Raw genomic sequence first — 60,948 nt, 5'->3', positions numbered from 1 at the left:
GTGTGACTAGTCCAAGGTTACCCAATGAGCGTCCATGGTGGAATGGGGATTTGAATCTATCTCCTAGATCCTAGTCTAATACTCTAACCATACCCAGTCCTAAGGCCACAATAAGATCCAAACACTGGAGACATGATCTAGCTAAAAGTATTGAATCCGGAGTTTTTGGATCATTGTTCAGTGCAAATTGCCTGTGTGTATCAAACTCAGTCAATGTGGGGAAAGGAGGGAACTGAAATAACCTTTTAAAGTAGACTGCAAAGGAAAAGATATAGGACACACTTAGGATCAGGCCATTAATGACTCCCTTGCTATGACAGTATCCAATGCATGGCAAGGTGTTGACAGGATCAATTAACATTCACAGCATTATGTACCTGAAATGCCCTCTAAGGTAGGATTTCTGTGCATTTACGTTTTGCTTCTTTCCTGGATTCCAAAACTGGGCTGGGCTTTCTCTGATTACATATGATAATCTATTCTAAAGATAAAGGCCAGTCTTTCTGAGGCTATAAAATAATAGAACTGCAGCCAACAGGCATCAGAGTGACTGGAGAAGCCTCTGTTGAATAATCAAGATGAAGTGCCTAGCAGTTCTCTTCACCATCCTTGCTCTCACCGAGGGTATCACTAAGTAAGTCATCAATTTGATATTTACTGACATCTGTTTCACTCAGAGTGAATTGAAGGAATTCTAGCATCAAATGTCATGGAATGTTTATTGAAAAATTCACACAACAGAGCCAGGTACAGGTAGGGTCATTTTCCTACAAACATGGGGGGACACCCAGAAAAATCACAACCCGTTTTTTTGGGGAGGGTTTATAAGAACTTCAAAAGTGGAGAAGTGTGGCATGAGTAAGTGCAGATTTCACCGAAGTATTTTAGGCAGTGGCATGAGAGGGGAGGTGGCTGCCAGTGGCAAAGAGGGGAGGGCAGACAGGAAGCCTGGCAGGCAAGGAGAGAGAGGCCTGGCAAATGAGGTCAGATTGAGAGGAGAGAAAGTAGATGGTCATGGGAGCCACCATAAGCCAGAAAAGAAGCCAGGTGAGCAAACAAGTTGGTGGCCGACAGAAGGTGAAAGCCGAGGATTCCTCTTTCCTTCTTACTCTACTTACCACTAAGAGAGAAGAAGAGGCAGGTAAGCTGCAGTGGCAGTGGCAGGGCAGACACTTTCCCTCTTTATCCTTCCTACCCCACTTGCCCCAACTCACACTGAGGGGAGAAGGTGAGCAAGGGAAGAGGAGGAGGCTCTCCTTCACCATCACCACCACCACCCCTGTGAGTCTGCCGTGGGCTCCCAATTGTAGGACTATTATTAAAGAGGATCCCCTCCCAAACCCACATATATTCAAAGATCTCAAACAATGAACCACAAAATGTTTCTCTGGCAGCACTACACCAGCTTTGTGTAGTGGTTAGGAGCTGGGTTTGATTCTGCACTCCACCACATGCAGCCAGCTGGGTGACCTTGGGCTCGCCACAGCACTGATAAAGCTGTTCTGACCGAGCAGTGATATCAGGGCTCTCTCAGCCTCACCCACCTCGCAGGATGTCTGTTGTGGGGAGTGGAAAGGGAAAATGATTGTAAGTTGCTTTAAGACTCTTTCTGGTAGAGAAAAGTGGCTTATAAGAACAACCTCTTCTTAATTCTTCTTCTTCTTCTTCTTGTTTGTAAAGAAAAGGAAATAGGTTGCCTGCAGAAATGCAAGAGAACTCCTTGCCTTCAGTGACTCAGTAGCAGGTCAAGGCCAGATAGGTTCATCCTAGCACAAGACTACACTACTGTGATGATGAAGGCAGGTGGAATTGTTAAGAGGCAGTGAGAGACCCTTAAATGTGTTAAATTGTTTTCTGTGAGACAGAAAGGCTGGTGTCAAAAATGAGACCATCTTGGCAGGGAGGGAATCCAATCATTTTGTTTCCCATGTAACCAGGATTCCTCTGGAGAGAGGGAGGAAGTTGAGAGATGTTCTCAGAGAGAAACATTTGCTGGGAGATTTTCTTCGGATGCACCATTATGACATTGGTACCAAGTATTCACCTTTTTCATTGACTGCCCAAGTGGCTGATGAACCCCTTCTGAACTCCTTGGATGTGAGTAGACACTTTGGTGTTATCAACTTATAGTGATAGAAAAAATACTTTGCAAAGATGTCATCATAGGTCACTTCAGATCATCCTGATATGTCTGCAGCTGACAATGTTAGCAACATAATGGTCCCAGCCCAGCACAATATAGTCACTACTCATTCTCACTAAATGCAAAAAGATGGGACGTAGTCAAGACCTTTATTTTATTTTTAGGAGTTTAAATTATGACTAACGTTTGCTGCATTGTGTTCAGTTACTGGATACATGATCTAAGCTAAACGTATTGAATCTAGCTGATTTCATATACTTAACTATCACATTAAAATAAATTGGGATTAATTATATTCAATTTTGGCTGATTTTGCCCATATTTTCCAGCATGCCTCCCCCCCCCCCCCCAGGAAAAAGCAAACGCAGCCTAAGTACTTGAATTACTTATTACCCATACTTATCTATGTTGGTGCCATTGTTTCTAAAACTGGGCTAGGAAAAACAACAGATGCTAGGAGTCAAGTCATCTATTACAATGCAAGAATATAAGACCAGCCCTACTGGATCAGACCAGTGGTCCAGCATCCTGTTTCACAGAATGGCTAACCAGTCTGAGGTTTGCTGCCTCTGAATATAGAGACTACTTTTAGTCATCATGGCCAGTAGCCATTGATGGACCTCTCCATAAATCTGTCAACCCCCACCCCACTTAAAGCCATCCTTGTCCATGGCCCTCACTGCTTCCATTAACAGTGAATTCCACAATTTAATTACTTGTTGAGGTAAGAAGTGTTCCATGTTGTCTGCCCTGAATGTATTGCCTATAAACTTTGCTGGCTGCTCTGGAGATCTACCCAATGCATAATTGTACAAACCTTTCTCAGATTTCCCCCTTTTCACATTTTTTCTGAACTGAAAAGTTGCAGTCTCTTTAGTTTAGCTTTTCCTCGAAGTAAAGGTCATCTGGTCAGCTTGATTGCTGTCTTCTGTACTTCCTCTGGCTTCTCCATATCATTTTTGAGATAGGATGAGTGACCAGACCTGCACACAGTACACCAAATGAGACTTCACCATAGATCAGCTATACAAAGGCAGGACAATAGTGACAATTCCTTTCCTAATAATCCCCTGTATGAAGTTTGCCTTTTCATTGCTGCCATGGGAGCCCTTCTTCCAGGATCTGTGACAAGCTGGGAGATTAGTTTACTCTGTTTCCATATATTGTAGGTTTTGACACAGTAAAGTTGCCTCAAAATGATTATTTCTTGTTGTGAATATGCCCTTCCATACTGAAAGCATTCACCATGACCAAGTATTACCTAGATTTCTGAAAGTAGCAGCACAATCTTTCTAAGTCCATTGACTTCAGTGGAATTCAGCTGATTTAGAAGGTTATGACTCTGGATAGGATTACACTGGAGCAGTGGTAAATGATGCCCTGAGTGTTACATTTTTAACGCATGTGACATACATACATTGCCATTTATTGCATTGGGAAATTACCTCTCCACATAATCTCATAAAAGGTGGTGGTGGTGGTTCTTTCTGTCTCCCCCCTCGAGTTCTATCATGTAGCCTTCATATTTACTGTAAGTATGAGATACATTTTTATCAAACTAAAATGTTTAAAAAGCCATAATAAGAAAGAAAACTTGACGACATATATTTATTTTATGAATCACAGACTGAATACTATGGAACAATCTACATCGGAACTCCTCCACAGAAATTCACTGTTGTTTTTGATACTGGATCATCCAATCTTTGGGTACCCTCTATTTACTGCAGCAGTTCAGCATGTCGTAAGTAACCAGTGGTGTCAAAATCCAAACACAGAAGCCGTGCAAGCCGTTTTCGAAGACTAACTCAAATAATTCAAATAGCGTCCAGGTTTTTGAGTTCTCCAGAATTTTAATCCAGCCTGGAGAAGAGTTATATTATTTATTTATTCAGGTGGATAGGGCATTGGTTAGAGAACCGCACTCAAAGAGTTGTTGTCAGTGGTGTTTCATCAGATTGGAGAGAGGTGAGTAGCGGGGTACCTCAGGGCTCGGTGCTCGGCCCGGTACTTTTTAACGTATTTATTAATGATCTAGATGATGGGGTGGAGGGACTACTCATCAGGTTTGCAGATGACACCAAATTGGGAGGACTGGCAAATACTCCGGAAGATAGACAGAGTTCAACGAGATATGAACACAATGGAAAAATGGGCAAATGAAAACATGATGCAATTTAATAAAGATAAGTGTAAAGTTCTGCATCTAGGTCAGAAAAATGAAAATCATGCCTACTGGATGGGGGATACGCTTCTAGGTAACACTGTGTGTGAACGAGACCTTGGGGTACTTGTGGATTGTAAACTAAACATGAGCAGGCAGTATGATGCAGCGGTAAAAAAGGTGAATGCCATTTTGGACTGTATCAACAGGGGCATCACATCAAAATCACAAGATGTCATAGTCCCATTGTATACGGCACTGGTCAGATCACACCTGGAGTACTGTGTGCAGTTCTGGAGGCCTCACTTCAAGAAGGACATAGATAAAATTGAAAGGGTACAGAGGAGAGTGACGGAGATGTTTTGGGGCCAAGGGGCCAAACCCTATGAAGATAGGTTAAGGGACTTGGGAATGTTCAGCCTGGAGAAAAGGAGGTTGAGAGGGGACATGATAATCCTCTTTAAGTATTTGAAAGGTTGTCACTTGGAGGAGGGCAGGATGCTGTTTCTGTTGGCTGCAGAGGAGAGGACACGCAGTAATGGGTTTAAACTTCAAGTACAATGATATAGGCTAGATATCAGGGAAAAAATGTTCACAGTCAGAGTAGTTCAGCAGTGGAATAGGCTGCCTAAGGCGGTGGTGAGCTCCCCCTCACTGGCAGTCTTCAAGCAAAGGTTGGATACACACTTTTCTTGATGTTTTAGGATGGTTAGGGCTGTTCCTGCGTTGAGCAGGGGGTTGGACTAGATGGCCTGTATGGCCCCTTCCAACTCTATGATTCTATGATTCTATGATTCTATTTTGGTTGGTTTTAATTAAAAGACTAGAAATAAAGCCCGCTGTCCTTAGAATACAGCGGGAGCTAGTACCTGTAGGCCGGGGGTGCGGTCGGAGGCCGCAGGATCAGGGCGTGCTGCAGGGCGACGGCCGGGGGAAAAAAGGGCAGCAAGGCGTGGCCATGGCGGCGGCTCGGTTCTGCGGCATTGGTGGGCGCGAGCATGGCCTGTAGCCAGTGACGAGGGCAGGTCCCGGGGGCGACTGCGGCAAGGTGTGGGGGAGGCGGCGGGCCGGCTAGGCGTTGTTCGCGGGCACCGCCCCACCCTGTAGCCATCGGCATGGCCAGGGCCCAGGGGTGATGTGAGCCAAGCGAGCGCCAGCTCCACGTAGTTGGCAGGTGCGACCCCGGCCTGTTGCGATGGTGGCGGCCGGGGGCGATGGTGGCGGCAGCGAGGGCGCAGAGGGATTCGGAGTGGCGCGTGGGCAGGCAGCCCTGGTGGCATGGAGGTGGCGGTGGGGAGGCGACGAAAGAGGCGGGGAAGCAGCCGATGGGGCAAATGGTAAGCGAATGGGGTCCGGGAAGGGACGTGCAGGCCAGGGTGGGAAGGGCTCATTGCCGGGGCGCGGATAGCCATTTGGGGAGGCGCAGGCAGGGTAGGGGCAAGCGCAGAGGTCGGGGAAGGGATGTTGGTGGGCGGAGGAAAAGGAGGTTTCCCTCAGCTCAGCGGCGTGTGGGGAGGCTCCTCCACGGCGGCCATGCCAGCACCCGTGGCCGGCTCACTGTGCTGCGGGCTCTGAGGCGACGATGGCGGCCTCGGAAGAGTGGAGAGTCGGCGGCACGGGCCAAGTGGCTTCGCGCGCCTCCCCATTGGCCACCTGGCCCTGGAGTATCACTCGGAGGAGCGAATTAGGAGCCGCTTTGCGGCTTCTGATTCGCTCCTCCGAGTTTTTATCCTGGACAGCGCCCGCCCACTGTCCTCCCACTTACCCCTTACTCTTTTATTTAATACCGTGGAGCGGTTTAAAGATATTACATAGTTCTTGTTTTGTTTTAGTTCATTAATGCCAGTGTCAGTCAAAGCAATTCAAGCCTAACCTCATACTACCTAGTGGTTTTATATAGTGGTTCTGTTTCTACCTACCATCGATTTAAAACTGTATTTAAAAAATCAAATGCTGTTTTTCTGACTTTTAGAAAACCATCAAAGGTTCAATCCATCCCAGTCATCCACCTTCCAGAGGACACAGCAGACTATATCCATTCAATATGGCACCGGGAGCATGGAGGGAATCTTAGGATATGACACAGTGATGGTAAACAATGTTACAGTAATCTGTGGGAAATCATCATTGGCCACTGTTGCTGTAGGTCACCATAGCCCGGGTTTGTTTCTAAATGTGGGAACTATCACTGCAGATAAGGGAGTGTGTATCTTTAGGAAAGCAGCTTTCAAATTGCAACAGTAATGCTGCAAGCCTAAAGACCTGGATGAACAAAATCCAGGTTTAAGGGTGCATTGTATACCTGAAGTATTTGATATAAGAAAGCAAGCAAGTAAATAAATATATATTTAAATGACATGGACAAAGCAGAATTAATCCAAAAATAAAATTAACCTTTTTGGGAAATGAAATACATTTTAATAAAACAAAATATATTTCAAGCAATAGCCATGAGATGAAAGTTCAACGGGGAGGGAGGGGGAAGAAACATTTAAATATGGTGTCCTCTTCTCTGAGTTAGCTACGTGACTCAATTGTATACAATATTGTATGCTGTGTAGCAACGTTTTGCTTACCAAATGACTGGTTGACCAACACACTCTAGTAAGATGCCGCTTGGTTAACAGTCATCACGGTTGTAACTGTAATGTAAATATATAAAATACAGGGGTGTTCGTGGTCATAGCAGCAGATATGTTTTTGGTGGGGATGGAAATCACTTTCTCAAAACCAGACACGCAAAGCATGTTATTTCATAAGAACATTCCTCTTTCATTCCACTTCTCCAAACATCCTCTGAATGTTATATTCTCAATAGGCTACTACAGGAACAACCCTCTGCTGAGTTACTCCAGTCTATGCCCATTGATTCCAGTGACCATAGACTGGAGTAACTCTATACTGAATTGCACCATCAAACTTTCTACATTTTCTAAAACTGGACAATAGGTACTGACACATATACCATTAAAGTGAATGGGGTTTCCTCCTAAACAAATGGACACAAGATTGTAGTCTTCTTGTTTATTAGCAAAATCCTATTCTGTATCTCATCAGCTAAATATAAAGTGAAGGAATCTTTTGTTTCTCTTAGGTGTCCAGCCTTACTGATGCCAACCAGATGTTCGCTCTGAGCACAAATGAGCCTGGTGCCATCTTCGTCTACTCTAAATTTGATGGGATCCTGGGATTAGGCTACCCCACCATTGCTGAGGGTGGAGCAACGCCTGTCTTTGATAACATGATGAGTGAAGGCTTGGTGCCACAGGACTTGTTTTCAGTTTATCTCAGCCGGTAAACAATAGATTGCTATCATTATAAGATTCATGTCATGGGTGAGTGCATATAGCACCTGTAGACTGAGAATATTCCTCTGATTGTGTTATACACTGGCTACTGCTTTACCTGCAGCCTTCCATAAGATAGGCAGCTCAGTCTATTGTCTAAGTAAGTTATGATGATTATGTTGAGACTTGCATTAGCAATTACTTCATTTATGTCCCCCCTTTCTCCCCAGTGGGGACCCAAGGTGGGGACCATTCTCCTCCTCTCCATTGAATCCTCACAACACAAGTGCAAGGCTGTTAGCTCTAGTAACTGCAGAAGATGTAGCCATTTAATGTAATGAATAGAAGCCCTGCCTTACCTTAGGCTCCTCATTACCGTGAGGAGTGAGCTGACTGCAGTAGGATGTGTCTTGTTGATGTGTTGCTCATGAGCCCGCGATTTATGGGAGGGGGGGGGAGGAGTGGGCAACACCGATGCCTTTAAAAGAGGCAACACACACATGCTTGGCCTCTTTCTTCCCCTGGCAATGCTGCAGGAAGCTTATGCAGCATGGTTCTACGGTTGGCTTTTGATTAATTGTTAATAATGGTTTGTTCTTCTCATTATATGCAAAAACTTTGTCACAGCTGGCGGTTTGGTATAGGAGGATCCTTTTGGGGGAGACCGGTCTGCAAATTGGTCTCTCCCCTTCTAGGGGTCTCCATAAGAGATGGCCCATATGCGAGCTTGGTGCCAATCCACTTGGGAAGGGTAGCTTGCATTGCCAGGTGGTTTGGGGAGCCAGCCAGAGGCTTAAGCCCATTGGGTCCCCGCGAAGCCATCATCCCAGGGAAAGTTTCAGATGGCAAAGGGAGCCATGCTCCAGGTTCTTCCTCATACCATGCCAACACTCTGGAGTTGTAATAAAGCTGTGGCCTAGTTTATTCCAAAAGACAGTTGTGTTGCATCCTTCTTCTGCTGGCTGAAACTTGCCCTCCTGCTAGGCAATCTGGAGGACAAATAACTTGGATTGCATAGAGTAAGGTTAATTATGTCATAATCTAAAATAAGAATGGAGACATGTAGGGATGGGCACAAACTGGCTATGAACAAAAGTTTGTGATGGATTTTAGCTGGTTTATGGTTTGCAAAGTGATGTTCACAAACTGAAGAGCCATCACAAACGTCCAGAAATTTTAAGGCAGTTTGTGGTAGAAGAAGAGTTGGTTCTTATATGCTGCTTTTCTCTACCTGAAGGAGGCTCAAAGAGGCTTACAATTGCCTTCCCTTTCCTCTCCCCACAACAGACACCCTGTGAGGTAGGTGAGGCTGAGAGAGCCCTGACATTACTGCTCAATCAGAACAGCTTTATCAGTGTTGTTGCGAGCCCAAGGTCACCCAGCTGGCTGCATGTGGAGGAGTGCGGAATCAAACCCAGATCGCCAGATTAGAAGTCTGCACTCTTAACCACTACACCAAGTTGGCTCTCATGGTGGTTTGTCACAAAAAAACTGCTTATGGGAACAGAAAGCAGGGGTTTCCTTATGAAAAGTGGCAGGGAGCAGAAAGGTGGGGTCATGAACCAATAAGAACTGGTTCAGTTCACAAATCAGCTTCCCGCTTCACATCAGTTTGTGCCCATCTCTGGTGACATGATTTGCCTTTGAGACAGAGGCTGATCCCAAAAGCGCTTAGCATTTTAGAAAATGAGTTTGGCTAAGGTCAATGGTGCAGGGACCAAGGTCCTTATTAAGCCAGCTAAGGTTTCTCAAAACTTATCTACACTGAAAAATCACACAAAGCTCAGGCATAACAAACAAATCTGCTTCCCTCATCTGTTCAAGTTTTTTTTTTTAATTGAGGTGTTAGGATTGGGTAGAGTAAGCTTTAGTCTCTGTATTTCAAACTGTGGATATGATGCTGAGGGGAGGGGATACAGCAAGTAACTGCTGTCCTCTTATGTTTAATCAAGATTTTATCTGTTCATATCCAGAGCGATAGAAGAGGTGAAAGCCCTTATAAACCACCCACTGATCCAGTATGAAATATTATATAACCAACTACCCTCTTTCTCTTTTGTAATGAGGAAATTTGGACAAAGGCACAAAAATGTAATACTTATTGATCTACAGCTGGATGAATGTTGAATGAATGGCTTGTAAACAACCTATCATTTATATATATTTCAGAGGAAGTGGAAGTGTAGTCATTTTTGGTGGAATTGATGAATCATATTTTACTGGTTCTATTAATTGGATTCCTGTCACAGAGCAAGGATACTGGCAGATTGCATTGGACAGGTAAGCAATTTAGCAGTAGGACTATTGGTATAGGTATTATGTGTTCCATATTTCATACTATACAGTAAAATTTGATAGAACTATCAGCAGAATGTCTTTTAAAGTTTGCATTATATTTATTTAAAATATGTATATCTCATCTTATTTCCTTATATTCAAGGCAGCTAACTATGTATCAACAAGCTGCAAGCACACAAAAAGATTTCTTTAAAAGTTGAGATTCCAAGGGAGAGGAAATGAAGAAAGGAGGCAGGGAGAAAAGATGCCATCATTATTTGCATAAACTACATGTCATAAATATTTAGGTGGAAGTGGTTAGAAAGGAGAAGAGAAACTACAGCATTTAAATAGTTTTTTTTTAATTTCCTGCAGCCACAAATATAGAGTCTGCATCATTTTATGAGCCATGTAAGATGTACTTGCAATGGGAAAGATTTGACTACAATTACAGTTGTGTAGGAGAATCTCCCCCCTCTCTTGCCAAGCCAGTAAACAAAGTTTATTCAATTATTTATACCCCATCTTTGTATCTTTGTTTTGGGCTTGAGTTTGAAACCCTTCTGTCTAGGGAAACTTGCTCCCAACTAAGTGGCTCTTCTGTCAGAAGAAGGCTCCATAGGCTGTAGGAAGGCTACTGGAAGGATGGCTGGATCCACCCTGTGATTTCCAGAGCTAGGAGCTAATAGCTAAAAGCATTGCCTACAATGGGGACATGCCACCTCTATCTAAGGGTCCAGCTATCCTATTTCCTTTCACTACAGCCATATTGTTTTAAATACATAAAATCACCAGCATCCCATGATCTACAATTTCTCAGTATTTTAGTGAATGGCCAGGAGATTGCCTGCAGTGGTGGCTGTCAAGCGATAGTTGACACAGGAACCTCTCTCTTGGCTGGCCCACCAGCTTCCATAACCAAGATACAAAATGCCATTGGTGCCACTCCAGGGAACTATGGCGAGGTAAGATTATGCTAAATTCCTTTATTCGTTGCCTCTGTTTTTTTCATTGTTGATGGAAGGGTCCAAAATGTAATCCTCTCCACTCCCAGCTTCAGCTCTGAGGCACAGGTTTAAGATGCACCCAAGGGAGTTAAGATTGATCTTAGTTTCTTTCCTGACTATAGCAGCTGGCACCCTAGTGCCAAGCACTGTGTTGGTTCATGATGCCACATAGGTGTACATATGTGCGGAATCATGAGGAAACATAGCTTTGAAGACTGGTGTTCTAAAATCCACTGGGTATGGGGAGAGCATCAGAGGCTAAGGGTTAGCTGGGCTAACCTCACACAGCAGAATAACCAAAGATCTGTCTTCTTTATTCCTTGCAAGTATGACATCAACTGCAATAATCTCTCCAGTATGCCTGATGTTGTTTTTGTGATCAACGGAATCCAGTATCCGCTAACCCCATCAGCCTATACTAATCAGGTACATCATAAGGATGCTCTATCAAGGGATTTGCCTTGACTTGTTGCAATACTGCAAGCTGAATTTTCACATAGGTATTTGTATCTGAAGTCCTGTACAGAATATCTGTAAGAGGACTAAGGATATGAGTGATTCATCTACCATTCTGGCACTAGTTGTTAGCCTTAGAGTGAGGATGTTCTGTGTTACTCATCTTGAAAGTATAAAAGTAAAGGTATCCCCTGTGCAAGCACCGAGTCATGCCTGACCCTTGGGGTGACGCCCTCTAGCGTTTTCATGGCAGACTCAATACGGGGTGGTTTGCCAGTGCCTTTCCCAGTCATTACCATTTACCCCCCAGCAAGCTGGGTACTCATTTTACCGACCTTGGAAGGATGGAAGGCTGAGTCAACCTTGAGCCGGCTGCTGGGATTGAACTCCTAGCCTCATGGGCAGAGCTTTCAGACTGCATGTCTGCTGCCTTACCACTCTGCGCCACAAGAGGCTCTCTTGAAAGTATGCAAGAGTGCTTATCACTGCATCTAAGTTGTTTCCCTCCTCCTTTCCTTGTGAAGGCCCCATTTATACCTCCTATCTCCTATGCTTAAAATCAACCAAAGCGCCTCTCTTTTCCCGTATTGCTCTTTCTTGCTGATCAGTCAGCTAGCTCATATTGTTTGACTGTTGCACCTTGCCCAGATACTGATGCAAATGTGTTCTTTGAACAGTCTGAAATGTAAACTGCTTCAGGGAAGCTGAAGCCTGTGTCACCTAAAGACGGGTTCCCTGCTTCCCGGTGGGACCTGCAGATCCAGACTACTGAGATCAGTTTCCCTGGAGAAAATGGATCCTTTGGAGGGCAGACTGAATGGCGTTGTGCCCCCCTGAATCTCCATCCTCTCTGGGGTCCAATCCCAGGTCTCCAGGAGTTCCTCAATCTGAACAGGCAACCCTCCCCCACCCCCCATGGACAGCCAGAGAGGACTTGGCAACCCTAACCTAGTTGTAGCCATATATTGCTTAGGGCTGTATATTGATTAACATTATCAGCCCGCTTTCTCATGACATGGTAGTAGTTGCCTGGGATGTTGTGAGAGAGGCGATCAGGGGCATTGCATTTGTTTTGCTTCTGCTGGTATTTTTGTGCTTTTGACTTTCCTGCAGCTACAGGTCTGTTTTTTGCTGACTCAGCACTGAGGTAGCATCCAAGAGCCTAGCATGACCACAGAACTGCTTCGCTCCATGTCATTCTTCTAGCACACTGAAAGCATTGTGTTTATTGTACTCTATTTTGATCATAATACACGATGGAGAATCTCCTGTATCTGATCGTTATCCTTTTTCTTCCAACTCTAGGTCATGCAAGGAGATTGTACAAGTGGCTTCCAAAACACATCTGGGGACCTCTGGATCCTGGGAGATGTGTTCATAAGAGAATACTATAGCATCTTTGACAGGGCGAACAACCAAGTGGGACTAGCAAAGGCAGTTTAGAATCATAGTGCCTTTAAGCAAACAGCATGTCCATGTAATCAGCCTACTCAAATTGTATTTTAGCTTCATAGCCCTGCATGTATGTTAATAGAAAACTGCATCCTTTTAAAAGTAACACCTGTTCATTGTCTTTAATGATGACATATAGTTTTAAAACATGTATGATTACAAAATTATGAATTTCAAAGTTGTGTACAAGAGATGAACTAGTTGTCCAAAGATGATTGTTTAGATATATTCACTTCAAAGAACCCTTTAATATCAATGAAGCTGACTGAGAATTTGTGGTGAGTGTTGTTGTTTTCCTGGGGGAGGGGCGGGGGAAGAGGGAGAACAAGATTCAGCAAGTTGACTCCAGGATTCACTCCAGTGGACATTGTGAAAAACCTGTGTATTTTAAAACACGTGCTATCATATTTTATAATAGTACCCAGCAACTATTCAGTGTGAACCAGGGGTAGTCCAACTGCGGCCCTCCAGATGTCCATGGACTACAATTCCCATGAGCCCCTTCCAGTGAATGCTGGCAGAGACTCATGGGAATTGTAGTCCATGGACATCTGGAGGGCCGCTGTTTAACTACCCCTGAATCAGACTTTGTGAGAGATTTAAATGCTCCTGAAGCATAGTCATGTGTTGCCCTAAAAGAGAGAACAGGTGAACTGTTCTCTGCCTCCAGAAAGGGGAGGGTGTATGTGGCTCCATGGTGGAGCACCTGCTTTGCGTGTAGAAGGTCCAGTGTTCAGTTCCTGACCTCTCCAATTAAATAATAAATCAGGGAAGTATATGCTATGAAGGACCTCTGGTCTGAGACCCGGGAAAGTTGCTGCCTGAGCTGACAATACTGCCCTTGATAGACTCATAGTTTAACTCTGTGTAAGGTGAGGTTGCCAGCCTCCAGGTGGGGCCTAGCGATCTCCTGGAATTGCAGGGATCAGTTCCCCTGGAGAAAACAGCTGCTTTGTAGGGTGGCATTATACTTCACTGAGTTTCCTCCCATCCACAAACCCCTAGGAACTCCCCAACTCAGAGCTGGCAACCCTAGCATCAGTTGTTCAAAAGCCTTCCTGGAGAAACTGCCTTCTCTTCCTTTCTTTACAGAAGCATCATAAAAGCTGCAACGTGCCCTTTAAAGACACAGTCTCACCCTTTTCAGCACACAGGATGGGCTATGGTAAAATGGCTGCCTAATTGCCTCAGTGCACATCCTCGTGGTCGATCTTATCCTTTCAGCAGGCCACTGCTACATCTCATGCCCAGCTAGAACTTGAGCAAAGGCCTAATCCACATTAGTCATGAGCTTTACGGAGCCCTGATTTTATATACCTTGGAAAGATAATAACAATAATATTGTGACATTCTAAATATTACTTTAAAGTGCTAAAGCTTCACATAGATCCTCAATATTATCCTTACAACAGTGTGTAAAATTAGTCTGTGATCATGCTAATCAATTCACAGGGACCCTAATCAAAACCATCCACCAATCCTGGACTGAAAACAGAGATCTCCAAGTGTATACCCCACAAGTATTGAAGGTCATACAGCCAGTAAACAGAAGCTCTGAAAGAGCCCTATGATTTGCTTATCAGATAGAATCGTTTGACTTCTCAGCCCATCCTTCTGCAGTCTTCATTTGCCCCTCAGCCTGCACTATCCATACCTTGTACATCTTTATACCTAGGCCAGATTTAGATACCAACAGTTCCGGGTATCTGTGTAGAGGTTATCTTCTGTGCTAGAATGGTTGCAAGAAGCTGCCTATGGAAGGACAGTAATGATTTTTCTGGTCTCAAAATCATACATGTGACTTTACATTTAATCGATGCTATCAGTGCTACAGACAGAACACTACCAAAAATATAACACCAAGCAAAGACTCTCTGAATTCATTTGATCTCTCTTTGCTTTTTTGTTCACTAAAATGGAAGGGGCAACAGGGGTGCAAGAGACTAGTCTGCATTGTTTGTAGATTACAGAGTAAAACAAAGAAGATAATCATAATAATAGGCAATAACATGAAAAAAATGAGGATCTCAAAATGATCCTGATTCTTTTAAGATCAGGACATGTAGAGGCTGCACACAACAATTGCATTGACATACAGAGGACCAGTGTGGTAAGAAATGGCTCAAGTCTTTCTATGTCCATTCTATTGAAGATGAACAGGAAAATAAGAGGACAATGCAGAGAATAATGGAAAGGAATATGGATTATGGATCTCTACTCCATGCTACTTGCTGTTGCTGTACTGGTTGCTGTACTGGAGCAGTGCTTCGCTCATTTTCCTGAAAAATAAAAGAAAAATACATTCCACAACAATCAAAAGAAGCCATGACCTAGAGTCATCAGAGGGTGCTACTCCTTGGCTATCACAAAAATTGTATCAGCTTCCTCCACCTTCAAACATCAATTAGATGACTCTATTAAAATGGCAATAGGACAATCACCACCATTTTAAAAATGTGGAAGGCTCCCACAGAGCTTTCTATTAAATATGGAATTTGCTAAATATTTCTGGCAGAGCTATAACCACAGCATCACAGACAGTGTAGTCAAAAGAGAGTTTCTTATGGCCCAGATCTGGAACATTATTGCTGAAACATAAAGGTAGGAAGAAGTTGCTAGATGAGCAGGTAGAGTGCAGGGTAGTATATCTACACCAACATTTCCCTTTCTGGCTCCCCATAGGCCAGCAATCTCCTTCCATTTACAGTGCAGAGAAGCAGGGGACCAGCACGACAGTGGTCTCTCTGTGAAGATCAGTTATCTACAAGATCAATTCTGACCCCTAAACATAACAGACAGACATAACAGAAGAATATATAACTTTATAAATATCAGTGCCTCAAGGATGCAGAAGGTTACCATTGCTGTTTTCACACAAGCTTTGGGTCCTGCATCTGTCTTACCATGGTGCCGCTAGAGGGAGCAGCAGTCAAGGATATCTCCGTAGACAGAGGCTGTATAGTTTTTCTCCTACAAATCCAGTTCCAATATGCCTCCCTCACCTGATGATCCAAGACACACAGTGAGAATTCTCCTCATATAAAGGCAAAGGCTCTGGAGACCTCAGTAATAGCAAAACAAATAATTGTACAAAAGTGGAAAGCAATAGCTACAGCCCATTCTGAAATATGAACTGAAGTAACATTAGACCTGACAGCCAAACAAGAAATTGACTTTATTAGACAGGTAAAATGTGAAATTTCATGTCTTTTGGTCTGTTTTTGGATTTGGACATGGCACATGTGTGTTTAGCTTTTTAAGTGCAGCCTCCTATGTTTATCCTGAAGGACTTCAAGTGTTCACATGAGCCTTTCTCACCATCATCCATCGTCAGTTCACTCCTGAAACTTCCAGCCCTATCTTTGCAAAGGTTGAAGCACAAACTAGATGGGATGTTTTTAGTGGGTTAGGTCAAGGTTGTCTCAGGGTGTACTGGACTCCACTGTCATTCCCTGCAATCAAAGGGAAGCTGCAGGGAACTCATTTCTTAAGCACTGCAGGGACTAAAATTGGATGGGAACTGTGGAGTGTTTGTGTGCACCATACCCCTGACTGGAGGGAGGGACTGCATATGCAGTGTTATTGAGTTATTCAGAGATATGTGTATGAAATTACTGCATTTGTTGCACCTGGTGTTCTCTTTGAGATCTCGCAACTCTCTAGCTCCAATTTCTAAACTCTTTGATGCATCTTCTCATTCTACATCTTCCCACTCTCTGTGACTTCCAGCACCATCATCACTTTAACCCTCTGCTCAGTTTTGCTAATCCAAGTCAGTCTTGAAAAATTGGACAGAGAACTTCAGAAAGCTGAATCTCACAGCCTGTAATGCCAGCTGGGTGTTGCTGCCCACAAATCCCACCCTCTTTTGTCCCATGTGTCACCTTTTTGTTGAGCAAACAGTGCACCAAGAAGATGAAAGCTCCTTGCACACTGTTGGTGAGGGTGAACAGATATGCCATAATATCAGCCAATGGTTCAAACTGAAGGAGACCGAAGCACCAAGTCAAGCCCAGGATGAACAGATGGGCTATGGCCTTAAATGTCAGTGACCTGTGTCAAAGAAAGAAATACCAAGGAGACAAGGGAGCCAGTTTGAGTTATTGGACCACAGTTTGAGCCTCATTCTATTTATGTATTTCAGTGAGGGCAGGACAAGATGGTTTTGCCCTTTCATTTCTCTTGCAATGCATTCTAAGAGCTGTAGCTTCCTCAACAACTGACAATAACAATAAGGCATTTTAAACATTATTTATACTCTGCCTTTCTCCCCAGTGGGGACCAAAAGCAGCTACATCTTTCTCCTCTTCTCCATTTTATCCTCACAATAACCCTATGAGGTAGGTTAGGCCGAAAGCATATGACTGGTCTGAAATTACCCAGCAATGTTCCACAGCAAACTTCAGGACACTTTCCTCTCACCCCCAAAACTGGCCTTCTCAGGGCTATTATCTAGAACTTTTAAAAATCCCTTTCAAATTCTGGCTTTTCTTACCTGGTATTTTTCAAGGTAGATACTTTTGAATTGAGAGATGCTAGCTTTTCACGCAAAATCTTCAGAATAAGGCAGAAAAACGCTGTATTGATCTGATACAGGAAATGGAATGTGGAAAGAAGGTCAAACAGGTTCCAGTGGACATGGTGATGCAAGATCTTTACCTCTCTGCCTTTAAGAAAATTATATAGCTTACAACATGTGGAAACATGACAATTGGTCCGTCAGATTCTTTACTTAATCCAGCAGTATCAGTGCAGTTATTTGTAGTTCATTATCACTGCATCATAAGCAATCGTGCATGATGACCAGTTGTACAGAAGATAACTTTGAGTCTGGAAAGTCTACTGCTGCTCCAGAGCTGTATAACCTTTAGATCTGATACAAAAGTGAACTAAAGTGAGTTTTCAAATATCCAAATCCTTAAGGACCTTGTGGTTTAGTGAATGGATTCTGATTTCAGTCTCAGCCAGGGGCAGGGTTGCCAAATTCCAGGTGGCATCTAGAGTTCCCCTGCTAGTTCAACTGATCTCCAGGTGACAAAGATCAATCTCTTGAAGAAAATGGCTACTTTGACGGGTGGTCTCTATGGCATTCTATCTCATTGAAGTGCCTCCCTGCCCTCCTTAGTCTCCACCCCCCAGATCTCCAGACATTTCCCAACCTGGAACTAGCAACTCTAGCCAGGAGTAACAATAAGAATCAAGATTGCTCCTCCCAGCACTTAAAGAGCTCCTTTCCCCCTAGCAACTGTGAAGTAGACAGCTCCTTCCCCATGCTGAAAAGTTGCATGTCTGGGTATCTGACTAAGAAATGGATAAACTTCCTCCTATTTGGAGGAAGTTGCATTTTGTTCTGTATTTGTTTTGTAACCAATTTTGTTCCTTCATATGCATTTCTTCCTGACTGATACTTCACAAAATACTTCATAAAAGAAATATCTTCCCTATTGCAAAGTGCAGTTAAAGAAGATGGCATCCATACTGTTGATTCCAATGGAACTTGAATCAGGTTTGTCCTTCTCTGTTCAGGGCAGATTTTAAAGATATCTATTCATGCCGATCTTAGAGAACACAAGAACCTATTGTTACCCACCACAATTATGGCACAGACTGGTCCCAGAAAGCTCCAGTGAAAACCTTTATCAGGATTAAGCCAACAGCTAAGGGAAAGGAAAGAAGATCATCAGCAGAGTTTTAGGGAAATCCTCATGCAATGAAACACAGAATAGTTTTTTTTTTTCCCCAGAAGATGTCTAGGACTCATGGTTAGTAAACTAGAATAGGCTAGCATTTAACTATTCTCTCAGCTCAAACTATTGGAAATACAAAATCATAACAGGAACTCCCGGTCTGGATAAAAAATTGGAAGCACGATGGAGGCAGTTCTAGATTTCAAGGGTGTGTAGTACTTCAACGTGGTCCTTGCACTTGGTAGAATTTGTCTACTGAGACATCTTGAAATTATTGTATTGTCATACATCGTACTGTCTACAAACGAATGGGCTTTTATCATGTTCTGTGCCTACCTACCTCTCAGTTTTTTCCTGATGAACTGGGAGTTATTCTTTGAGAAGAACCCTTTTTAAAAATGGAACTTTGTTTTGGAGCGGGTATCATCTATGATGAATTAATAATGTCCACATACTCTCTGTCCCAAAAGAGTAATGACCACAGCAAAAGAATGACTAGTTAAGGGTTGCCAATTCCAGGTTGGGGAATACCTAGAATAAATGGGGGGCTGGAGGGAGTTGGGGAGGGAACCTAGCTTGGTATAATACCATATAACACACCCGCTAAAACAGCCATTGTCTCCAGGGGAACTGCTATCTGTTGTCTGGAGGTCAGTTGTAATTCTAGGAGATCTCCAGGCCCTACCTGGAGACTAGCAACCTAGTACTAAATTCCATTGGGCTGCAATGCTGCTGCTGCTGCTGCTTCTTCTTCTTCTTGACTCCTTCCTAAAGATAAGCTTGGGGTGGCTAACAACAGCAAAACATATACAAAGTACTATCCCCAGTGCCAGTAATTAATATCAATTCATTGCTTGGGAATCACTGTTGCAAAAGATCCCTTGAGAGTTTTTATTACAGAGTCAGTATAAAGGAATAACCTCAAATGTAAATAATTGGGACTAAGTTCTGTTAAAATCAATGGCCTTTAATTTTGAATAAGGAACTAGAATGTGTTCCACTGGGAAATATCATTTAAATAGTACATGTTGAAGAATGATTTCACAAATGTTAACATTCATTTCTCCATTAAAAACTTCAAAATTAACACTTACTGATAATGGGTCCCATAAGCCCAGGGAGCACTTGCTGCAGAAATTACTACTATCAAGGCAGGGATCCCATAGCCACAGAGGTACATGACTATCTTCACATGTTTGTTGGCACCACTGTAATTTGCAACTTTCAGATTCTTGACAATGAAGTACAGGTTCACTCCTTCTACGAACATCCACACGAAACAGGCCAGGAAGAGGTAATGCAACATTCCAGCAATAACGGAACACAGGACCTGGACCAGAAATAACAGCTGTCTTTCTTTCAAGACTGGATTCTTGCATTGCATTTGCTTTCCTTTTTTTAAATTAAGAAACGGAAATGGGCTGAAACAAGTTTCTAGAATTCTACTAAACTGTAAGGCAATAGAGGATTTCAACATCCCTATTATGGGGCAACCTGCTCTGGAAGAATCTGAGCAAATTACCCCCATATCACTTTATCAGAAATAGGACTAAATGGAATAAAATCAGACTAGGCTTTCTAAAAATGTATGTTTTGCCCCATCAGCACTATCAGGAGAAGGCACAATTCTCTAGATTCTTCTATATTATATCAAGGATCTTGCCATTCCTAATATTTCCCTCAGAAGACAAACTACATTGCATTACATAATTAATGACAGCTCCTTAGGGTTGCCAGATCCCTCCTGGCAACTGGTGGGGGACAGAGAGGACTTATATGGAGAAAGAGAAAGGCCTAAGTCTTGTTGCTCGTATAACACAATAAGTGATGCCATCATGTCAACGATGTTTGGACAACACTATTTGAGCAAAAACTATGGCAAAACTGCCCAAGTACCAGAGCATCACCTATATGTCACTGGCATGGCTTACATCACTTCCTGGGCAACACCAGCCATGAAGCTTTGGACTTCTTTCCTCTGGTAAGTCCCCCCCCCTGGCTGGCTGATGGGTATGATAGGGGCAAGCAGGGGATCCCCACCTCCACTGAGAGGTCTGGCAGCACCACAGTTTCTACATGGGAAGTGAGTATGACCCCCCCCCCTCCCCGCTGCCGCCAATGGCAAGGACAATACTGCTCCATGGCAGTAATGGTTTCTGTACACTCTGTGAATACATATGCAGAGACAAAGAAAGCTGGAAAGCACACTTCTAAACTCTACAGTCACACATATCTCTTCAGGATGTGTTGAGTACCTTGTTGTATGTTTTGTCTATTCCTGCTAAGAAGAGAATGTCTGCAAAGAAGAGGCACAAACCCAGCTGTAGGTGGATGAATGTGCTGCTATTTTGGGCGGAGTGGCAGAAGAGAAATGTGATGATGGACAGGAAGAGGCAGATGATTGAAATGATCAGTCCAATGTAGCTGATGAAGAAGAGAACCGGATCCCCCTGGAACACAGAAGAGGTGCTCTCAGACATTGCCTTGGGACAAGCAAATCTCTTTTACTTTCCACTCTGCATATATTTGTTGAAGGAACAAATCCTCAGCTGGTTTACATCAAACTCAGTCCATGCATTTCAGTGGCTGAAAATAGCATGCTGAGCATCTTGCAGAACGTTTGAAAATCCATTGAATATAACAGAAAGTTAATGGAATAATTTATTTGTGAATTGTCATGGCAACAGAGAGCAGGAGATGGAAGGGGGAAGGGACAGGGGAAGGCTTGTCCACACATTATCCTCCATTCTTCCCTTCTTACCGCCCCCCCCCCCACCTGTTCTTGCTTTGAGTGGGACTCTCAAAGATTCCCCAGGTCTTTCTTCCCAAGTTGCAGGATCACACCTTTGTTTTCTTCATGTTAATTAACAATTTCCCCTCTACTGTACCACCTCCATGCTAGCAGCCATAACCCGACAGACACAGTACTTCGGAGTTATAGGAGTACGTGCGCAAAGTGTCACATTCCAAAGGGTTTCAAGCCAACATCCCACAGAAAGAGATTTGAACTTTAGTGATCAACTCACACAGCAATCATAGTAGTATGCTAGGGTATAGATGTGATGCTCCTCATTTGTAAAATCCACCTTTGTGTAATTCAGTCTTGCTTTGAATCCAAGTGAGAAAGGTGGATTATACATACATACATATGTACATACGTACAAACATAATATCTCCAACTCTAGCTTCCCTAACTTCAGTGAAACTACACAATATTTTGTTGAAGAGTTCTAAGAGGACAGCAGATTTGTATCCTGTCTTTCCTGGGTTCAAGGCAGGTTACAAATATGTTAAATATTCAGTCTCAAGTTATCATAAATATAAATAGCTTAAAGCTGGTTTACACTCCCTTTCTCATTCTTTGCTACAAGAGGGGGTTGAGATATTTCGAAACCCAAATATCACATACTTGCTTGGGAATGGTAGCCATCAATACAGCATATGTAGAGAGATACTGACAACTGCATTTGGAATGAGAGTTGTTAGAATGGAGATGCCAGCAGCCCTCAGGAGTCCAGACACTATCCTTGCTTGCAGAGTTCAGTTGGACACAGATAGCCTCTTTCTGGGGATCCTTGTCCTGCAAGGGAAGAAAATGACTGGAAGGAGAGGTCTGATTAATAGAATCTGTCCCCTGTCTTTCTTGGGTCCAAGACAGGTTACAAATCCTTTAAACACAGTTTATACAGAACTCATAAGTTACATTTTCCTCTAGTATACAGATTAGACATTACTCATTAAAATAGACAACAAATGTAAGATGAGCTAAAGAAAATATGTATGGGACTTAGTTTTGAGTAGCCCCCCACTTCTCCATGTCTGCTACAATACCGACTGGCAGGGAACGACACTTCAGTCCTATCAGTGCAGTTTGAAGAAGAAGAGTTGCTTTTCTCTACCCGAAGGAGGCTCAAAGTGGCTTACAATCTCCTTCCCTTTCCTCTCTCCACAACAGACACTCTGTGAGGTGGGTGAGGCTGAGAGAGCCCTGATATCACTGCTTGGTCAGAACAGCTTTATCAGTGCTATGGTGAGCCCAAGGTTTACCCAGCTGGTTGCATGTGGGGGAGCAGGGAATCAAACCCAGCTCACCAGATTATAGTCCACATTCCTAACCACTACACGAAGTTGGCTGCCACACCAAGCTGGCTTTCAGTTTAAGACATTAGCCATCTCTAAATCTTCCTCAACATTCATGTTCTTGATCACAACCTAATGTGTATTCACAACATGAATACACATATGACAAGGTGGATAGGAAAATATGGTTGATATTATCCAGGTATCTTCAACAGATTTGAGATACATACCTCCAGGTGATGAAAAGTGAGGTTAATAGGGATGGAAATATTTCTTGTCCAGCTGCTGGTAGAAGCACTTAATACCCTGGAGTTCATCTGAATGTTTTCCAGTGCTCTGCCATTCTGCCGAGTCATATTCTGCAGGGAAGAAGAATACCCTAGAATTGCTTCCAATCCATTGAATGATAAAAAAGCCACAGCAATAGAACCTGTGGGAGACATCATGAAGACAGGGGTTAGAGGAGTAAAGTGAGAAATGGATTAAATCAGAATGTATATATTATTATCTAGATACTGGCTAGACCTTGGTAATAAGTGTAGTGGTAAGAAACACATAATTTCTGAAGAAATTGCCACATTTGCACCAAGGACAACACAGTCAAGTAACATCTCCACCCCATCCTATCAGCTTTTCTTTGTCTTCTCATTCTCTCCCTGCGCCCTGCCTGGCTGGCAACTTGTGATATTGAGTATTTGTATTTTCACCATTATACTATTTTGTTTAAAAGCGTATGTGCTAAGTAGACTTCCTTGAATAAATGGAATAGCATAATTTTATAATTGTTACTTGGGAAAGGAGACGGCATACCTTGTGTGGATATCTTAGCCAGTGCACTTGGGTGAATAGCCAGTTGGTCTCCTTGAGCTTCTAGCCTGATAGTTTCTCTTTTGGAAATTTGTTCTTCATTAATGAGTTGTGTTTGAATAACTAAAAGCAACAAAGAAGGGATCTGAGTTGTTGAATAATCATCACTACTATCAATATTACCACTGAATGAGTGTATCGTGCAATAAATACAGTGTTTCTACTGATTTGTTATTACAAACACACAAGTAGCATTTCTACTGGAATTTATAATATTTATATTCTTTAAAGATGAGAAAGATGGAAAACCAGTTAGCAACAATATTTTAAAAGAAAAAGCAATAAAATTACAAGCAGGACCAACAGCAAATGGCACCATCTGTCAAAAGTTTAGAGAGAATAAAATCCTTTTTAATCTGGCACCTAAAATGTCTTACATTAAAAGTTGCCCATACAGAATGCAGTGAGGATGTAACCAACTGCATCCCATGGGGCACAATGTATGTTCTGCAGTGGAAGAGTGAGATTAGTAAAAATTGTCCACCTTCTCTAATTATGGAAGTGTCCAACTCCTGATAGAAAACAAGGTTTGGGTTCAAGCAAGCAATCGGTTTGGTGTCAGGAGGACATTCTGACACTGGGATGTCACTATAGAGAAGGCGGTCTTTCTGGTTATCCCTACATAACTTCTGAAAGCAGGGGCATCTGCTGGATATGATCTCCTCCAGATGGTTTGTATAGGAGCAAGTGGTCCTTCAGAGATACTGTATTTTCCCAACATTCAAATGGCTGAGAATATCATTGAGAAAATGTCATTTCCCTGGAGTTACTTTCAACTGGTATTTATATCCTGTTATTCTTTACCAAAAGGGGGAAGGGGACACAAGGAACTCAACTAAATGAACTGATAAAGCTTTAAAGAAATTAGCATTAGATGCCTCATTCCAAATTTTCATACAATCTCACACATAGAAACAGTAAACAATACTTGTGATATCCAACAGGATAAAGTATTAGATGAAGAATAGTTTAAAAGTTCTTTCTGGAAGAGCATCATGAAGAAGTCTGGTCTCGACCAGGGCCAGAGCATTCTCTGTTCTGGCCCCTACCTGGTGGAACGAGCTCCCAGAGGAGACCAGGGCCCTGACGGAGCTTAAACAGTTCCGCAGGGCCTGCAAAAAGGAGCTCCTCCACCAGGCATTTGGCCGAGACCAGACGTAATCTACAGTGACCAAGGGCTCCTGCTCCCCCCTCACCCCCCCTCAGAATTCAATCAATAAGCCACCCCCCTCAGAATCCCATCAACAAGCCCTGGACCTGTTTGTATTATGATTGTTTACTGTTATACTGTGTTGTGTTTGGTTGCAATGTTGGTTATCGCTGTACATGTTCTACAGACTGTTTTATGTATGGTTCTCTGTTATAATGTAAACCGCCCTGAGCCTCCGGGGAGGGCGGTATAGAAGTATGATAGATAAATAAATAAATAAATAAATAAATAAATAAATAAATAAATAAATAAATAAATAAATAAATAAATAAAGAAAGAAAGAAAGAAAGAAAGAAAGAAAGAAAGAAAGAAAGAAAGAAAGAAAGAATTACTGTGGCACTGAATTAGTCATTTCTTAATTTAAGGAGTTTTTACTCTGCAGACTCAGATCCAGTCAGATTTTGCAGAACTTCCTATCCTTTGGATGAAGGTTGGTCCTGCTTAGAAGACACTTACTGGACACTTAGAGGCCTTAGATAGTTTTATTTGGCCTTCTGGTCCACAGAATTGCTTACAGGTTCTTTGTGTCTTTAGTACATCATTTCATGTAGAGGAGTCAACTGGCTATAACAATTCTTGTATTTATTGTATTTTATGTATGCTGGTTTTATTTGATGCCTGATGCGGGAACGCCAAAACACATCTAGTCAGTGGAACCATTAGTATGCATGTATGCTTTGATTTTATTGAGGCTGTGCTACAAGCTTTAAGCTTTTAACTTAAATATTAGTACTATCTTTAACCGCTCCTGCGGAGCGGATTAAATAAAAGAGTAAGGGCTGTCGGGGAGGAGTTAGGGCGGGCCCTGTCCGGGATAAAAACTCGGAGGGCCCATCCAGGGCCAAGCTGCCAATGGCAGCTTGGCCCAGCCAGGACTTGCCGTGCAGACAGACAAGGCAGGCCACGCGGTGAGTCCTCTGGCCCAGCCTCTTCTCCCCTCACCAGGCCCTTTACCGCTGGGGGAGCCCTGCCAGGTGGTTGGGGAGACCACGCACTTCTCCCGTCCCCGGGAGAAGCCCGAAGGACGCTCCCGGCTGGCTGCGGGGAGCCGCGGAATGCCCAGGAATGCTGCCAGCTGGGGGGGGGAGCCGCGCCTTCTTTGACGACGCCCTAAGTGACCCGCGCGCACCCCCTTACACTTGCCTTTCCTCCGCGCTGCCGACTGCCGCCCGGCAGCGGGAGGCCTCGCCCCAGCCAAAGAGAAATTCCCCTTTGCCCGCCCCACCACCACAGCGAAGAAGCACAACACTATGCGCCGCCCGTGCTCTGTGCCCTTCAACGAAGCCTCCACCGCGCCCACAAACCTTGCAACGAGGCTAGGAGCCGGCCGGAGACAGAAGGCTTTAGGGACGCCTGCAGAGAGCCGTGCCCCTGCTCCTTGGCCTTCTCTCAAGCCTGCGACGCGCCCAAACCACTCCCGTGTCCCAAAGCCTCCGGAGCGCTGCGCCTCTGCTCCTTTGCCTTCCCGGCAGCTTTGGACACCGCCCCCCCATGCCAGCCTTACAGCCTTTACAGCCTTACAGTTCCTTTACAGCCGCCTGCTCCGCGTTCATCTGCACACGCCCTTGCGCGCCTCCTCCTCCTCCCTGCAGCCCTCCTTCTCTTTCTGCTGCCATCCAACAGGTAATGCGCGGAACAGGGCCTCCCGGGGGCCAGGGCCACAGGCTGCTAGCGCCCACTGTATTTCGCCTACAGAGGGCTTATCTTCTAGTATATATATATATATATTAAATGTGCATATTTTTTAAATGAACAAGCCTACATAGGCTTGTTCATTTCCATTATTTTGACTTTTTTAGGTTCTTGGCTGTTGTTTGAGTCAGGATATTTTATCCTTTTGTTTTGGAAACTGCACAGATCCTGCAAAGGGATCCTGCTACCGCTCTCCCCCCCCCCCCCCAGTTCTTCACCATGTATTGGAACTTCAGAAGCGTAAAAAACAGCCATCCGATATTCTTAAAAGTACAATAAAAGTCAATTTGCTACTTCTCACCAACTGACTTAGTAATCACAGTCTGGCTGGGTGTCTCTGGTGAGGAGAGAGCTGTTGCTAGAGCAGTGGATCCGAGCCCTTCCAAAACCAGCACCACGGCAGACACAGACTCCTGCTTTGCCTCAGAATTCCAGATAGAACCATTGACAACAAGCTTTCCAAAAGATTCTGCTGTGTCCTGCAAGATTACAAGAAACATACCTCACAACAATTCTACATGACTCTTGATCATTCACAAGGGTGTCATTTTCAAGAGGATCAGGTCATGACTATACACAGAAGAAGCAAAAGCAGTAAATAGACATTGTCTTATGAATACGTAGCCCATTTAAAAGCTAAATATACAGGGAAGAAAATTGTAGTAAAAGAGGTTTTTTTGGGGGGGGTCTTTTATAAGGGGAACAATGTTGTGGCTTTATTGACTGTGAGGAAAAGTAGGATGTTTTACATAGCATTGTTTAGTTGCATTATATTTTTATTTCATTACTGTCTAGTGTTGCAATCTAGTTGTATTACTTTGTTTGATATATATACTATTCTCTTTGGCATGATTTCATCTTGCAAGCCCTGCGGAACAGTCTGAGGTCCCACATGGCTCTGATCTCATTTGGCAGAGCATTCCGCCAGGTCATGGTTGAGGCCAGTTTAATCTCCTTGGGGCCAGTGACTTAAAACAGCTCTGCAGCCAGGGAGGCCTCACTGGGTAAACGAAGGCTCTCTGGTGCGTTTATCTCCGCTCGCTCGGAGAAAAAAAAATGGCGATCGCTTCACCGGAAGATCAGAGGAGAGAGCTAGGGGGCAGGACTTCGCAGAAACCGCAACAATGGTAACGCACAGAACTTTCCCGCTAGTGTTGCTGATTGGTTGCAAGAGTGTAGGGCTTTCCGGAGGGTTTCCCTGAAAGCGCTACAACGAATCGCTTTTTGCGGATCGGTTTCAGGAGTGTTGCAGATGACGTTGTGCATAATGGCAAAACTGTAGCAATTTCAATTTGTAACCGTTGTGCTATTTTGGACGAGTGCGGAATGGCCCTCACTGTAGTCTACCTATGACTCAAAGTACAGCAACATCTCAGAAGGGGAAGGTACAACAAAAATGTCTCTTTAGTTCTGAGTAAGTCTCACCTTCAAGGAAGATGCCGGGCTGTAATTTTCACAGGCAGAGTGCAAAAGGCTGAAGGCAGACTCAACCACTGAGCAATAGAAACTGCTGTTATGAGCCAAAGAATTCTAAGAGAAAAAAAGGGGGGGGGGAACTATGTTGGCACAGGTCAGGTAATCAGGAAAAGAGGAAATCTTTGATATCGTTCAGCAGGTCATAAAAAGTTTGATGATGAAAATATGAAGCTGCCTTACACCAACTCAGAGCACTTCTCTGCCTATTTTCCATATTCTCTACTTCAACAGGCAGCAGCAACTCTCCAGGGTCCCAGGCAGGGACCAGCAGCTGCTACCCTATTCAAGCAGAAATGACAGGGTTGTAGGCAAAGTGAGCTGTGGTCCTTCTTCTAATGTATATGATCATACACAAGCAGAAAACTGTTTTTCTAGACCTAGCACTGCTGTAACAATTTGGCTAGCATTCTAATCCAACTAGTAAGTCCATAGGCAAAATCATTCACTGGAAGAAAATTATTGGAAAATGGGCAAATGAGAATAAGATGCAATTTAATAAAGATAAGTGTAAAGTTCTGCATCTGGGTCAGAAAAATGAAAAGCATGCCTACTGGATGGGGGATACGCTTCTAGGTAACACTGTGTGTGAACGAGACCTTGGGGTACTTGTGGATTGTAAACTAAACATGAGCAGGCAGTGTGAGGCAGCGGTAAAAAAGGCAAATGCCATTTTGGGCTGTATCAACAGGGGCATCACATCAAAATCACAAGATGTCATAGTCCCATTGTATATGGCACTAGTCAGACCACACCTGGAGTACTGTGTGCAGTTCTGGAGGCCTCACTTCAAGAAGGACGTAGATAAAATTGAAAGGGTACAGAGGAGAGCGATGAGGATGATCTGGGGCCAAGGGACCAAGCCCTATGAAGATAGGTTGAGGGATTTGGGAATGTTCAGCCTGGAGAAAAGGAGGTTGAGAGGGGACATGATAGCCCTCTTTAAGTATTTGAAAGGTTGTCACTTGGAGGAGGGCAGGATGCTGTTCCCACTGGCTGCAGAGGAAAGGATGCGTAGTAATGGGTTTAAACTTCAAGTACAACGATACAGGCTAGATATCAGGAAAAATTTTTTCACAGTCAGAGTAGTTCAGCAGTGGAATAGGCTGCCTAAGAAGGTGGTGAGCTCCCCCTCACTGGCAGTCTTCAAGCAAAGGTTGGATACACACTTTTCTTGGATGCTTTAGGATGCTTAGGGCTGATCCTGCATTGAGCAGGGGGTTGGACTAGATGGCCTGTATGGCCCCTTCCAACTCTATGATTCTATGGTTAAATTCCTGGGCCCAGTTTGCTACAAAAGAAAGGAGTTTGCTACAAAAGAAGTAATGGCTTGTTTGGATGGTAGCTTTCCCCCAAGTAAGAGGAAAGAGTTTTTGAAGTGGTTTCACATTAAAGTTTATATTTTGAGCAGTACAACTCTCACTGGTCCTGTCAGTCTTTGGTTTCTCTTTTAAACTAGCTGGAATCCATGTGGGGATTGTCACAGCTCCATAATATACATCTAGCCCTGACCTGAATAGCCCAGGCAAGGTCAGTTCCATCAGATCTCAAAAGCTAAGCAGTATTTGGATGGGAGACCTCCAAGGATTTGGGTGGTAGTTCCTCCAAAAAATGCCAGGCATCATGATATGGAGGCAGGAAACGGCCAACCCCCTCCCAATATCCCTTGCCTGGCTGCCAGACAGTCCTCGGATCTCCCGGCCACACTACATAGGCCATACAATAAACAAATACATACTGGAGGATCTTAAATTATATGGAATTTCTAAACTAAAAATAATTTTAAAAACCCTAAAAATCACAAGATTGCCATTTTTGAAATGCTAAAGGTCCTTTTAAGCATGTTTTAGTGCTTCAGCATGTCTTAATTCAGCCTTACTTTTGTTGGCTTGTCAGGTCACTCATTAAAGCAACTTCCTGCTCTCAGCTTTGGGCTCCCAGTCCTGCTCCATGGAGTAGTGGAAGAAAGGGGGAATGGCAGTAGGATAGAACCCCTAGAAATTTGGGAGATTCCTAGAGTATCACCTGATGGGTATGAATCCAGAAAAGACATCACAATGTCACTGATGCTGGTTTCGACATTTTTCCACCATGTCCGAGGATGTGGCCATTCAAAGGCTGGCAACCCCATGCAACTCCTCCTCCCACCCCCCAAGCCCTTTGTCTAAAAGCAGGTTCATATAAAAAGTTGTTAAGCCTTACTTAAGGTCCGTTTTCCTTTGGCTTTCATCATGAATGTGACAACAGAAACACTCTTAGCAGCATTAAGAATGTTCAGACTATGCATCTGTTTTCCCTCCCATGCTGGTTCCACAGGACCCTTGTAATTGGGTGCGAGCAGTATGGTGGCCAGGTTTGCAGATGACACAAAAGTAAGCAGGGTGGTAAAAACAGAGGCTGACTCTGACAAGCTACAGAATATTCTCTTCAAAGTGGATGTGGGGGACCAGTGTGGCAAATGAAGTTTGATGTTGATAAAAGTGCCTGCTAGAATGGTCATAGAAGGCAATGCGTTACTATCTACATTGATTTCCAACCTGTTTTCAGGATGAATACAAGGTGCTGGTTTGGGAGGACGGCATTATGAAAATTGTAAATGTTTTTAATTTTTAACTTTTGTATGTTGGTTTTCTGTTTACCCATCCTGAGCAATATGGAAGGGTGGGATAGAGATGAAAATTTATTATTATTAAAGCATGACTTGAGGCTCAGAGAACCTGAAAGGTCATTTGCACATGTTTCAGCCAACCCAAGATTTGAGGTGAATCCAGAAAACCTTCCCGTAGAAGCCAGCCTTAGTACAGGTTTTACTGAAAGGAACCTATGGCAAGATTTAGGGCACTGTCCTCCCCACCCATAACTGTGGAATTCCCTCCACAAGAAGGGTAGTTTCCTGAAAGGGCTTGGTTTGAAGCACTATCTTTTCCAAAGGGCCTTTTAGGTATACAAAAGGGTGTTTATTACTGAAAAGCTATTTTTCATTGTATTTTATTGCATCGCTTCTTACTTTATGTTTACAATATTATTTCGTATATTACTCTTTTTATTGACCCCTATTTTATTGTGCTGAAAACTGCCTTGGGGACTTTTAAAGTATATAAATCAATTAAATCAAACATTTAAGTAATCACTTTGTCTAATAACAAATAACTTTTCATCTATGTTGTATTCTTTATTCTGTGGAACCAGCATGACTGTGAACATCTTGATCTGAGAACTGTACAGCAGACCCTCACCATTTTCATATGCAGGACATGAGATTTCACTCATTTGCACTCCGTGATTCTATCTTGTGATGTGGCCTTCCGACTCTTTCCTTCTACCACACAATCATCATGATGATTAGATCTTTACATTCTACAGAAAATGTGGATGTTTGCTATTGGGACTTCTGCCTTCAGTATTTATGGATTTTGCCATTTACAGTGATCCTAGGAATGGATCCCCATGAAAGACAAATATATACTATATATTAAGATCACATGTGGTATGGCAAACTTACTTGTTTTGTTGCATTTAAACATTCCATTACATTGTCACTGTCTCTCACTATATCTGGCTGGCAGTGATAGGAGACTTCTGCAAAGGAAAACAAAACGTTGAAGTCTGATGTCCAATGGAACTGAAATTGCCCATGTAAAGCATGTCTATTGTCTTTCTTGATTTAACTAGCAAAATTACTTTGAAAAAGTTGGCTTCCTTGTTGTTTCCTAATCCAAAGCTCACAGGTCTCTATGTAGCCCATTCTGTTGTTTCTCTGTTTATTGGATTGGAACCTTCATGCATTTAGGCTACTTAACATTTGACAATAGAATGAGTTTGAACCATTTGTGCATACAGAAACAGTCATTTTGGTGAAAGATGTAACAGCTTAAAGATGACTCCCCAACATCTGTAAGTACTTCAGATTTGTGTTGACTATTATTTTACTGATGAACAATGATTTTTCCACCATGGGCCAAACAATAATTTATGTGTATGGGAACTCCTACACATTTTCTTAAATGGTACTTTGCAGACCTGGGTAGATGCTTTCAAAATAGAGGAAAGAGTTGCTGGAGGAGAAGGTGTTCAAGCCCTTTTATTTCATGTTCCTTCTACAAAATAAAAGAGCTCTCTAAATGCACCACTGGCTTTTGTGGGTATCTTTGGTCAGCTCATTCAGTACAATACTAAAACATTTGCCAAAAGTGGATAGGATGCCCACCCACCCCAATATTTTAAGATACACCGGCAGAAAGTTGCACTGGTGTGCTTTTTACCAACAGTAGCTACTCACACACCCCTTATGCCCAAGACATCATAAAAACCCCAGTCCAGACACACAAAGACCACTTCTGCATGAGTGATTTAGCCGTGAACACCACCTATTTGCAAGCCTGATGAAATTGGGCCCAGCCCAGGGAGGTTCCAGGCCTGGCCCAATTCAGGCCCCCAGTTGCCCCACAGCAAGGAAATGCAAAGAAATTCATGTTCTGTTTTTTGCCATGGGCCCCAACGAGGCATATGTTGGGGCTGGGCCATCTGGAAGCAGGAATATTGGGCTGTCCCCAGTCAGGGCATTGCTCCCCCACAAGCATCACTTCTGTCCTCAACTCTGCCAACAACCTCCCATGGCTTTTTTTTTTAAAGGCTGGAATTGCATTGTAATGCAATTGCATTGTAATGCAATTCCAGTATAACGAAATCCCCCCCAGTCCCCTTTCCCCTCTCCCTTTCCTGGAAGGGAAATGCAAAGGTTGTGTCATTGCAGATTAGCCAGCAAAAGAAATGAACAAAGTGTGGGCAAGCCCTGGTGCCATGTGCCTCCTCTGCCAGTGAACATGGGCAAGCCCTCCCATTCACTGACCTGAGCTGCACAGTGTGCCTTTGTTTGCTGACCTTAGCGGGTCAGCAAACGAAGGCACGTTGTACAGCCTTGGGTTGGCGAATGGGAGGCCTTGCCCACATTCACGAGCAGAGGAGGCACATGCACAGTGCGCCTTCATTCATTCTGCTGTTCTTCTTTAGCTGGCGAATCTGCAAGGATACTCCAGAGATATATTTAATTGAAGATGATGGGTAACTGCTATAGTATTGGATTAGCACATAGCTGATGAGCTTTGGGGCCAGGAAAACTGGCAGAAGAGGAGTGGGTGCTGGGGTTCAACTGCACAGCATGCCTTCATTGCTGACTGTTGCTACTACACTGTCCACCTGGGGAGTGTCTGTTTTTTCCAGTCTGGGCTAGCGGGGAATTAATAGTATTACACTGGAATCCCATTGTTATGTGATTCCAGCCTTTAAAAAAAAAGCTTTAAAAAAACACAACATGATTTCAGTCTTGGAAGGGGGGTTGGAAAAGAGGTCGCTCAAATGTAAAAAAATGCCACTGGAAGATGATTGGTAGTTTTCGCCATGTGGCAATGATTGACGCATAAAAAAATGGCTGGAAGTTTTGACTCCCTGTCCCTTGGCTCTCCTGTGCATACATAACTCCTGGGGCCAAACAGGGGACAGAGCAGGATAAGGGGTTCCTTTTCAGTAGTGGGAAGAATCGGGAAGCCAGTCGACAGCATGGCATAACGCCTCCCCTACGGTAGATGCCAGAGTTTACACCAGCACTGCATGTATCTCTCAACTCCACGTGGTACATACTTAAGACACATACACTTTGGTGCTGAGGCATGCACTGAAAGGGCACTGAGCGTTAACATCTAAGAGACACAACAAGCTATTACTGCAGTTGTTTAAATCTGCTCTGTTGACAGTCCTAACTGATATTCTATGTTAAAACACAGATGCTAAACTGGAGACTTCACTTCCCAGCTAGGGATGCAATGGCAATACATCCCTCCAAATAATTGAAGCAGCAGCTGTAGCATGTTGGGCAGTACTGACAATTTTCAGACCTATTGTTCTGTCAGTAAAAGGCACAGGGAGAGGCTGGGCCTTTCCTAGGTTGTTTGTGCCAGTCATAGTCATCTTGGCCTAGCTTACAGGGTTATATGGATAAAATGGAGGAGAGGAGAATTTTGAAAGCTGTTTTGGGCCTCCTTTGTGGAGAATGGCATGGTGTAAATTAATAATTATAGCTGAAGATGGGAGGCAGATAATAAGGATGTTGATTGGTGGGTGAGAAGGACAGAAAGCAGCAGAAAAATTGAGGATATGGAGATTTCCAAGAGGAGGGAAGGAAAGAGGAAATAGTTGGAGAAGGGAATACAGAGGAAAGCTAAGCACCTCTCACAAATTGTTGTAGGTTACCCACTCCACAACTGTAACTAGTGTAGCAGTCGACTTTGGATTCTGTGCCTGATTTATGCACCATTCTGTTTGCTCTGGTGTATTCATTCTGCAGCTACAATGTTAAAAACCACACTTTTCAAAATCAGGGTGGAACATCACTTGTGAGGTGTTGGGGGGGGGTATTCAAAGTTTTTTTTGGGGGGGGGGAAATTACACAATTGCCCCATCACAGTTGTGCAGTAGTATCCAGCAAGTGCCTTCCATTTAAACCATTACAGCTCAGGTTTTGCTGGACATTAAATTCAGGATAAAAAAAAGGAAGTACTTCTTTACTCAACCAGTAATTAGAATGTGGAATTCATTTCTAAGGGATGTAATCAAAGCCACAAGCATGCATTTTGGTATTAATTCCCTGAAAACCTGATGCCGAAATTGACAAGAAAACTGAACGGATATGCCCAGTGAAAACAAGCGAAAACACCTGTACATAATAAGCCTATGCAAGCTTTCGGTAAAGGGAAAGAGGAAATAGAGAAGGAGAGAGAAATTAGATGCTCCCCTTGCATATTCTTGCAGGTTCCCCACTTGTTTTACTCTGCAGGTTTTCTAGATTATACACTAGCTACCTTTGACACCTTTAACAGAAGAATATCATAGCGGAAAATAAAGGCACTTACTTTCACAAATACATTCATTGGGTCTGCGAAAGGTCACCATCTTATAGCCGTTTTCACAGATACACTCGGATGCATTATAAGGAATAGGGGAAGGGCCACAGCCTACTATGCTGCCACTGAAACCACTGGATTCATCATCCAGTGGATTACAGCCTGGAAAAAATATATCAGTTAGTTGACTGGCAGAAATGCAGTTGCAGCTAAGTTGCTCATAGGAGTGCTGTGCCTTGGATCCTAAGTAAAGCTAAACAGTGCAGTGACTTGTTCACTAGATCTCCCTAGGTACACCTAAACAGGATTCTGCGCTCCCCCACATGCAGCCAGCTGGGTGACCTTGGGCTTGCCACAGCACTGATACAGCTCTTCTGATTGAGCAGTAATATCAGGGCTCTCTCAGCCTTACCCACCTTACAGGGTTGTTGTGGGGAGAAGAAAGGGAAGGCAATTGTAAGCCGCTTTGATACTCCTTGGGTAGAGAAAAGTGGCATATAAGAACCAACTCTTCTTCTTCTTCTTCTTCTTCTGTTTAGCCTTTAGCCTACTCATTGCCCACTATTCTTAGAGGTGTGAGAGTAAAGTGAATCCATAAAAGACCCCTGGATTATACTTTAAAGGGAGCACATAGCATTACATGACTCTTAGATCACTCCAAGCAGAACTCCCCAGGTTTACTTAGTGACAGAAGTTCCCACATTAAAATGAGTTAATCTGGTCTGGGCTTTTTTGGGAGTGGTGTGTGATTTAAAACTTGTCTTGCTTGTACCAGACAAGAAGTCGGGTTACTTCACAGCTGGTCCTGAGACACTCAAATGTGTGCCAGTCCATGAGTCATCCTTGGAACCTGAACTGTGCCACGGGGTCACCTGAACACGGGCTATATGCCGATGCAGGAAAAAAGTAGGCAGCTTGGTACCTAACTAGTGACAGGAGCAACAGTCAGTAAGCTTTGCCCTCAGTCGCAATCCTTCTCCATACTTCATGCCTAGGTTAACAGACAAAGACCTGACTAAAACATACCTTGGAAAATCAATGCCACAGATCGTAAATACTTCAAAATTTCATCATACCACATTTGGTGTTGTCCAGTGATTCCTGTGGTTAAGAAGCAGTTCTGTTATGTGTCCATTTAAAGATTGGTTCCAGCTGGCAAGATTGTCTAACACAGTCTTTCTCAACCTTTTTGCCATTGAGAACCCCCTGAAAAATTCTTCAGGTTTTGAGAAACCCCAAAAGTGATGACAACAGGCCACACCTTCCTTCTACATCTCCAGACATCACATGGCACCAGATATGACATCAGAGACATGACATCACCCAGATACCTCCCACCAGACATGACATCACTGGGCCACTTCCACAGTACAGGAAGTGATAGCACAGAAATCTTTTCAGATTATTTGTGAGACAGCATTCTGGGCTGGCTACCAGTTTGCACTTTTTCACCAAAGGGAGACTGAAGAAACAGGGCCAGTGCTGCTCCATCACCCCCAAATTTTGGAAGGGGGGGGGAAATGGGTTGACATGACCATATATGGTCATATCACAATATCCAATGATACAGGGTCTCCTAAATGGGGCTTACACCTATTGTATTTGGAAGAAGAGGAGTTGGTTCTTATATGCTACTTTTCTACCAGAAGGAGTCTCAAAGCAGCTTACATTCGCTTTCCCTTTCCTCTCCCCACAACAGACACCCTGTGAGGTAGGTAAAGCTGAGAGCCCTGATATTACTGCTCGGGCAGAACAGTTTTATCAGTGCTGTGGTGAGTCCAAGGTCACCCAGCTGGCTGCATGTGGGGGAGTGGGGAATCAAACCCAGCTCACCAGATTAGAAGTTGGCACTCCTAACCACTACACAAAGCCAGCTCTCACTAACAAGCCACTTTGAGAATCATCTGACTGAAAGGCAAGCATTGACTAGTGGGGAGATCTTTAAAAGAGGTATCTGCAACACCTTTGGGCCTAGTGATTGCTTAACTCGGCAGCACTGGACACCAAAGAAAAGGGAGAAGTATAGCTCTGATGCCTGTATTAAAAACATCTGTGGGACGCCTAAAAGGCCTATGAAAGTCTGAGTTGCATAGGACTGGGGCCTTCTTCAGGACTGAAAAGCTGTTGTGCTCTCCAGGGTCCTGTGCTGGTCTGTACTGAGGCAATCTACCAATGGGTTGTCCTGTATTGCAAAATGTAGCATAAGCTATCTGTGATAGCCCACCAGGTCAAGGATCATCCTAGCTGCTTCTTGGTTTGTGGGATATGATATTATTCTAGCAATACTGACATCTTCAGGAGTAGGTAGACTCATCCATCTCCTATGAGAATTCTAAGATACTGCACAGAGCTCTCCTCAGAGCTTGTCTGTGATGTCAAGTATCTGGAGATACTCAGGGTGTATGGCCCTTCCTGACTAGACAATGATCTATGTAAGCAAGCATAGACATTCACTTAGGACATGGTCGACTAGCTTCTAGAACATGATTGCCATCTTATGTAGGCCAAATAGCATTGGTCAGTCCTGGCAGGGGACAACAAATGCTGTCTTTGCCTCATCTTTTGTTAAGAGTAGAACTGAGAGGTCTTGAGCCATCCCGAACTTGGACAGTGGGAAAGTGTAGCCTCAATACTCGATCCATATTAGTCTGGCTTCCGTCCTGGCCACGGGGTGGTCGCCCTGCTGGTCGCCCTGCTGGATGACCTCCGTCGCCAGCTGGATAGAGGCGGGTCGGCTGTGCTGGTCCTCTTGGACCTGTCAGCGGCCTTTGACATCATGGACCATGAGATCTTGGTCCACCGCCTTACCAGCACGGGGACAGCCTTGCACTGGATACGCTCCTTCCTCCGGACCCAGAGGGTTGTGGTGGAGGAAGAGTTCTTGCGTCCATCTTTATGCACCCTCTGGCCCAGCTGGTGCAGAGCTTCGGGCTGGATTGCTATCAGTACGCTGATGACACCCAGCTCTATCTCTTAATGGACGGCCACCCGAACTCCCCCCCAGAACCATTTGCCAGATGTTTGGAGCTCTTGTGTGCCTTGACTCTCCATTATACAAGAGCATTTGCCTCATTATATTCAAACATTAACAGGGCGGATTCATTACAACTGACAAAAGCCAGACTGAAAATGGAAAACAAATGAATCTAGAGACCGTTTTGGCAGAGTCAAAGTCTAAATAAATGAGATAAGAGACTTTTTATCTTCTTATACTTAATTAAGCCACTGGACAGATTCTGTCTCTCCTTTGTTACAATTTTGGAATCGTCCACTTTTTTCGTGCAGCACTTAGGTCTATGGCTGAGGCTGGGATTGGCAAGGAAGAACATTGCCCCCCTGGGGGTTTGAAGTAGTCATCATCACCCTCCATCCCCCACTGCCCTTGTTCGGGTAGGGGAGAGTGGTATTTTCCGCTGTTCTGGGTATTTTTATAGTCTTTTAACGGGGGTTTTAGTGGGGGATTTTAAGACTATTGTTACCCGCCACGAGCCTGTAGGGAGTGGCGAGAAATAAATCGAATTAATAATAATAATAATAATAATAATAATAATAATAACAAGGGCTGTCCAGGAATGATTAATCATTAGTCAAACACAGTTTGGGGTGTCAGAAGCTCCACAGGAATGCAGCCAAGTCCTTGAGGGACTAACAGTAGTTTTGGAGTAACCTCTCATCTGCCAGTTCTGAGCTCAGTACTACAGGACACAAAGGGCCACTAAATCCACTTTGCAGCAACTATAATGAAAAATCAGCACTGGTGAAAGTCAGGGCAATGCAGCTGAAGTTTATTAAGCACTGACCCCCCCCCCCCACAAAAAAAAAATTTTCTACCTGATTCATCTGCATGGACAAGAAGAAATCCAAGACCTGGGATAAATAAATAAATAAATAAATAAATAAACAAACCATATTGAAGTGTGGGTGGATAGAGAGCTTTTTATTAGTTTTTGTTCAGAAACATTGCTGAGGCAGCAAATAAAGGAGAATGAAAGGGAGGGGAGATGTTCAATCCAGTAAATTATTCCTTATGAAAACCCATGCCTTGCTCTTTAAAGTTCCAAAGACCTCTATACCTTTTTGATAAAACAGATGTCCAGTATACTCAAGTTGTTCTGGAATGAACCTTTGTTTCCATTGCAAACAAAGCAAGCCAAAGCTGCTCTGGCTAAGAAACTCTCAGAGCAGCTTATGACAGCTTGACATGGTTGATGGAATGCACCGTGATGAGCCAGCCCTAATAGACACAACATGAAACTAAGGGCCAAGCTAGAAGAGACCAGAATGGCCTTTTCTTAGGATCTTGCATAGCTTTTGCGAAATGGAGCTCTTCTGCCAGGTCTATGGCTAAGGCTGGGGTCGGAGAGGTAGATTGACCCGCCCCCCCAGGATTTGAGTAGTACACTGTTAGACCTCCTTCTCCACCCCTCTAGTAGTGGGGGTTGGGAGTGGGTTTTCTCCCAGGTTGGGTTCTTTTGATGTCTTTTAATGGAAGTTTTTATAAGACGGGGATTTTATAAGACATTGTAACCCGCTATGAGCCGGTTAGGGAGTGGCAGGGAATAAACTGAAAATAATAATAATGATATTAATAATAATGAGCATTTATGCATGCAACTGATCTAGAAATTAGGGAAGAGGAGCTATGGGAGACCTATTAAACCCTTTCATCTCCTTTAGTGTCCTCAGTAAGGAGTAGGGTTGCCAGCTCTGGGTTGGGAAATATTTGGAGACTTTGGGAGCAGAGCTGGGAGTGGGTAGGATTTGGGACAGGAAAGGACTTTAGTGGACTATAATGCTGTGGAGTCCACCCTCCAAAGCTGCTATTTTCTCCAGGGGAGCTGATCTCTGCCACCTGGAGATGAGTTGTAAAACTGGGGGATCTTCACCTGGGGACTGGTATCCCTAGTGAGGAGTAATGGTTGGAACAAGCCCTCTGAAGTTACAATTAACACTACTCAAGAGGAAAGAGAAGTACATGGTTCATCATCATTAATCAAACTCCAGCTTGCTGTGTCCATCTGTCTCTTGGTTTGCAATTCTGGTTTGTGGGGAGGAAACAAACTTCATTTCCCCAGACAGCATAGTTTACAGGAGTTTGGCTGAAGGCTTCTCACGTCAGAAGGCTTTTAGTCACAAGGGCTGGTGGGATGTAGCCCATGAGCTTTTGTCTTATCACAGAGATTGTTTGAATCCAGCCTGAAACTGCTAATGATCTTTTATAAAAATGGCTTTCGGGTTGAATTCATATGTGACACTTAAAGCACTCTTAAAGCCCTTCTCCCAGTGTTGGTATACAAAACAGAAAGGCTTCAGTCTGGGTTCTCAACTGGTGCCCCTGCAGGGACACTGATTGGCAACTGGGTTTCATCCTGAACTTCACAGCATAGATGTGATTCTGACCTTAATGCTTCTGGTTTTCAATGAGTATGGGAAGTCCTCCTTCAGCCATTTCAATACTGAATAGGTACAAGATAGTTTGCAATAATCTTGCAGTTATTCCCCCTTGGGTTGGGGGAATGATCACACTATAATTCCCTTCCCAAGATCATCTCAGAATGTGTGTAGGTTGCAGGAATCAGATAGACTGCAGATGGGTACTCTATTTTCCCCCATTTCCAAAGTCCAGTGTGGGCATTACCATTATCACTAATACATAGTAAAAGGAAGGAGAATATTCTAATTATACAATAACAATTTAGGTGATAATAACCAACTTATATAGTATTGTTCACTTTCAAATTGTCACACTGTACATCCTTAAATAGCCTTACCCCCTGTCTACAATCCCCTCTTCTTGCATTTTTTTTTAGTGGACGTGGGATGGGGATTCCTTTTCTCATGGGTCTGCCTGTCCTGCATTTATTTGCTTATGAATTTCCTACTCACCCAGAAAAAGGCAGATGGATGCGATCCTCATGTTCTTCTTTGCAGTGGGCGAATGAGTTATCTATCTCTAGCTCCAAGTGAAGCAGACTGCTGAGTGCTGAATGCAGCTTTTTAGAGAAAGGTTTACTGCACCACTCAATACTTCCTCAAAGTCTGACAGGGGCAGGGGAGGGCAGCATTCACCAAAATATCGTAACTACTTTATTCAATCACCTATTTTTACAGCCTCACTGAATATACAAAGTTGTTTTAAACTAAATCAGTTCACTGGATCATCTGGCCCTGTACTGTCTAATCTAACTGGTGCTAACTTTCCAGAGCCATAAGCAGAGAGTGTTTTGCAATACTGTTACCCTAGATCCGTTTACACATATGTCAGGGATAGGGATGCCAGCCTCCAGATGGGAACTAGGGATCCCCTGGATTTACAGCTCATCTCCAAACTACAGAGATTAGTTCTTCTGGAGAAAATGGATGCTTTGGAGGGTGGACTCTATGGCATTGTATTCCACTGAGGCCCCTGCCTTGCCCAGGCCAAATATCCAGGAGTTTCCCAATCTGGATCTGGCAACCCTATCCCCCCCTCCCAATCCCCTGCCAGTGGCCTGGGAAGATCCAGCAACCCTAGCTAGAGACTGAACCTACGGCCCAGATGAGCAATGTTGGCCCTGGTTAGTATATGGGTGGGAGACCATCAAGGAAATCTTGGGTTGCTACACAAAAACTGTTTACGCACTGGAGGTTTCATGCCGGGATACAGGCTGGAGTTTTAGTCATGGCAGGCTGCCCCACATCTTCCTGCACCCACATGGGGGAGCATTTGGCTTGGTGCACCTGCACGGCAGCTGGAGCAGTGAAGTTCCCAGTGCATAAACGGTCAAAATGACAAACCACCTTGAAAACCCTACAGGGTTACCATCCGCCAGTTTTGACTTGATGGCTGTTTCCACCACCACCATTTAAGGCACTCAAAAGAGAAACCAGGAGAACAGAATAGGATGAAATTTGAATGAATAAGCCATAGTTTTAAAATGAAGAGCCTACAGGGCTGCAGGATGAGCCCTGGAGTATCCAGGGTACAATATTCTGTCCTCTCTTTTTTTAAAACTGAAATTTCAACAGAAAGTATCATCTGATCTACACAGTGACCTCCAAAGGGCACAATGGATGATATTGGTTCGTATATACTGAGGGACAGTTCCAACTGCACATTTTTTTCCACTCCAGGAAAATTCAGTTGGGAACAACTGCTGTAAGGCAATGATAGAACAATATTCAACATTATGCAGAGACAGCCAAAGGAGATGGTGATGTGTAGGCCTCTCAAGCCCTGGACTCAAAGCATGAGAAAAAGAAGTCCTATAAATGAACTACCATGCAGGACAAAGTTGCAAGCACTATGGAATAAGAAGGGGTATAAGAATACAGTGTGTAGGAGACTGGTGTCACACTTTGCTTAGCTACAGCCCTCTGTAATGACTACACACCAGACCCATTGGCTAACATTAGTAGATCTGTTTATCAAACTTCAATACATTTGAACCTAGAGGAATAATTGGTCTGACAATATCATTATTTTATGTTCAAGCAACTACAGAATTTGTTCAAGAAGTAGAGCTCATACACTACAATATACTTTTCCAGCAATCATGGAAACTGCAGTGTCATAAAAGAATTAGGAATATGTATTTAAGACAGAATTTTCTAACAGGATTAGAAAAAATGGCAGTTACACCAGTTGAAAGTCGTTTAAATTTGTTATCTAGATTCCCTTAAAGCCACACAATTAGATTCTAACACAGTTTATTTTTGACTGAGACAAGCACATTTTAGGTGTGAGGGAATTTGTTCCCAGGTGTATAGGGTCCCAGTTTGGGTTGGGGAGGAGAAAGGGTGTCAGTTTTCCCTACTGCAGTGTTTCCCCTAAGCAATACATCTCTATGGAACCCACCTGGGCCACTTCAGATCAAGAAACAGCTCAGAGGGGTGGCTGAAACCCTCCCTCATCCCCTCACTGCCACGCTGTTGTCCCAACCTGAATCGGGGCATCCTAGTTCCACTACCCCAACATGTAACACTTTAATAAAAGTCTGGTCAGAAGGAACCCAAATAATATATGCTAAAATCACTTGGTCCTCAGCAAAATTAGTCATTGATATCAATATTTTACATAATGAAGATTAAACATGTAATATTTTTGCCAAGACAGAGCATTAATGCTATTCTCAAACTGTTTCCTGGTTCGAGAAAAAAAAACAGGATTATTTCCCAGGCTATCAATCAAGGGACACATTCAATGGCAGAACTGCTAGGCAAATGCTGGACAAAGGTATCTAATGTAAGCTGATTAAAAAAAAATACTCATGACTTGAAGGAGTTCTCTGAAACTCTTCATTTCCTTCCTCATACAAGACTAATACATCTTAGACCACAGGTCAGGCTATTTTTAGCAAAGTAATCAAATGAAGGGGCTTTTGGTTTCAGATTCCTTTATTTTAAAATGTCATATGTTCATCTGCATGGATTTGCAGCAAATGGTGAAGCTGGTATATTTGCATATCATTGTACTTCGCTAGGGAAAACCTGAGTTAATAAAAGCTAGTACGGGAAATCCTCCAGACTTCCCATAACATTGACACAAACCACATATCAAAACAGTTTGCACATTTTTATTATACAATGATGCATAGCACATCTTTTTGCCTCTCCTGCAACTCATCCCATTTTGCTACAAAAAGCAGAAGAAATTCAGAATTTTTAAATTGCATATTTTTAATCGTATAATGTTAAGCCAATCTCTAGTTCCTATGTCTGCTATTATATGATGACACATGAAAATCCTTCTGATCTGGATAGCACCAGATGTCTTCTGGCAGGTTTAAAGCTCAAGAAAAGAGGAATAGCCAGTCATGTTTAGTGACTACTTGCTCTTTCAGCGTCATTATCTTTCACTTTTATTTACTGCACTGAACAACATATATTACAGTACTGTATGTAATTCACCTTGGGGTGATGCCCTCCAGGGTTTTCATGGCAGACTCAGTACAGGGTGGCCTTGCCAGTGCCTTCCCCAGTCATTGCCATTTTACCCCCAGCAGCAAACTGGGTACTCATTTTACCGACCTCGGAAGGATGGAAGGCTGAGTCAACCTTGAGCCCTCTGCTGGGATCAAACTCACAACTTCATGGACAGACAGCTTCAGACAGCATTTCTGCTGCTTACCACTCTGTGCCACAATGGATATGATACATGAAAAGTGTAAAGACATCTTATTTCATTCATCCAGTATCATGGGATGATGTTCTTTGCCAAACCTAATTTACACTTCATAAATCATTGATCTAAATTCTTTCATAGTAGTTTCTCCTGTTGATTTTATAGTTCTGGGCCACTGAAATTAGATATGCATTTAAGTATTCACATTTAATTGCTTTTTCGTGCCTTCATTGAAATTTGGGAAATTATCTTTTAGGTTGTTGAAACCATACTATTTTGATTAGTAATCTTATTACTTGTATAAACAGATTTCTGAAATTTTCATTTCTTTCAGAAAAACAAATGGCACAGGAGCCTCAGAAAGGAAGCGAATATGAGAAATGAGCAACAGTTACTTATTAAAAATCCATACCATTTTTCAGTTTGTGACATTTTCCAGACTGCAGCCGCCTTTAAGGATTTCATGGTTGTTGTAGAATTTATGATGACCAGTTGGTGCAATCAGTTCACACTTACATGGTTTTTTCATCCCCTCCCTCCCATTATAGTTTTATCTGTTCATATTCACATTGAGAATTAATTTTCCAGAGTTTTCTTTTTGAGTTTTTTGTGCATGCACTGCAGTGTTGCAGTGTTTCAGCAGAGGCTACACAATCTATTAAAGTATATTCCCCACACATCACACTACAACTGAGGGTCATTCCTGGGCCTATTCTGCACACAATAGATAATGCACTTTCATTAGTGCACTTTCAATGCACTATAGAAGTAGATTTTCCTGTTCTGCACAGGACAATCCATCTGCCAAAGCACATTGAAAGTGCATTATCGATTGTGTGCAGAATGGGCCCTGGTATATGTGATTCACCCCTTATTGGCCCTCTCTTTTCCTGCATTTGAATGGTCTCTCTGCAAGTTTTTTGCATTCCTTTAGCTGACTAGCATTAGGTACACAGCTCCAATAGATGAGAATGAAAATATATAAAATCCACTTTGCTTGTGGTAACAGTAAGAGGTGACTTCTCAGGGTCTCTTTTACAAGTAAGCAATAGAAACTTTTTTTGTTGCATCCATCATGCAACATCGCTTAATGGCTATTAAAACATATGAAAAAGTTCAGAGGTAGTCAAACTGCGGCCCTCCAGATGTCCATGGACTACAATTCCCAGGAGCCCCCTGCCAGCATTCGCTGGCAGGGGGCTCCTGGGAATTGTAGTCCATGGACATCTGGAGGGCCGCAGTTTGACTACCCCTGAGTTAGATGGTAGATTTTTTTTTGCTTTCTATTTCAATATGCAATGCAACCCAGAAATGTTTCTTAAAAGCAGAAGTGTATGCATTTTCAAGAGGGAGGTCAGTAATTCAACTTGGCCTTTTCCCCAAGACAGTTTAAATGTCAGCAGACTGAACAGGGAACTAAAATTACTTACCACAAACACATCTTGATTTTGCTAAACTCTTGTTTTTTTTAATGAAAACCCCCCTCCAAGGTAACCTGTAAGCTCCTGTCTCTCAGACAGTGGGTTAGGGGTGTGGTTGAGGGAGAGCATATATACAAGGGGAAGTCACCTGTACAAGCTGGCTTTCTTGACATGCTCCCATATTAAAGCCTTTAATATGATATAGGAGAACTTGGTGTGTGACTCTTTGTTTCCATTTTGATAAGTGGAGTTTAGATACTCCTATTGGAGTGGGGCCCTTTGGCACGGGGACCCCCTGCATAACACAATGGTGTACCTATCACTTGGAGCAGATCATTTTTAACACCACCCCCTCCTCTATAAGACAAAATTGATGATGATGTTATCCGTTCAGTCGTGTCCAACCCTCAGCAATTCTATAGGAAAGTTTTCGCCATACGTTTCTGTCAATGTCTGCTTCAAGACAAAATTATCCTGCTTAACACTCAAGTGTGCTTACTCCCAATTAATTCAGTAGAGCCTACACTCAAGTAAGCATGCATGGAGAAGGGTGCTTCCAGGACAAGCCTACCCTGGCCTCAAGTGCCTATGTCCTTTCTTGGGGGAGAGGCTTCATGAAAGTTCTTTTCTTGATCACTCTACCAAGTTGCTAACTTGGCACAGAGTGGTGACTCAGCTCCCTTTCTGTGCAAATTTTGGGTAGCAATCAATGAGGTGGAAAATCATAAGACAAAAAAGAAGTCACATAATCAGAGATGGACTTTTGAGAATGTTTTCCACATCAGAATTTATTGAACCCCTCAATCTCTCTGCTTATGTCCCCAAAAGAAATAAGATTTTTAACATATGACATGATGATAAACAGGGGAATATTAAGTCTTGGCAAGATATCAAAGATGAAGGTGTAAATATCAAGTGGCTGCTGTATTATCAATCAGTCTCAAGACTAAAGGAGATCATGAACACTGAAGGTAGAGTTCTAAGAGTTGTGATTGAGTTTGAACAGTAGATTATAAAACAAAAAGAGCATTTAATATAATGGATATATAAGATTTTACTCCAGCTAGAAACAGAAGATGTACAAGTGGGGAAAATGTATGATTAACTTTAAGGAACAGATATCTATGCAACAATGGGAATGACTATGGGGAAAAGGTATCAAATTCACAGTAACTTTAAGAGAAAGTTGGTACAGATGGTATATAACTCCAAAGGACATTGAGAAAGCGGATAAAAACTACAAAAGAAAATGCTGAAAAGGTCAGAACATTGATGGAAACTTCTTTCATAGATGGTTAACTTGTAAAAAAGCAGAAAGACTTTAGAGAGAAATACGCTTAAAAATGCAGAACATATTACAGTTTAAATTCCCAGGGGAAGCTAAGTGCAGCTGTCAGGCAGTCTGCCTAACAAATTACCAAAAATTCCACAACAGAGAGACAGACAATGGTGCCTTAAAATCACCCGCTCCCAAAAAAAAAAGAAAAGAAAAATAATACAGGAAAAATATTCCTTGAACTCACTGGGGTCATTGGAATTTGTATATATAGTACCCCCGGGGCTAATTCTTGAAATATGTGATTAAAGCAAAATGCTTCTGAGCATCTGCAGAATATCTAACCACCAAAAAACTGCAGCCAGTACCCACACAGTTAATTAAGGAGGAAGAATTCCAAAGCAGATATACGGCACCCAATACAGGCCCAAGCCTAAGTCATGCTACTGCTTAACCAGCCAATCAGGATCACAGGGAAACAGCTATGTGAGAACCTCACCAGCCTACTGACTACTAAGGGAGGTGAAATGGCAAGGGCAGTAGCAATAATGAAGGCCAATTATTTTTGAAATGCACACTTAGAGTGATGCTTGGTTAACTATCACTGAACATAATGCAAGTATTTCATACCTGATTGTCCCATTATACTTTCACCACTGGATTCCCCCAGCCAAAACGTGTCCAGTCAAGGAACCTGCCGTGTTTTTGAAGGGAGGCCTGAGGGATAGCCAGCAGCAGAGTGCAGTGAGGAACCATCTTCAAAAGAAGAGAGTCATCCATCCCTGTCTGAGGGAGGAAGTGTGAGGGCAGCAGTTGGGCTGGCAGCCCTGAACACCTGATCAGTGAGCCCAACTTGCTCCCCCCTCACTTTCTGTTCAAGATCTTCTTCTAGACCAAGGCTGTGGCCACCATCACTACTGCTGCCTGGAAAGCATGCCAACAAGCCCAGGGTTGAAAGACTGCAAAAGACCCTTGTTTGTCCCTCCTTCTGGCTTCCCCCCCCCCCCTCATTCCAATTGACATAAAATATTCCTTCCCTTAAAGACAGCAACTTAATCATTGCTTTATAGTAACACAGTCTGAACAGAGACAGACTTCTTTCAGCTGCAGGACAGTTTGCAGCAATCAGCTGAAAGATTAAGGAAGCCCTAAAGGAGCTAAATGTTTATTTCCGTGCAACTTCTAATTTCTGTTCTGGACCTTGATAAGAGGGCTTCCCCCCCCCTTTTTTTTTTTTTGCATAGATAAATGTTATAGCTAAGTACAAAAGGATCTGTTTGTTTTGTCTGTTCTCCCAACATAATAATTATTGACAAATATTCATTCTTTGGTTCAGTATTATTGCTGTTCTATGTTAAAGGTGGCCATTACAGTCGATTCCAGTAGTCACAGGGTGAGTGTGTCTCTGGAAATCCAATACAATGGTCATAGTGATACTACTACTGACCTTTTTGACTCTTTGGGAAGGTGAATGTCAGATTTTTTAGTTCTGAAAGAGAAGGCATATCCTTAAAGACCTTGCAAAGACACTTCTCTGGCTTTATTAATGCAAACTATGATCTGGGTATATGAGATAAGTGAGATTTATATGTGGCTAAAAGGAAATGAGAAGAGCCCTGTTTGATCAGACCAAAATATCATCTAGTTCAACATTCTTTTCCCCAAGCAGAGGCCTCCAGAAAGGTGAAAAGTTCTGTAAAAAGGCAATAGTACATTACTAGGGATTTTCTGCACATCACTAAAAATAGTGTTATGCCAGCTGAATGGGGTAGCGCTAAATATTATCATGCCTCCCGGCCCCTCCTCACCTTTTTTGCTGTCTCGCTCTTGTCTGCCACCTTTTTGTGCTCCTCACTTTTCACAACTGCTGCTGGAAATGGCAGAAGAGAGCAATGTCCTTTACATGTGACTCTTCCACCTGACAATCAATGCAGGCAACCAATCCCCTTTCTCCATGTTTTAAAGGTCCCACAATGCCTGCTAATTTTTTTTTAATTCATACTTCTCCGTTTAAACGCCTGTGCATCTAATCATAGATGCATAGTACTTTTTGAACGCCAGCCCTTATGGAATCACAAGTCTTGATATTTTAAAGAATTAATCTCATTCCTGATTTTTTTTTTTGGGGGGGGGACTATAGAAAGGCATGCTTTGTGTTAGAACTTTGGGAAAAAAATTATTTCTGGCATCGCCTGCCCACTTGTCTGCCTATTCATTGCTCCAGGAAGTTAACCATTTTAAAAAAGAAATTCCCGATCCCGGTAACAAGGGAGATGGAAGCGGGTGCAAGGGTGGGACGAGGCAGGCTCCTTTAGCATGTCTGAGCCTCCATACCTTCCCTCTGCTGGTTGCCTGCTGGTTGCTCTCCCTTAGCTAGCGCTAAATAGGTTGGGGAATCCGCTTTATGCATTTCCCCAACTAGTGCTTTAAAATGGAGGATGTAGCTAGCAGTTTGCTGCCTGGATACTGGATGCTGGCAACGTCATATGGAAGGGCTGGAATATAACGACTACATAAGATAAGCATTTCACTACATTTAAAGGGTGCGGAAGTGCCCCTAGTGTGCTCCTCAGCAACCAATATTTCAGTGACATACCGCCTCTGAACATGGATCTTCAATGTTGCTACTCTGACTAATAGCTACTTGTTAGATTTCCCTTCCATAAATGTATCTAGCTCCATTTTAGTGGCCATCTTCACAATTTGGATAGTGCCTAAGCTTTGGGGGGGGGGGGTTACAGTAACCTAGGTGTTCATAAATGCCCATCTCAGGCTGCAATCATAATATAGTTTATATCATGATATGGTTTATTTATGCTGTTTCAGTGGTAAAATGGAACTGTGTGTCCTTCATGTCTCATGAGATTATATGAAGGGGATGGGAGGGTGTCAGTTGTCAGTGTATGGTGTGCTCAGGAATATGATGATTTGGTTCTGACCTTGTGGCAGAAGATTCTACAAGTCAATTATGGGTCGTATTTTTCCCCTGTCCTAAAACTGTTCTCATTCAATTGTATTAAGGAACTTGGATCATTCATTATGGAAGAAGCTTGATTGGAACCTTTCCAATTGTGTAATTCTACAATAATCAGAGCAGCTTAAATGCAGCATCCCAAATGCAGCACCCCTTGCTTTCACAGATATTCATTCAGCTTTCAGTAACCTTGGGTTTCAGCCAAAAATTAGGGCCTTGCTTTGTGTGTGTGTTTTTTAAACTGGGTGTTTGTAATTTAAGAGAGGGTTAAATAGACTGATGACAAGCAAAGACAAAACAAAACACTGTAACACATCATATACATGAAGGAAGTTGAATTATAGAAGGCTGCTATTTTATTGTAAGAGAATAACAGGACAGCAAAGTTGTAAAAAGAGGAAAAGCAGATCTCTAGCAACACAAGTTGCTAACCATCTGACATCTAATCCCTAGAGATACCATCCGTTATCTAATTGACCTTCTCATGGTTGTCATAGCAACTGAGAGAAAAAGAAGAGAGTCCCAGAAAAACAGCAGGAAACAGGATTTGACATGGAGAGGAGCGGTTTTCTGGTTATAGCCAGCAATGAAGGGAAGCACAGAAGAAGGACCACATGCCCCAGTTCAGGCCTTCATAGGACTTGTGAATCACTACCATCTACATGTTTCTTTTTGACATCATCTTAGGGTGCTTGTGTGCACTCCAACCTCCAGCAGATCTATTTCCCAGGCTCACATTTCAGGACTAGAGGTATGTTCATCCCTTTAAATCAGTGTCCCTACTCCTGCCTCTTCTTCAGACAGGACTCACGTGACCATTAGACACGTAGTAGCCACTTGAAACTCCTACACCCACAGGCTGCCAGTGTGCAGCATTTGATCACGTGTATCTACAACCATTTAGCTTTAAAACATTTTTGTTTTAAAAATATTTTTGCAGTTGCATGTAAATAGCTCAGATCCATGCATGATCACAGCTGTACACCTCTGGGAAGGGAGCCAGCATAGCAGAATTTCCAGGCAGCTTGCATATATCCCATGGTTGCATGAATTAGGCCTCAGTGAGAATAAACTGCATTGAAGCGCTAAATGTTTTGTGAGAGGAAATAAATGCTTGAGTCATGAGACTAAAGAGAAGCACTTGCATAAGGAGAGTGCAGGAGTATGGGAACCTTTTCAGAGAGGAACAAATCTATTCTTGCAAAAGTGTTTCCAGATGAGGTCTTTTTCTGCCTCTTCTGAGAAAGTGGTTACTTTTTTTCTCTAGAAAGCACCACAGTAGAGTTTTGTGACAGATGCTTGTTCCACTGAACACAGCACTGTGGGTGAGGGAATGGACTCCTGTATTATCAGCTGTGCATGTGAATAGTTCAGAAATAAGATACCCAGTCTTGAAGAATCCCTAGAGAGAGATCTTTACTGTAAGGAGACTAAAGGAACACAGGAGTACCTCCATATGCTTACTGGTTATTCCAGAATCTAGCACAGTCCCATGTGGATAGTCATTCTTAGTCTGGGGTCTCACAAAAGCCTTTGAATAAATTGCTCTGAAGTCTCATGCCCATAGTTTGAAAAATGAAAAGGCACCTATTGTGAGGAATGCCTGAAGAGAATCAGGACAGGGAAGGAAAAATGAAATGAAATGAAGTATTAGTTGATGTATCTACGAGGAGGGAATAACACAAGGGGATGAGAGAAACTACCAGAGACTGAAAGAAGACCAGTGAGTTGGGGATAGTATTTTGAAGCATTGTCAGAGAGGCCGTGTATGAATAGTGCAGATTAAACTAGTGTTTTAAACTAGAATTGAGACCTGTAGTACAAAGCAGGAACAGGGCTGAAATAACTGAGATACCAAGGAAAAATGAGGTTGGAAATGGGCACGGTAGTCAGCAAACCGGGAGCATATTTAGAAATCTTGACACCTAGAATTGAAGAAGGAGGAATCTTATCCCAGAAGGAGGAGGAGAAAAGACATCTGCTATTTTGGTGCTACCTCTAATCACATCTGGTGTTATTGCTAAAATAAATAAGAAAACCTGATTTTTAAAAAAAAGATACATAAATCTTCAGCTGGCAGAATTTGCCAGTTTTATTTTTTCCTTTAATATCATGATCTGTTAATCTGAGATAGTCTGATTTTAAAGAATTTTCTGCTTAGCTTCCATAGAGATTTCATTAACAATGTCATTGCTTCATATCAATATAAACAGAACAAAGTTGGATGGAGGAGAGGATCACAGCAAGGATGAAAAATCTGCTCTTACATGTAAAAAAGAAGTTCTATCTTGAAATTTTGAAAGGCAATTGTACTCGTAATAACCAGGGGTGTAGTTGCTCTTGAGCAAGAATATATTCGAGGAGGGGATGGAATAATTCCATTTATCTCCATGTACTGCACCCCAAGTGACATATCAGTGAGAGAAAATGAAGCAGCATCGATTTAACTCAGTAACATGAAAACTTGGATGGGTGTTCTACATTAGCATTTAGGTTATGTATTTTAGCAATGATCCAGGACTAGGTGGTATAGGGAAATGTTAACCATCAAAATATATTGATCCAGTTCCTCCCTACTTATTATTACAAGATTCTCCTCTAATTATGGTTGTCATCAAGTTTTACAACATTTTAAATTCAAGGTTAAATTTCTTAGTCTGAAAATCGAAACATAATGTGTCTTCCTGTCCTTTTTTCATTTTGTTTTTAAAAGTTTCACAACATTTTTCTAAATATATGGCAAGTTTTAAAACATGTCCTTGCACTAAATTACTACAATGAATACTTATTATTCTTGAGATTGATCTCCATTTGGTGAAGGGGCCAGTTTTTGCCCAAGTAAAACTGCATGCCATTTTCATGAGAGCTTCAGTGAGATTTCCAATTTGGTATCAGAATTTGGCCTTGACACCTATGAAGTAAGAAGAAAATAGATGATGCCTCTGAGCATATGCAGAAAGCTTTCCCTCACTGTGATGGACAGTTCCTAAGCATCATCACTGAGTTCAGTGGCAAGTCAACAGGAAACTCAGCAGAGTATGGCTCAGGTAGCTCCTGTTACTGGGTTTGCAATTTTGCTCCCCCTCCTATGCCACTCATAGAGGTCTATCTGGACTAGTAGTAACTAAAATGAGGATTGCCTCAAATAAGCCATTTGCAGGCAATCAGTAATATATCTGATTGTGCAGAAGCACTCACAGTGTTCACAGCCAGAGGGGAAAGACTTGCAGAGGGGAAAGACTCATTTTTTAAGAGGTCAGACATCTCACACACTAGGAAACAAGTGCTGATTTCAAAGCAGAGAAACCAGAAAATAAGGCAGTCTACAATTTGATTACAGAAGAAACAGGAGATCAAGGAGGAGAGATAAGAAATACTCTTATTTATTTAAAAACTCACAAGAAGAGACAGAGATAGCCAAAAAGAAAAAAAGAAAAGAAAGGCTGGAAAATCAAAAAAAAAATTAAGAAAGAGAGAATGAGTGTAGACATATCAGTCAGTCAGAGCTCCTCATGCACCCTCAAGCCTTCTATCTTCTGTGGCTGCTCAATATTTTTTTGTCTTGTCTTGAGAATAATTTTCATTTGTTTTGCTCAGAGAGTCCATACTCCCATTCCCTGCTACCACACTGGTTAGTATTTTCTCTACTTCCCTAGGTAATATTTGTCTGTCTTCATTCTCTGTCTCCCTGTGATAGAAATAATTAAAGTTGGAGACAATGACTGGCACAGGGAGTGCAATGGTCAGCACCCCTGCAATAGCACATAGAGTCCCCACTATCTTTCCCCCCAGGGTGGTAGGGCACATGTCTCCATAGCCAACAGTCGTCATGGTGACCACAGCCCACCAGAAGCCATCAGGTATGCTGGAGAAATGTGACTGCGGTTCATCCACCTCTGCAAAATAGATGGCACTAGAAAACAATATGACTCCAATGAAAAGGAAAAAGATGAGCAAGCCCAGTTCTCTCATGCTGGCCTTGAGAGTCTGTCCCAGGATTTGTAGCCCCTTCGAGTGACGAGAAAGCTTGAAGATACGGAAGACCCTGACCAGACGGATAATCCTGAGGATGGCCAGGGACATGTTCTGTTGGCCGTTTGGCTCACTGTGCTGAATCAGCTCAGTGGTGAGAGTCACAAAATAAGGAATGATAGACACAATATCAATGATGTTCATGATATTTTTGAAGAAGTCAGTTTTGCTGGGGCAGACAATGAATCTGACGAACAACTCAAAGGAGAACCAGATGATACAAGCAGTTTCTATCACAAAGAATGGGTCTGTGAAAGTGTTAGGGGTGATGACAGCTTTGGTTAGGTTGTTTGCTTCATCCTTGATATCCTTCATCTCCCTCTCATCTCTGAACTCAGGTAAAGTCTCTACACAGAAAATTATAATAGAGATAACAATAACCAGGACAGAGACCAAAGCCACACCTCTGGCTGCACTAGAGCTTTCAGGATACTCAAACAGTAGCCAGAACTGTCTATGAAAGTCATTGGTTGGCAAGTGAGTGATTGGGTCCTTGATAAAGCCTTCATCTTCTCTGAACTGGTCCATGGCATCTTCCCCCAACTCATAGAATGTGATTTCATCAGCAAAGACATCTATAGGGACATTGGCTGGACGTCGAATTTTCCCCCCAGATTGGTAATAGTACAATATCCCATCAAAACTGGGCCTGTTTCTGTCAAAAAAATACTCATTCCTCATTGAATCAAAGTAATGTATCCTCTTCTCAGGGTCTCCAAGAAGAGTCTCTGGAAACTGATTAAGAGTTTTGAGTTGCGTCTCAAACCTTAGCCCAGCAATGTTGATGATGACTCTTTGTTCTCCCTCATCCATGCCCACATTCTCTGGTCCCAAGTGGTCACTGAACTCAGCCGAGAATTTGGAGAATATGGTCTCATTGTTGCTATTTTCGCTGTTGATGAGAATTCTCCAATTGGACAGGAGGCTAGCACAGCTGGAACGCCCTTTGTGTGATTGGGCAGCAGCACTGAGGTCATTTGAATAACAGGGATCTCCCACTACCTCATCAGCGTTATCAAAACTAACCAGTGCCACCTCCATTTCCTTCCAAGTGGACACATCCATCATATGGGAGTAATCAGATTACTGGCTTAAATCCTCTGGTTAGATACTAGTAGCTTGTGTCTTTCCCACGCTATGATGACCTGCAACAGAACAGAGAGGATTTATAAACATGTGAAACTCTCTTGCTTATAAAATATAAAATATATTCAAGTTCAGGCTCTAATTTAAACAAATAAAATTAATAACCTTTATTGCCATTATTCAAATAAGGATTCTAGTATAGGATTATAGGATTCTGGTATAGAATTTAAGGAAGGATTCAAATAGTTACATTGCATAACTACATTATTTCAGCAGTCAGTGTAATATAACAGTACCGAAGGTTACAGACTGCGTAGAAAGGGCCAGAGATCTCTGGCACAATAGACCGGAGTCCCCAGCATGGAACCCGCTGGCTCACTGTGACCACTAACACCTTTTGTGGTGTATGCCAAGTGTTTTTAGAAAAGGAGAGGGGCCAGGCAGAGTATTGCCCAGCAGAGCTTCTTGACCACTAGAGATCTGATTGGCTGTGCAGATTTTGAAAAAGATGATCATTTTTTTAAAGTGCCACTGCAGCACAAAGATCTTATTCTTCACTGTGTGACTGAAGGTAAGGTGTGTTCATTCACCTTAAAAGGCATCCTGGAAAGCAGATATTCTTCCTTAAATGTTCAAGAGTTACTATTAGATTTATGCATTATCTCACTTGCTCACATTTTGTGGCTAATGTGGCCTCCCATGATGGCCATTTTTTTGTTTGGCATTGATTTTTGTGGCAGCCATTTTATGGTTGTGCCCACCATCTTGTGCCAGAATCCCAAAAGCTCCTGCAGGCTCAAATGAAAGGGACAGTTTTTCAGGTTAGACATTTTCAGCACCCTGAGGAGAGCTTATTTGGGGGCAGAGAAAGAGCAAGACAATTCTTGCTAAAGACTGTTATTAGCAACAAATTTCTCCTAGTTTGCATGGGTCTGAACCATACCTACTACAGGCAGCTGCAGTTTTGCATACTGCTTCTCAATTTATGGGAAACAATGTCAGGCTTCTTCATCAAAATCAGAAACTTGGACTCCTGTGCAGAGAAACATGACCTTGGAATGGGGAAGCTTGAGACAAGGAGAGAGGAGAGATTTGACTGATTCTAGGAATGTCTTGACAACATGTAACCACAATACCAAATTAGCCACAAACATCACCCTGCATGGGCACAGGCAGAGTGTGTTCAGTGTTTATAGGTACAAATTGCTGATGAGCCTTATCTGTGTGAGTGGGTTAACAACATTATTTTTAACAATCTTATAACAAGGTGGGTGGGTGGGAAGTGACTTGTTCGGCTGCTGCAGGAGAATAGGCCTGGCTCCACAAATGTGGCACCTTATAACGCACTGCATGCATGCACCTCCTCCCCTCCTACGTTGTACATTCGTGCGGTGCATGCTCCGTCTGCCCCCAACACTCTGCCAAGGAGTGCCTTTCCTGCCTGCCACCTTGCTAATGGTGGCCGCTGTAAGTCATGGCTACTCTTTTTGAAAGGATGGGTTTAGATTTTCCTTATACCACAGGTCCTCAGCTATGCAGGTTTTATGATAAACCTTGAATGAATGAATGAATGAATGAATGAATGAATGAATGAATGAATGAATGAATGAATGAATGAATGAATGAGGGAAAACAACAGCGACAGCAATAAAGCCACAATAGGTTTTGCTCATGGTCAGATTATGGGTACAAGTAATCCACTTCCTTGGACCCCAACAGAAGTAAAGGGAGACAGGTTATGAATATGATCATTAGAGCAGCCAAATGTCCTCTTTTTAATGATTATCCTCTAAAAATGTCCAGGTTCTGCTTCTTCAGTCTATGTAAATTTCCCCATCATTTTTTGTTATCTGTAGATGGGCACCCTAACTATCATACCCTTGCATGGTTCTCATTAATTTAAGTAGGGATTGCAGAGAAAAACATCCCAAAGGCTCGTCCCCTGCACTATGTCCAGCTGCTGTGTAGATTAACAAAGGATCAGAATGGGCCATGTACTTTCTTGTAAATCAAAGCAATCATAATCGATACAACCAATAGTTCCAGGCAGATATGGTTCTGTTACCTTTCTTACTACTATTGTATTCCTCATCTAAAAAAGGTTTATTTATAGCTAACTGAAAAACACTTGACAAGAGGAGGCAGGAACTAATGGCAACTTCCATGTCCTAACCATAGCTTCTTTGGGAACACTCATGAATATTTATTGGCATTGCTTTCCTAAATACATCCTTATTACCAAGCCATGTAGCAAGAAGCAATATGTTACTGCAGTGATATTCTGAAATGGCAAGTTGTTTTATTCTGCCACCTCCATCCCACCCCATAAATCCTCCAACATCTGCATCTCTGAATCTGATTAACTAACCAGTCCTAGGCAAAATTAATCCAGTTCAACACTACTGAAATAAACAGGCTTAGACTGGAGTAACTCTGCAAAGGATTACATTGTAATATCCTTTCTCTTAAATCCTCCACCAGGGGAAAAAAAGTAAAGGTCATTTCCCCCGATCACATTCTATGTGTAAATTAGTATGCTATGTTTTATCTCCCCTGCGTGCCCCATTTTAAAATGCAGTTCCCTAAAAATAGCTACGCGAGCAAGATGAGATTGCAAGTTTGCGAGCAAAATGAGATTACAAAATGAGATTGCAAAATGAGATTGCAAAATGAGATTGCAACAACTGTTTTTACACTCACTGTAAATGGGGAACCCCCTCCCCCAACTAGATGCAGCATTACCAATTTTCACCATAGTCCAATTGTTTAGATAAGAGTCTAGTGAATTTTTATAAACAAGTAACCCTCAGGCACATATTTCATCAAGGGACTTGCCAGTAAAAGGCTGAGACCCACCAAATCTCTTTGCATCTATTGCAAGAAAGAGGTTAATAAAAAAAAAAAAAAAAGTAGAGGAAAAGGGATAATTCACATCTGCCCTTGAACAGTTCTTCCAAATAGGATAAAGACAGCAGACAGTATAATTTACAACGCTTTCTCTTGCTTCATTGTTAATATTGCATCCAGTTAGCAGGTGCAAGGATTGAGGATGCTGTAGCTTATTTCATTTGTGTCTAGTACTTTATTTTTCTTTTTTTCCTACTTAAAAAGGAGATGTTTCTCTCATTGCCTGTTGTACCCAGCTGGTTCATGAAAACGCTCAGGAGTTTGGACAAAGAAAAACTGCATTTGAAGGGTATTGATGAAGAAGGCTGGCTCACTGACTAGGGCAGGTAAGATGTCATAACCTGTGGGAAAGTCTCATCTCTTATCTCATTCTGTTCCTTCAATGTCATCTCCCTGAATGACTTTCCAAACCATCACTGCCACAATATTTGAGACATCTAGATATATTCTTGCCCTGCCTCTTATGATGCATATTTTTAATATAAAGAACTGGGGCCTAGGAAGGTTGAGAATGATAGTCAATAAGATTTTCTTACAGCTTCTCACAAAGTTAATACCCAGACATAGATCTAGAGAGCTTTAGCACTGAATGAATTTTCATTTTGTCCCACTGTGCAATTTTGTCACCCTGTGTGCTTCTGTGTGCATGGGTGTATGACAGTTTACATCCAGTCCTCATTTAAATCCTACCACCTTATTCCTTGGCCACCAAGAGAGGAAAATGGGGAAGGAAAAATGCAGGAGAATCATTTTATTACCATGTATTTTTATATAACAAACTAGGGGCAAAGCCCGTTGTCTCCAAGAATGCAACAGGTGCTAGAGCTTGGCAGTGGGAAGAGGAAGGGGAGGAGTTGTCCAGTCTGTAAGGGCATGGGGTTGTCATGTGTGTTGTGTGGGAGGTTGTGGTGGCTTGATGGCAAATGAGGCCATGGGTGTGGAGATATGGGTGTCAAGAACCTGTGGTGTGGAATGTTCGTTGATTGTGGGAGAGGACTGACCTTTGGGAATTGTGGCATAGTGGTTACAGATGAGCTTTCCAGATCCATGTCCTCAGATATGTAAAGGGAAAATCAGACTGGAGACTCTTCTTAGGGGAAGATTAAATGGCAACCAATTCCCCCCAGTTCTGCATCATTTCCCTTCTTGTGTGAATTAGGCCACATTCACCGAAATGCCCCTCTGCCCTAATACACATAGGGTAGTCACAGTACACAGGTGTCCACCCTGTTCCTTCTGTCTCCCATATTTTCACTGTTGGTAAAATGTTATGTGCCCACATGCTTCTTTCATGGTTGCTCCTTAGAAGAACGGATTTTTGTACCCTATTGCTTACTACCCAAAGGAGTCTCAAAGCGGTTTACAAACACCTTTTCCATTTGTCTCTCCACAATAGTCAACCTGTGAGGTATGTGGGGTTGTGAGAGATCTGAGAGAACTGGGAATGGGCTGCAGTGACCCAGCAGGCCTCAGGTGTCTCAAAGCATTTTCCAATCGTCTTCCCCTTCTCTCCCCATAGCAGACTCCCCATGAGGGAGGTGGGGTAGCGAGCCTCACAGGGAAGCTGGCAACCCTAAGAGGAAGACTGTCTGTGCACAGCAGTCTTGACCTTAGTAAGGTTTTTAATACTGTTTTTTTATTTGCCAGGCCAAGGTTATTTGCCAGTTACTATTTCAGTTACGATGTGTCTCCAGACATTTACTTGTTCTCTATTTAGTTTCAGGCTGTAAATATTTATTTAGATCTTCCTGCACTTTCCAGACTCACAGGACTGATGCTGGTCTGCCTCTCTGCCCCCCAGAATACAAACAGTTGCTGATAAGGGCTAGCCATAACCCATAGGCCAGGAGGGACACTCCTGCACCACTCCCTACCAACTGCAGGCAAAAATGGCTCATTTGAAGGCTGGACCCTGAGGCATTGTACGATTTTGAAGTCCCACCTCCAAACCTCCAGGAATATTTCCAACCCAGGGGTAGCCAACCTACAGGTGTGGCCTGGAGAGCTCCTGGAATTATAGCTCACCTGCAGAGTATAAAGATCAGCTCCCCAGGCAGAAAGGGCTACTTTGGACAGGGTTGTGGTAGAGAAGAAATATTTAAGGCTTCCCACACAGGTTGTTGTTGAATTGAAAGACTTGAGGCCTACTGCACAGGGTTTTTGTGCAGATGAAACAGGAGACAAAAGAACCAGTTTCGTCTGGCAGAATAACACTGTGCAGTTGCCTCAAATTTGCAGAGAGTTGCAAGGAAGAAAGACACATGGCTTGGCTGTGTCTAACCCCGGCCAGAGCAGTATTTTAAGTGAGAAGGGGCTTTTCTGTGGCCTCCCTGTCAGGCAACTGTTTGGCAGAAGGGGAAAGTCCCCCCCCCTCAAAAGGAAGGCCCTCAGTCTCCCCTGCGTTGCTCTTGGAAAGGCCTCCTTCCCTCAGTCAGGGCCTGTCAGAGGTTCCTTTGCAGCAGGCCTGAAGGGGGGAGGGGGAGCACTCTGCAGCCTCCTGCCAGCTCTGTCAGCGTTCTGAGGCCATTTGCAGTTGGACATGACAGTTAGGACAGCCTTGGGGCAAAAAGGGCTGGCACAGCCTGTCCAAGCCTCTGTTCTCATCCCCCTTGGCAGCCCTGCTGACCTCCTCTCCCTGCGGTGGTCAGGAGCAGACTGGCAGCCAGACTGGGCTGGGTGAATGGAATTTTGGTCTGTCCTGGTGAGGGGCCAATAGGAAGGCACTTTGCGCGGCTCCCCATTGGCTGCTTGCCCCTGGATGGACACTCGGAGGGCCCAATCAGGAGCCGCTTTGCGGCTCCTGATTGGGCCCTCTGAATTTGTATCATGGACATGGCCCGCCCTAACTCCTCCCCAGGTGGCCTTACTCTTTTATTTAATAGGACCCTGTCCTATTTAAAGATTAGCATTTGCATAGCTCATTTCACACATTCATAACACAATAGTGGTTTAGGAGGAATGAAGAATGAGGCATGGTAAAAACAAATATATCTCCCAACGACTCAGGGAAATAGACTTAGATTATTTGCCTCCTCTTTGTAGATAGACCTGGGGGGTCTGAGAGAATAGTCAGTTGCTTAAGCAAAATCCAAATCAGGACCATCCTTAGCCAGTACACTGTACCAACTCTCTTACAGCAACATCAGTAGCAATTAGATCGATCTGTGTCCTAAAGAACTTTTGTTTCAACAGACAGAAAGGTGACAAAGGAAGGACAGAGAACAGAAGAGGGAAGGGAAAGGTAGCAAATGTAAGCAAATTTATGCTGGGACTAAGATGAGGAATGGTATAAGTGGTGCACTGTCTTCATCCTGCTTTGTGCTTGAGCATCAGAAATATGCATCTCCCAGTACATAGTATCAATGGGAAAACAAAGCTCCAAGGATCACCACATGTTAGGTAGTAGCATTTGGAAGTACATATGAACAAAATGTAAAATAACAGCCAATTCCGTTTCC

General features: G+C 43.0%; 3 protein-coding genes and 1 long non-coding RNA gene across 6 annotated transcripts in view; 2 read left to right on the top strand and 2 right to left on the bottom strand.

Annotated features, from left to right (window-relative positions):
- The first annotated feature begins 504 nt into the window (after positions 1–504).
- LOC143835834 (embryonic pepsinogen-like) lies at positions 505–13,061 on the top strand. The gene is made up of 9 exons (XM_077334159.1): positions 505–634; positions 1,938–2,097; positions 3,770–3,887; positions 6,280–6,398; positions 7,402–7,601; positions 9,764–9,874; positions 10,692–10,836; positions 11,206–11,304; positions 12,640–13,061. The coding sequence occupies exons 1-9, from the start codon at positions 579–581 to the stop codon at positions 12,775–12,777; spliced, it is 1,146 nt and encodes a 381-aa protein (XP_077190274.1). The 5' UTR covers positions 505–578; the 3' UTR covers positions 12,778–13,061.
- Positions 13,062–13,307: 246 nt separating this feature from the next.
- On the bottom strand, positions 13,308–40,679 carry ADGRE3 (adhesion G protein-coupled receptor E3). 3 transcript variants are annotated; one of them, XM_077334156.1, is made up of 17 exons: positions 40,578–40,665; positions 38,523–38,558; positions 35,718–35,792; positions 34,701–34,853; positions 31,298–31,374; positions 27,748–27,852; positions 26,624–26,801; positions 23,364–23,483; positions 22,784–22,983; positions 21,883–22,053; positions 20,729–20,923; positions 19,568–19,803; positions 18,377–18,443; positions 17,282–17,373; positions 16,671–16,839; positions 15,690–15,788; positions 13,308–15,065 (listed from the first exon to the last, which is right to left on the bottom strand). In XM_077334156.1, the coding sequence occupies exons 1-17, from the start codon at positions 40,606–40,608 to the stop codon at positions 14,991–14,993; spliced, it is 2,079 nt and encodes a 692-aa protein (XP_077190271.1). In that variant the 5' UTR covers positions 40,609–40,665; the 3' UTR covers positions 13,308–14,990. The 3 variants fall into 3 exon arrangements, with proteins under 3 accessions (XP_077190271.1, XP_077190272.1, XP_077190273.1); XM_077334157.1 differs by lacking the exon at positions 35,718–35,792 and having other exon boundaries at positions 40,578–40,679; XM_077334158.1 differs by lacking the exon at positions 27,748–27,852.
- Positions 40,680–49,804: 9,125 nt separating this feature from the next.
- LOC143835832 (uncharacterized) overlaps positions 49,805–60,948 on the top strand; it is a 17,146-nt gene continuing 6,002 nt past the window's right edge. The window contains exons 1-2 of the long non-coding RNA XR_013230357.1: positions 49,805–50,216; positions 57,695–57,816. This is a non-coding gene — a long non-coding RNA (uncharacterized LOC143835832). The remainder of the gene's footprint in view (positions 50,217–57,694; positions 57,817–60,948) is intronic.
- KCNA10 (potassium voltage-gated channel subfamily A member 10) lies at positions 52,581–54,870 on the bottom strand. Its single transcript, XM_077334154.1, has one exon. The coding sequence runs from the start codon at positions 54,563–54,565 to the stop codon at positions 53,012–53,014; it is 1,554 nt and encodes a 517-aa protein (XP_077190269.1). The 5' UTR covers positions 54,566–54,870; the 3' UTR covers positions 52,581–53,011.

This window comes from Paroedura picta, chromosome 4 (assembly GCF_049243985.1).
Source record: "Paroedura picta isolate Pp20150507F chromosome 4, Ppicta_v3.0, whole genome shotgun sequence".
In the NCBI taxonomy this organism is placed as follows: Eukaryota; Metazoa; Chordata; class Lepidosauria; order Squamata; family Gekkonidae; genus Paroedura; species Paroedura picta.
The sequence above is the reverse complement of the archived record's forward strand: the minus strand, read 5'-3'. Positions and strand labels throughout refer to the sequence as shown.

Bases quoted from the DNA above. Each gene is read 5' to 3' on its own strand.
- LOC143835834 (XM_077334159.1), top strand. From the start codon at position 579: ATGAAGTGCCTAGCAGTTCTCTTCACCATCCTTGCTCTCACCGAGGGT. The intron at 2,098-3,769 runs GTGAGTAGACAC...TATGAATCACAG, and splicing joins CCCTTCTGAACTCCTTGGAT to ACTGAATACTATGGAACAAT. The intron at 11,305-12,639 runs GTACATCATAAG...TTCCAACTCTAG, and splicing joins CATCAGCCTATACTAATCAG to GTCATGCAAGGAGATTGTAC.
- ADGRE3 (XM_077334156.1), bottom strand. From the start codon at position 40,608: ATGAGGATCGCATCCATCTGCCTTTTTCTGG. The intron at 22,054-22,783 runs GTATGTATCTCA...CTTCCCTTGCAG, and splicing joins TCACTTTTCATCACCTGGAG to GACAAGGATCCCCAGAAAGA. The intron at 17,374-18,376 runs GTGGGTAACAAT...TTCCTGTATCAG, and splicing joins CAGTCTGTGCCATAATTGTG to ATCAATACAGCGTTTTTCTG.
- KCNA10 (XM_077334154.1), bottom strand. From the start codon at position 54,565: ATGATGGATGTGTCCACTTGGAAGGAAATGGAGGTGGCACTGGTTAGT.